The sequence below is a fragment of the Lepus europaeus genome, chromosome 20, assembly GCF_033115175.1.
Source record: "Lepus europaeus isolate LE1 chromosome 20, mLepTim1.pri, whole genome shotgun sequence".
Taxonomy (NCBI): Eukaryota; Metazoa; Chordata; class Mammalia; order Lagomorpha; family Leporidae; genus Lepus; species Lepus europaeus.
In genome coordinates, this window is record NC_084846.1 from 68756326 (window position 1) to 68828414 (window position 72089).

Genomic DNA, 72089 nt, shown 5'->3' on the forward strand with positions numbered 1-72089 from the left:
CATTGCTGATGTTCTTGTCCTGTTACCCAGCATCACGAGGTCAGCATCTCAGCTAAAGATCAAGTCAAACAGTAATTAAATCTCCACACACCAAGATGCAAAATACACATTAAACCTTGCACTGCCAAACATTTCATGATTATGATTATTTTGCAAACTATAATAGAAGCAGCAAGCCCTTAAATCACTACACTTTCCATTTTTTTTTACTCATGCATAGTTAGGAATTCATTTGCTACTGGATTTCATTCTGCCTGCAGCTCAAGTTCAAAGGTTTGAAGATGTCATTTGAGATTTAAGGGTCTTCCTTTGGGGCTGGAGCTGTGGTTCAGGGGGTTAACACCCTGGCCTGAAGCACCAGAATCCCATATGGGCACCAGTTCTAGTCCCGGCTGCTCCTCTTCCGATCCAGCTCTCTGCTATGGCCTGGGAAAAGCAGTAAAAGATGGCCCAAGTCCTTGGGCCCCTGCACCCACATGGGAGACCCGGAAGAAGCTCCTGGCTTCGGATTGATGCAGCTGCAGCCATTGCAGCCATCTGGGGAGTGAACTAGTGGATGGAAGACCTCTCTCTTTCTCTCTCTGCCTCTCATCTTTCTGTGTAACTCTGACTTTCAAATAAATAAATAAATAAATCTTTAAAAAAAAAAAAAACAAGGGTCTTCCCGTGTGTATGGAGAAAATCCAGTGGTCTACTCCATAAGCACCCACGTGGTGTAACTCTGAGTCTCTAGGAAGAGAGGGAGGGAGGAACAGAAGAAAAGAGACCAAGGGAGAATGAAGATGCAGTGGGCAGCTTGAGTAAGCCCCCTGGACTTCCTGCCTGTGCTTGAGGGTGCTGTGAGTGTGCCAGGCCTTGGCATGTGTCGTTAACAGCCAGCATCCCACAGACCCTGAGAAGTAAGAGAGACAGCCAAACCACTCTGTGTCTGACTCAGCCTTCAGATTTCTGAGAATGTCAGAAACGTTGGTGCCGCTGTTCACCTGGATGGGAAGCTCACTTTCACCTGAATCTCAGGCAGGTTTTCCTTCAAGGATCTATGTTGTGGTTGAATTTGCTTCAATGACAGGGAGAGCACAAGGCTGGTATGCCCAAAATATCTTAGTGTATTGAGACAGCAATGCCTAAAATTTCTTAGGACAGCCTCGTTTCATCGTTGAATTGGTAGCAGCAGACACTTGCATATTCTTCAGCACCAGCATGTTCCCTTTTCCAAGAGCTGCAAGGCCAGATGCACAGAATGGTCACATCACTAGGGATGTGTGTTGTGGTGCAGCCTTGTGTATGTGTGTGGCAAACGAAATGATTGCTACAAGCTTCAAAAAGTCTGCCTGACTGAAGAGATTAACAGCACATCTAGATGGCAATGACTTATTGTTTTTGTAACATATTAGTTTGACCATACTTCTTCCTCTTTATCCTTCTCTCAGGAATTAGAAGAGAAAATGATAAATTCTCATAAGTTTGAGAAGAATGTGTGTATGGGCCTTGGGAAAGAAGAGAGAAAACGGCAAAGAAAGGGATTTGCTCTTGGCATTGGGCAGCAATTAACGTGGCATGGGGAGCCATGTTAATTGCAAAGCATTGTAGGAAATAATACAATCAAAATCTCTAAAAGAAAAATACTAATTGTGTTGAGAGTGTGAGAACTAAAGGTAACATTGCCGATGTCCCTGCTGCTCTCAAGGAGATTAGGGCCCGGACTTGACACTGAGTCGCCAAGCTCTGTGCCCCCTCCACACACAGTAGAGATGGTCAAGACATAGTGGCCACAAGGCATCAGCCCACGTGCTCTTTAGAATATCTGCTATTTATTGTAAACATCTACTGAGTCGACCTGCACATGATTATAGTTGTAGATGACATACAATGTAAACAGTTTAGGATGCTGAAGGTATTTAGCTGGGAAGCTGGTGAATGCCATATGGCCCTGCTCAGCACTTCGTAAACCTGTGTGCCCAGAAAGCATGAGTGACAGAGGCAGGCAGCCTGGAGCCCCATGCCCTGGATCTCCCCTTATCCCAGCCTGAATCTTCCCAGACTGCCTGTGGTGCAACACAATCTTTGTCATCACACCCTGAGACACCACGAATCCTCTTCGGTGATGACCCAAGCAGGTATCACTCCAGCCTAGGGCAACCCATTTTAGGCTATTTTTAATGCCTATTTATTTTATTTTCATCTGCTTAAAAGGCAGAACGTCCGAGAGACAAACAGAGCATGCACCCAATGTTCACTCCAGAACAGCATTAAGTGTCTCACATGCATGGCAGGAACCCAGGTACTTGAACCATCATCTGCTTCCCAGCATGTTAGCAGGACACTGGATTCGAAGTAGGGGCAGGACCCCACCCCAGGCACTCTGATTTGGGATACAGGTATCCAAAGCAGTGGCTTACCCTATGGTGCCACAAGGGCTACCACACAGGCTGCTTTCACAGGGCCTCTTTGCAAACAGTACCTCCAATTCTTTCTAAGAAGTGCTAGACACTGAGAGGAAAAGGTTTTAATGTCCGAGACAATACACTCCCAGGTTTGTCACCACTAAGCGTGTCTTAAGCCTTCAGTCAGGTACAGACCCAGATTAGAGCTTCAACAGAAGAAGTAAGTACACACAATAATAATAATGTGCCATCCACTTCATTTTCACATTTTAATCCCTGCCCTGTCTTGTCGTTTTTTATTCTTTATTGGCCTCTTCCTGACCCACTCGCTCCTCATCACGTTCATTACCTTAAGCTGTGGATGACCCTTCAGGTTTGCACTGATGGGGTTACATTCACCTCATTTCAAGACAAACTCCAGGGATCCTACCCACAAGGCTGAGACAGGCAAGACAGGCACCGGGGAATGCCATTCCCTCAGCTGGCGTCTTTCCTGTATCCCATGCTCCTTTCCACATAAATGATGCCTTTCACCAGAGAAGGGGCCAGGCCACGATGAGCCAGTCGGTCCCCTGACCTCCAATTTCCTCATGTGTCAGTGGGAATGATGAGTCCCGCCCTCCTACCTTAAGTGGTGCCTGCAAGAAGCAAGTAAGATCACGTGTGAAGAAGTTTTTGAAGTGCTAATAGAAAATTCAAAGTGTCATCTTTTAATCTTTTTATTTAAACTTGACAAGGTTACAACTTCCAGTTATCACAGAAAAATACATAATGAGGAATAATTTGAGAATCAAGAGCAATAAAATTCAGCTCCATGGTAATTTACAAAACATTATGAGCATGAAAACCACTCTTAAATCTGTGAATGGATTCAGTTGGTCCCCAATAAATCATTTCAATTTCAATTATTTTAACTGTTCAGTATTCCTAACAAAACACATGATCTGAAAAAATAAACATAAAAACTAGATAAAAACTCATGTTTCAAAAGCCTGACAGCTACCAGGAATCAAAAAGGTATAATTCTTGGGTGGGTGTCTGGTACAGTGGTTATAACTGCCTCTTTGGAGGCCCCCATACCATATTGGATTCCCCTCTCCTGATTCAAGCTTCAGGCTAATGCACACCATGGGAGTAAGTGGAGATGGCCAAAGAAATCGAGTCATTCATGTGAGAGACCTAGACTGAGTTTCCCGAATTCAGCCTGGCCCACCCCCAGAAGATGTAAGCTTTGGGGGGTGAACTAGCAGATGAGAGAGTCCTCTCCCTCTTCCTCTCCTTCTCCCTCCCCCTTCTCTTCCTCCTCACCCCCCCCCCCTTTAAATAAGTAGCATACTTAGATTTAATTCAAGGTCCTTTTTTTATGATTATACCCTCAAAAAACAATAGAATTGACCTAAAGAGTGGTGGTGATATAAAATGTGAGGTGTTTGAGGCTGTGGACAAGAAGCTAAACGAGCAGCCCAGCCTGAGGAGGGCTCTGAAGAACCTCCCAGTGAGTCCGAAGTGGAGAAAAGGAGGACGCTTCAGGGGGCAGTGCCTCAGGAAGCAACAGGCCGGACAGCAACCAGCATGCAGAGTCAATGCCTCATCAAAGGATGGGGCTCATCCCAAGGTTAGAGGTCACTGAAAATCCATGCACTCAGGATCCTGAGACTACACAACTGCTCTGAGATGGTGCATCACAGTCCCCCATGCCTCCCAGGAATCCCTGCTGTGGTTTCCCTGCTCAGGCCTATCCATGTACACTGTGTACAGGGACGGTAGATAACATGTCGTTTTTGCTCACAGGTAGATGGGACCCTAAGTTAATCTCTCTGGGTTTGGGATAAAGTTGAGACACACATAAGAGAAGAATTCCTATATTTAGTGACAGTGGTTGTCCCTTGTGAGAGAATCGCACACCCTCAATCCAACCACAGAATATCTCATGCAAGGCCCTGACTTTAACCAAGTGATATTAGTGGAAATTATTTGTGTCCCTGCTAAAAAGAGCTCACACATGGTTGACCAGCAATGTTTCAGCAAAGGCCATACCATCAGCCCAAGTTTGGGAAGATTTGGTGAACACCTTGAAAGTGTATGCAATGTAGAGGTTGGGGTTGTTTGTTACCAAAGCATACCCTCACTCACTGCCCTACGCACTGACAATCCCAGAACAAGAGCATCAGTAGAAGAAGCTGAACCCTCATAGAGGGAAGGCACTGAAGATATGGGGGGGCCCTTAGACTTCACAATACATGATTCTGAGTAACAGACAGGCAGACGAAGGTTAACGTGGAATCCGCAAGTCACACCAACTTCATAAAAACTGAAAAATGGCCTGGTTGCTTGGTATATAATGTGGTATTTCAAAGGGCATTCCGACTGGAGCTCGGTATTCAAAAAGCAAAATGAAATTTGAGAAATCTGATTATATAAATATCAAAAATTCTCATGACAAAAACAAATAAAGCAAAGTCTAAATAAAATAACAAGACACATCACAATACACCACCCTCAATAACAGGAATCACCAGATAATCATAAGGAAAAAACAAGGGAAGCATCAGCATCCCAGAGGAAAATGAAACTTTCCAAAATGCAGTTTAAACATAAGAAAAATGTTCTAAATGTCAAAAAAATGAGAAATACAAATTAAAACTACTCCGTAATACTGTTTTTCACCTAGCAGATTTCACAAGTCAGACAAGATATGATCTTGTGAAGAGACAGGCAAACACGATCATTCTATTTGTTTTGTCTTCAGAATAAGACATTCACTGGACCAACGCACTGTAACTGCTCTTTCAGTATCCACCAAACTGTCACCTATCTGACAGCAACAGTTTCTCCTTCAGAATTTTCCTTGAGATAAACCCTAAGTATAAAAATACCCAGCAGGATTATGGTAGGCATTTGAGACAGTTGAAGAACACTGGGATTTAAAATACCAGATTTAACCTCTTACTTGCCTATGTCGCCATGGCAAATAATTGGTCTAATGTTGCAAACTATGAAACAAAAATGTTGAACAGAATGATCACACAGTCCCTACATGGGACTGAATCCAGGTTTGTATTCAAGTGATGCTGGTTCATACTCTTTCAGTTTCCAATTAAAATCACCTTTAAGGCATTCAAAGAAATAACAAACTTGGAAAAGATTGAGTGTTTACAGATTCTTAAAAACAGTTTTCCTAGAAGCACAATACCTTAGGGTTTTGAGTAAGGAAACTGATTAAACCAGAAGTCTCAACAGAGAATGTTAAAACAATGCCTGTGAAGCCCCATGGAAGCTCTCTCCATTTGTATAAGCAAAGATTAACAGGTGAAGTAGTGCCAGAATTTGCAAAGGTTTTGTGTTCATTACAACAACAAAAAAGCTAGGTTTAGAATTGCCCTCAGTGGCTGACTGCAGAGGAGCCTCCAGTCTCCACTCAGCTTAGCTGGCAGACCACACAGCTGTGCCTCTGTGTGTTGTGGCTGCTGTGAGCACTGAGAAAGGCACAAGGCACATCAGACATGGCTCTGGAGGAGCCAGAAGGGGTCTGGGACCCTGTCTTATCAGTGCCAGTCAAAAGCCAGGTGGCCCTGAAGAGCGGTCTTCTGCAATCCTGCAAAACCACGCAGGATTCAGCCCTGGACCTCTACATGGAGGCTTGGCTTGTTCTGCATCTGCAGATGAGAAAAGGAACTTGCAAAAGACCAAGGTGGCATCAGAAGGGCCCAGACCAATCCACATACCCTGAAAGTGAGCAGTAGGTCTTTACAGAGCTCTGTGGTTCACCTTTCGCAAGAGGAAACCTGAGCATCGGCAAGTCGAAAAGCGAGTGAACCCAGAGTAGTAGAATGTAATAAAACAGGTCCCTGTTAACCACAAAAATCAATCATGTGTATGTGTTACTGGAATTCTTGAGAAAACTGTGATAATTTATAAGATTTTAAATTATTTGCCATCAATTCTAATAGTCTACCACAAGACAAATGACTCCAAACATGAAATGAATAATCTACATACGAATTCAGTGGTTATATAATCAAAAAATTATTTCGCTATGTAAAAGAGATTAAAGTATTTGCAACATCATGTAAAAATTCTTTGAAAAATTTCAAACATGAAATTTAAAGAAAATATGCTGATGATAGCTAATATAATGTACTCACAATGTGTCAAGCACATTTCTAAGATATTTACCCATATTAACTTATTTCATTTCCAGAAACATAAGACATAATCACTGATATTTTCCCATTTCTTGACTGAAGAAACTAAAAATTCAAAGAATTTAAGTACTTGTAAGTTATTCAATGTCACAAAGAGTGTGCAGCAAAATCACAATTTGAAACGTCACTCTGGTTTCAGTTACAACAACTACACAATATAAGCAACATATACCAGGCTAACAATACCCGCTATATACATGTATATACATAGTAGTGCTGTATATACATAGTGCTGAAAAGGTATGCTCCAACATATTATTTATTGTTATATTAGGTATGACAGTCAAGATTATTTATAAATATTATTTCTAATTAGTAATTCTTTAGTTCTAGTAAAAAAAAAAAAACTTTCTCCTTCTAAAATCTAAAAGTAAAGTCTTTTATCTTAAAATTTTCCAAATGGATGATAGGGTGAACATGAACTGCATGAAAGGAGCCATGTGTGTAGTTCTATGGCCAAGGCAGGATGGGTTTCAGTCTTCTTAAAGGAACACGTGCATTATTTCAGTGCTCTGCTGTTACCAAACTGACAGCTGAGGAGGCGCATCTCCCTGGTTCTTTTATTTAAGCCTTCCTTATTCTTTTGGTTGTATTTTTAAAACATTTTTATATGAGCAACAGACAGAGTGAGCTCCCACCTGCTGAACCAGGGCTGAGGACTCAATCCCACTCAGGTGGCAGGACCCAGTTACTTGAACTATCACCTCTGCCTCCCAGGGTCTGCATCAGCAGGTAGCTGGAGTCAGAAGCAGGAATCAGGAACTGAATCCAGGTATTCCAACGCAAGACATAGGCACCTTACCCTCTAGGCTAAACAACTGCCCACGAGAATATCCTCTTGTTTATTTATTTATTCATTTGAGGAGCAGAGAGACAGAAAAAGAGCTCCCATCATTCATTCACTCTGCAAATGTCCACAAGGGCTGGGGCTGGGCCAGGTTGAGTCTGGGAGCCAGGAACTCACTCTAGGTGTCCCACATGTGTGGCGGGGACTCAACTATTTGGGCCATCACTGGCTGCTTCCCAGGGTCTTCATTAGGAGGAAGCCGAAGCCAGGAGCCAGAGTGATAATCAAACCCAGGCATTCTGATATCAGATGTGGGCATCTTAATTGCTAGGTTAAACACCCACTTCCTAGTTAGTTGTATTTATTCAGTTGACTAAAATAAATGTATGTATATATATTTTCTAAGCACCAAGGAGGTAACAGTAAACAATTCTTTTAAATAAGACAGGGTAAAAAGGTAAACCAGTAATAATAGTCAGCTATGTGGAACAGACAGTGAAACTCACAGGGAGGAAACAGTGTTGCACTTGAGATTAGGAAACAAGCTAGTCTAAACTACCCATTCCTCAGGCAGCTTCAGCCAAGAACACTGGTTATGACACTTGGGATCAGCCCAGACCCCCAATACTGACCAACTGGCTTGAGAAGTTTCTTAATGTTGTGTCTCAATTTCCTCCTCCTTCAACTATGGTTAATAATAGGATCTGCTTCATTGGGTTGTTGTGAAGTTTAAATGAAATGTTATATAAATAACATGTAATGTTGGTATGAAGTTCTTAATTGGAATAGTACATGCTGTAAAGTAAGTGCTCCAAAGGTGTCAACTGTTATTATTTAGGAAATAACAGGAAATTAAAGTAGACAGCACCAGACATTCCTAAAAGGTCCTCATGAAAGATTAACTCCTGTGGACAGGGCATGAGAGTGAGACTGAACAGAGTGGTGTCCTCTGCCCAGTGCATGCTGCTGAGTTAGTAGCATCTTCATCACCTAAGGGTGCATATCTCAGCACCCACCACCACACCTGCATTAAAATCTCTATCTGGGAGTAGGTATTTGGCCCAGCAGTTAAGATACCACATCCAATATCGATGTGCTGGGCTTGATACCCAAGTCTGCTGCTGACTCCAGCTTCCTGCTAAAGCAGACTCAAGGAGGTAGCAGGTGATGGCTTAATTTATTGTGTCCCAGCCACCCACAGAGAAAACTTGGGTTGAGTTTCCTAGCTTTGATCCTCAGCCCAAGTCGTTGTCTGCCTTTGGGAAGTGAACCAGCAGATTAGAGTTTCTCTCTCTTTCTGAATTCACATTAGTCTGGGAGCACAGAGGTGCCTTGCTGTCCTGTATGAATCATCCTAAACACCAAGACCGTGGACTTGGCCACGTACCTCGTGCCTCATTGCATTCTTCCCTAGCCCTCTAGATTCCACGGCCCCACTTCCTCCAGAGGAACACCCACCCCATCCAATCCTGGCCTGAGCAACCTTCCCCTCTTACTAATTGTTCCGTATTTCAACTTTAATGCTAGTGCTAAACATAATATCTAAATACAAGTAGATAATTTGAAATCTTGATTCTAATTTTATTGCAAATTATGTCTAGTGGAACCTGACAAAAATGACCCCTACTCTTTCTGCAAATGATCGCTGGTCATGACAATGACACAGTGTGACTTACTAAATGATGCTGTCAACTGGAAATTAGCAATTGACCCGTGGGTCCCTTTTTAATAAGAACATCCCTGCTGGTATTGATTTATAAGGAGCATTATTTCTTGTTGCAGTATGAATAGTAATAATTTTTCCTTTGAGGCACTTCACGTTTTTAAGAGTCCCTGTAACAAATAAGATTTTAACAAGGCAGGAGTGATTTTAGGTGATTGGGGGCTGTTTGTTATGCACTGGTGATTTGTTTAACTGTACATGGTCCAGAAGACTTCTTGTATTACAAATACACATCAGCAACAAGCACTTAATGTGCATCTGAAAACAGAAACAGGACAGGAGATGTTGAAGAGTGGGGCACTTTCAAACTCCTGAACAGAAAAGGCATCTGATTTTAACTTGGAGCTATGAAGAATATCCTAAAACATCCTAAATTTCCACAGTTCTATAACCTTTCACTTGCCTGGTAAATATTTATTTTTGAACTGATTGTTCTCTGTGAATGCTAAGAGGAGTTTGCTCCTTAGCTGATGCAAGTGGTCCTAACACAACTGTAATTTTCTGTTCTTTGCTCAGTGAGCCACATCCTTGGTGTCATGTGGCTTACTTGGCCACTGTCTCTTTGACAGGACAGGGTTATCCCACGTAGGCAGAGGTCTTGCTGATCTCAAGTGTTTGAAAGAACGTCAGCTCTACCCACCGGTCTCTCTGTTACATCATGAATTGGGTCCCATTCGGAAACATGGGCCAGTTATACCCAAGCTACCTGTCCAGGGGACACAACCTTGAGCTCACTGCCACCTGGTAACCAGAGAGCTTTGCTGAGTTAATCCATGCACCAGGGGAATTGCTGCTGTCTTCTCCAAGTCACAGGGAATCAAAGTGAGGTATGAGGGACAGCTCACCCTGGCCATGAGGGTTATTGCTCTTATTCTAGTTCCCGTGGGACAGGAACACAGACACCTAATGAGTGTCCATGTGGAGAAGGAGAGCTGGTGCTCAGGACAGGTTTATGCACAGCATGCAGAGGTTGTCCTGAGAGGTCATCTTCTTTGATGTCCATAAAAGATAAGTCTAGGGGGCTTGTGTTGTGATGCAGTGGGCTGTCTCCACCTATGAAGCTGGCATCCCATTTGGGGACCAGTTCAAGTTCCGGTTGCTCCACTTCTGATCCAGCTCTCTGCTATGACCTGGGAAAGCAGTAAAAGATAGCCCAAATCCTTGGGCCCCTGCACCTACGTGGGAGACCTGGAAGAAGCTCCTGGTTCCTGGCTTTAGATCGGCACAGCTCCGATGGATGGAAGACACCTCTCTCTCTCTCTCTCTCTCTCTCTCTCTCTCTCTCTCTCTGCCTCTTCTTCTCTGTAAATCTGCCCTTCAAACAAATAAATAATTTTTTAAAAAAAGATTAGTTTGGTTCATGGATACTGACTTGTATCATGGACAGGTTATTCTTTTGCTTTGTTGGCTGGAATCTTGTGACCAACCCAACTCATTCAACTGAGTGTCATTTTGGGCATGATGTTTGTCTATTTCATCTACATTCTTTGTCACTTTCAATTTAACACTTGTTATCTACTTGGATCTCAGTTTCCTTTGTAGGCTACCATAAATCTTTATGGGGAAAGGTGTGGCAAGTGTCTACTCTCAGAGCCAGATGGCTGCTGTCAGGCCACACTGCCCACCTCAAGCCAGGCACACTTGCAGGATACATCCTCCTGAGCCAGCAGTAAAGAACCCACCATCTCAACCTTCTGTGTGTTTTATCTTCTTATTAAATAAAGCAAAAAAGAAAATTATGTCAATAAAACAAAGGGAAATTTTGCTGATCACAAAACTTCTACTCCTAAATAAATAGGACACTGAGAGAAGAGTTTTAAAGTGAGAGAAACAGCTGACGTCTGTTCCCCTGCTCCATTCACATGAACAAAGATAATTTCTGTTTGTGAAAACACAGCCTCTCCTTCATGGTTCCCTAGCGGCAACTGTGGCCTTGTGTTATGGTTGCAGCCACAGACCTGGCAGTCAAAAGGGAATTGGGTGTGACTCTGAGATGTGCCAATTACTAGTGCAAAGCTCTCTGCATGCCAATTTACCCCTCAGAGTTCCAGCTTCCTCACTATAAAATGGGAATCCCGCGAGGTTTCCTGTAGCAGATGGGAGGGAGACTGGCTCTCAGCCCCCATGGCAGGAGAGCTGGGGCAGGGATGCTCACTGTCTCTCCAGTCTCTCTCCATATTGGTTCTGACTCTAGAAACTTCTGTTTCCCCTGCTCCCTTGCTTGTTAAAGCCTGGAGGTGGGAATGGAGCTGACTCAAGGGTGCTATGCTCTCCTCCTAGGCTTTGTCAGTACTGTATTGATTAAACTGTCACCAAGTTGCTCAAGTTCAAGTTCAAAGTGACATCTGTTTCCAGCTGGGATGTTAACTGATACACAAATTGGAATTGGAATTAGCTCTGAGAAATAGATCCTCAACATGGGATTCTCCTTGCCATTGGGAAAGGGAACGTGGGTAATGGTGGTCACGATTACTCAATACACAGTGAGCAGAATGAAGGGCAAGTCTCTGGACAGTGGGTTCATACAACAACAGTGCCCACAGTGACGATGCGGGTTCCAAGACGTGGCCCTCTGGAGCAGTGGTTCTCAACCTACTGTGATTTTGTGCTGATTGTCACAGCTTGGCCAGCAGGGTTCACTGTGTCATCTCAGGTGTCCAGATGTCGGGAATGCAATCAAATTCCCATCATGTGCAACCCCCACAATCAGGCCAAAATAGCACCAGTGATGAGGTTGAGAAACTGCCTTAGCAAGGCTTAGAAAGCAGAAGACAGGAGTAGAGACCAGATTGGACGGCACCTCCTCGAGTTGTGTGGGGGACTAAGGATGATGCTGGGGCTCCGATCGTAGTGTCAAGAAACACGCAGCCCTGCTGATCTCACTCATTCTGTGCTAAGGGCCCTGCAACATTTGGGCCAAAAAAGACAGACTCAGAATGTTAACTCCCAAAGCTTTCTGAAACTCTTGCAAGTGGAGAAAGCTCTCTAACTTCCCTGGAGGAAGAAGCCAGTCTCCCCTGCATACAAGTTTTGTGTTAAGATTTATTTTATTTTTATCTGAAAGGCAGAGCTACAGAGAGGAGAGACAGAGAGAGAAGTCTTCCATCCACTAGTTCACTCCCCAAATGGCCACAATGGCCAGGGCTGTGCCAGACCAAAGCCAAGAGCTTCATCTGGGTCTCCCATGTGGCTGACAGAGGGACAAGCACTTAGGCCATCTACCTCTGCTTTCCCAGGTGCATTAACAGGGAGCCAAATCAGAAGTGGAGCAGCTGGAACACAAACTGGCACCCATAAGGGATGCCAGCATCACAGGCGGCAGCTTAACCTACCACCCCACAATGCCAGTCTCACATACAAGTTTTAAGCCAGCAGTCCTACAACCTGGTGCCTGTTCCTCTCAGATACACCCCTGCCCCGTGCCTACACACTGTGAGTTTGATTCCTACAGAACCACAACGAATAAGCACCAGGCCTGCTCTGGAAACAGACATGCATTCCAAAAAGCCACAGAATCATGCCAGTCTCCACGTGAAGGTGTGGAGGGCAGGGGGTCAGAGCAAGGAGCACGAGGCAGAGGTTGGAGTAGGCCACATCAGTCAGATGCTTGTGCCTATGTGGTTAAGCGAGGCTGCTTGGTGGACTTGCTGAAGCTGGAACCTGACCACGGTCCATAGCCTGGGAAGTGCACATGCAGTGACTTCCTGGCACATTGGAGCAGATTCTCGGGTTGTATGAGAACCAAATGGGGAACGGGGTGATACCACAACAGCCCCCTCTGCTGCTGCTCTGCTTTCCTCGGGGTCAGTCACACTGGAGGAACTGGGAGGCTTTCAAAGTTCACAAAGCCTAGGTCACCGCTCAGCCTAGTCAATGCGGAATCTCAGAGGTGGCTGCAGGTGCCAGGATTGAGGTCCCCACATGCACCGAGGTTGGCAGCCACTGGGCAGACGATAGGGCTTCTGAGGAGGAGTCTGCAGTGAGACTCAGGATTACCTGTGGATTCCCCCGGTTTCCTGAAGGACACTCCCGCCTTTGTCCAGTACTCTGTGCAGTGAGGACTAGGAGATCCCAAGGTTTTAGATGCTGGCTGTGGTCTGATGCTGTCCCTGGAGAGGGAGAACACTGCTGTGGCCCTCTAGATGGAACTGTGACTTGGGTCCTTTCCACTAATGGGACTAGGGCAGCTACTGAGAGAATTTCCTTGTTAATTTTCTGACCAGTGGAGTAGAGACAATCATAGTGAAAATCAAAATAAATTTATATCAAATACTACTCCTTTGGCAATGTACATGATAAATGGCCCCATTGGGTACGTGAAAGATGCTTGGGTCACCTCTCATATCCCTGCGCCCCTCATCTGCCTGGCCAGAACAAAGGGGATGGGCCATGTGCACCCCCACCAATGGTACTTGGCTATATCATTGCTGTTTGTGCAATCAACCAACCAGAGTTCCACACTGAGCCACCGGTGGGACATCCTGCACCAAGGCCATACTTTCCACTGATGACAAGTTATCCAGAGCCCCTTTCTTCAGGACAGATGAGTGACTTCCTCCAGGGGAAAAGACACATGCTGGAAGAAACTGTTCTTCCACGTGCCTGCCTCTCCCAATGCCACTATCATAGACTTCTGAATGTCTTGCCCACCATCGAGTAGCCCTGCCCATACTGCTTCTGTTCAGGAACCCGTTTTGCGATCAAGAATGTGATCACGAATTCTTGTGGCAACATGAGTCACTGCTCTTACCACCTGCTGTTCATCCCAGAAGCTAAATCTTAGTTATGGAGCTGGGCACTTTCTCATAGGATATGGCATATTCCTTAACCATTGGCTAATAGATGGCACTGTCTTACCACAAGCAGGTTCAATAACAGGTTCCTGATAAAACCCTTGGCAAACATTAGCTTCTGGTACCCACAGTGTCAACCTCATGGGACTCAGAGGCCATGTGCCTGAGAGAGGCACGCTATCGGCAGGGAACATTCTTTTTTTTTTTTTTAACTTTTATTTAATGAATATAAATTTCCAGTGTATAGCTTATGGATTACAATAGCTTCCCCCTCCCATAACTTCCCTCCCACCCGCAACCCTCCCCTCTCCCGCTCCCTCTCCCCTTCCATTTGCATCAAGATTCATTTTCAATTCTCTTTATATACAGAAGATCAATTTAGTATAAAGATTTCAACAGTTTGCACCCACATAGAAACACAAAGTGAAACATACTGTTTGAGTACTAGTTATAGCATTAAATCAAAATGTACAGCACATTAAGGACAGAGATCCCACATGAGGAGCAAGTGCACAGTGGCTCCTGTTGTTGACCCAACAAATTGACACTCTAGTTTATGGCGCCAGTAACCATCCTAGGCTGTCGTCATGAGTTGCCAAGGCTATGGAAGCCTTCCAAGTTTGCCGACTCTGATCATATTTAGACAAGGTCATAAAAGACAGAGTGAGGATAGTAACCAATGATCCTAAGAGTGGCATTTACCAGGTTTGAACAATTATACAGCATTAAGTGGGGAAGAGGACCATCAGTACACCCAGGTTGGGAGTAGAGCCATTGGTGGTAGAGTAGAGGTTATGATTACGAAGGAATGAGGCACAAGTGCACTAGACAGGGCCTAAAACAAAGGACAGAGTCATTATTAGAGGAGCTAAGAAAGGTGCTGTCTAAGCTACAAGTAAGTTTTCTGATTGAGAGGCAAATAGAACCTGATAGAAGGGGCTTGATAATAATCTGTTGGGCTTTAGGCCTTGTAAGTTAAGAGGCCCAGACCTATCTATCTCTTCACATGGGGTACATCCTAAGGGAGGTGTGAACCTCCTAGGGGAAGGCACTCTGTTGACTTTCATTACTTGGCTGGCCTGGGAGGAGAGCTGGCCAGGTAAAGGCAGGGGGCATCTCTAACAAGAAATTTACAGTTCTGCCTGCAATGTTGCTGACCCTACTTGACCATCCCCTCAGCTGCAGTGGTCACTTTGGAAGTTGGGCTGAGTGAAGGGCTTTTCAGCTTAGAGCCAATAAGATCTGTGGCTCTGACCTGGGCATCCTTCGACTCCAGGGCAGGTCCATTTCCAGTGATCCAGCTCTTGGCAGAGCTACCAGGGCTCTTCACAAGCTGACTTCTGCTGAAGCCCAGGCTTACCACATTGAAAGCCACTGCAGTGGACTGGCCTGTTGGGTCTCCTTGAGGGCAGATCACTGTACAGATCAGCCATTAATAGGCCTGCCACCCATTGCTTCTGATGCCTAGCTTTCTTTTCCTCCTGGTTTTTGTTAAAGCAGACCAGAGGATGCAAGTCAAGGGAGTGCCCAAGTCGGCAGGGAACATTCTTGATGTCATGGTTTGGTAGCTAACGGTCCACCTTGAACAATTCAGACCCTTCTTTTCACCAAAGCAGCAGACAGAAAAGAAGGTAATCCATCACCAGCTGGATGATCCACTGGGCTACCAGCACATGATGAGGGCAGAAAGGACCATGCCAGAACCAGGAGACCCCTTGTCCGAGAGAACTGTAGTCACACAGTAAGGACAGGACCTCTGGGATCTCATGGCCCAACTAAGGGACCATGTGGGTCATTCTGTGTGGCACAGGACCCAACTCAGATAAGGTGCTGACAGCATGAAGAGAACACAGAACACATATGACACAACTCAGATAAGGTGCTGACAGCATGAAGAGAACACAGAACACATTTGACACAACTCAGATAAGGTGCTGACAGCATGAAGAGAACATGGAACACGTATGACACAACTCAGATAAGGTGCTGACAGCATGAAGAGAACACGGAACACGTATGACACAATTCAGATAAGGTGCTGACAGCATGAATAGAACATGGAACACGTATGACACAACTCAGATAAGGTGCTGACAGCATGAAGAGAACACGGAACACGTATGACACAACTCAGATGTGCTGACAGCATGAAGAGAACACAGAACACGTATGACACAACTCAGATAAGGTGCTGACAGCATGAAGAGAACATGGAACACGTATGACACAACTCAGATAAGGTGCTGACAGCATGAAGAGAACACGGAACACGTATGACACAACTCAGATGTGCTGACAGCATGAAGAGAACACAGAACACGTATGACACAACTCAGATGTGCTGACAGCATGAAGAGAACATGGAACACGTATGACACAACTCAGATAAGGTGCTGACAGCATGAAGAGAACATGGAACACGTATGACACAACTCAGATAAGGTGCTGACAGCATGAAGAGAACACGGAACACGTATGACACAACTCAGATGTGCTGACAGCATGAAGAGAACACAGAACACGTATGACACAATTCAGATAAGGTGCTGACAGCATGAAGAGAACATGGAACACGTATGACACAACTCAGATAAGGTGCTGACAGCATGAAGAGAACACGGAACCTGTTTGACACAACTCAAATGTGCTGACAGCATGAAGAGAACACGGAACACGTATGACTCAACTCAGATGTGCTGACAGCATGAAGAGAACACAGAACACGTATGACACAACTCAGATGAGTTGCTGCTAACAGAGCATGAAGTGAACGTAGAACACATCCAGGCGGGAGAGGGTGAAGAGGACCCAGCCAGGCCCTGTGACGAGCTACATCACTGGGGACCACAGCAGCTCTGTTTAATGCTGCTTCTCTGACCCAAAGCACAGACCCCTCGCTGTGGCTTCTGTCTTGGCTTCAGGTAGCAAGGTGTCTTCACAGACAGCTCCCTCTCCTGATGCAGCTGTTAGGATTTCCTGTGCTCCCCATGCTGAGGACACGGCGATATGCAATGGTGGAGGCCAAGGGACCAGAGGATTGGATGGTGTGAACTCCTGCCCCTACAGACCCCTGAAGACCGCAGCTGCCATGTGCCTCAGAGGCTGACCAGTGAGAGCCAAAGCTGTGATTCCTGCCTTCTGGATGAAATCAGACAACGAGAGGCATTGGCAAGAAGTCAGGAGGGCGGGGTGAAAGGTTGGCTACCAGTCCCCCGATTCTGCGTGCTCCCTGGGGGTCCATGAACTGGCAGGAAGGGTGAGCCTCCTTTCGGCTGACCTCTGCCCCAGAATCTGATGGATAGAAGGCCCTATCCCACACTCCACACGCACACTGGGAACAAGTCTCTTTCTCAAACTCCCCTCCGACTATACAGTTTGAGTGAGCCAAATGTGTCCATCTGGACCCTGCCTGGTACACTTCCCTCTTGATAAGATTTGTCTTCCCATGCTTTTGCTACCTAAAAACACTCTGAAGTTTGTTAAAAGAAAAGTTTCCAAAGAGAAAAAGAAAAATCATGTTGATTTTTTATTTTTTCACATTTTTGGATGATGAAATTCTAAAGAGCCCTGATTTTGGATTGCAGTCTGCCAAATGACACTGTAAATAGCCTTGATTTGGGATGAGTTGCATGCCCCAGATCAAGGTTATTTGCAAATTTATTTTGCCAAAATCAGAACCCAGGTTTGAGAGTCCCAATCCTCTTATTTATGGGAGTTATTTTAGCAAACCGAGCACAACTATAGAAGGAAAGTATAGAAACAGTTTTTCTTGCCTGTGTATATCTAATTTGCAAACTACAAACAATATTTAAGCCATTCATCTGGACTCATCAGCTCCATGGTTGCTCCTGTCCATCACAGCGCGTGTCCCAACAGTGCTGCCCAGCTGCACGGGTTCACACAGCACCCGGCCCTCAGGACACTCGATCAGCTGCCCACAGAGACAAACACAGTTATCCTTCCACAAAAATATTCAAAATCCAGCTATAGGCAAAAATGGATAAATCTCAGAATGGATGTTACAAAATAAGCCTCACAATGATATGAGGCTACTCCCAAAGTTCGTAAAAAATGGAATTAAAGTGCATATTGATTTAGTGCAAGAAAGTTGAAATCTCCTGCCTTACAAACAAGAAGTGCCTGCCACTGTGGGAGGAACTGGCATGGGAGTGATGTTTTTTCCTAACTTTTTTTTTAAATTTTTATTTGACAGATAGACAGTGAGAGAGAGAGACAGAAAGAAAGGTCTTCCTTCCGTTGGTTCAATCCCCAAATGGCTGCTATGGCCAGCGCGCTGCGCTGATCCAAAGCCAGGAGCCAAGTACTTTTCCTGATCTCCCACGTGGGTGCAGGTGCCCAAGCACTTGGGCCATCCTCCACTGCCCTCCCGGGCCACAGCAGAGAGCTGGACTGGAAGAGGAGCAACCAGGACTAGAACCCGACACCCATATGGGGATGCTGGCACCACAGGCAGAGGATTAACCAAGTGAGCCAAGGCGCCATCCCCGAGTGATCCTTTAAAAAAAAAAGATTTATTTATTTGTTTGAGAGTTACATAGAGAAAAAAGGAGAGGCAGAAAGAGAAAAAGATACTCTATCCACTGGTTCACTCCCCAATTGGCCGCAACGGCCAGAGCTGCGCTGGTCCAAAGCCAGGAGCCAGGAGCTTCTTCTGGGTCTCCCACACAGGCACAGGAGCCCAAGCACTTGGGTCATCTTCTACTGCTTTCCCAGACCATAGCAGAGAGCTGGATTGGAAGAGTAGTAGCTGGGACTAGAATCAGGGCCTATATGGGATGCTGGCACTGCAGTGGCTTTACCGGCTATGCCACAGCACCGGCCCCATGGGGGTGATCTTAAAAAGGACCTGGATGGGGCAGGGGAAGGGGGTGTTAGACACAGCAGTGAAGACACTTGATGTACCTGCATCCTGTATCAGAGTGACTGGGTCTAAGTCCTGGCTCCCCTGATTCCAGCCTCTGCTGATGTGTGTCATGGGTGGTGGGGGAGGGCAGCGGGGAGCAGCAGATGATGGCTCTAGTGGTTGAGTCCCTGCCACCCAGGTGGGAGACCTGGGTGGAATCGCTGGGTCCTGGCCTCAGCAGGAAGCTGGACCAGAAGTGAAGCAGCCAGGACTTGAACCAACAAGGGCTGTGGACATTACAAGTGGCAGCTTAACCTGGAGGGGAACCTCAACCACTTTGCTTCCTTTATAATAACGTATCTGTTTGAATGTTCTCTTCTGCAGTCAGTTTTTATAATTCATATTATTATGTTGTATTATAAATATATTGTGCCTTCCAATTTTCTCTCTCTTTGCATTTTATGGTTTTCTGTGATTTCTTCTGCTAATGTGGTGAGTTACATGAACTTATGCTGTCACCTCCATCTTGATCTTGATCTTGATTTATCACACTTGCTATATATTGCTAGACTCAGCTAAGCAACACCTGCCTCAGAAACTCGAGTGTCTCTTGTGGCCCTTGGCTCACTTTGTATGGAACTCACTCCAATCTCATGAACGGAGCTGCTCTCTCCTGGTGGGCTCTGTGGGGGAGCCTGTGTAAGTCTGGGATTTTCCACGCGCTTGATGCTTTGGTTGGACTGAAAATTAAATGCTCTGAAAGTACCAAGGCCTGTCACCTGGTCTCTGAAAAACACTTGAATTCCAATTCGCTGATGGTTGGATTTCTCCAGCCATGATGTGGCTTTATCTGACTTGTTATTCTGGGCTCACACAGGCCAGGATCCAGACATTGTGCCCGCGGGACAGCACAGCCCAGGCAGGCTCACAGCCGCAGGCTCTGCCCCTACTCCGGGCAGTGCCCTCTGAAGAAACTCTCGGCAGTGAGGAAGCCTCTCTCTCCGTGCGTGCACCAGGGTCATCCACGGCGTCCTGCTGCCGGGAGCACGTGCCTAGGGAACGCTGGATTGAATCCTCTAAATAGCCACACCCGGCGCTGATGGTGGAAATGATCATCTTGGCTAGCTGCTTGTTCCACCAGTCCTTGTCAGGGTGATCCAGCTGTCTACACACAGCTTTTTTTCTGAAACCCTCTTAATTTTGTCTATGCTCTCGAAACAACTTTCTACTCAGTACAAATCTGGTGTGGAGTTATTTTCTTTTAGTAGATGGAGACGCTATTCTGCTCTTGCTGATTTGGGGCAGTCTGTTGGAAGTGGATTCTTCTGGAGACAAGATCCGTTGCCTTTCCGGCTGCTTCCAGACTGATGCTCTGGAGCTCTGCTGGCGGCATAGTCATGACAAAGCCTCTCACTCTAAACTGTCTTTTGAAAAGCAGTGAATTGTCACTTGTGTCATTGTTTTAGTTTCAGAAAACAAAGTGAATGAGGCACACATGCACCAGCAGTGACTTTTCTTTTGTTATTTATTGATGTAATAGATTGTTTGATACAGGCTTTCATTTTTTTTATTAAACTTTTATTTAATGAATATAAATTTCCAAAGTATAGCTTATGGGTTACAATGGCTTCCCCCCTCCCATAACTTCCCTCCCGCCCGCAACCCTCCCCTTTCCCGCTCCCTCTCCCCTTCCATTCTTGTAAAGATTCATTTTCAATTTGTATACAGAATTCTTTGTATACAGAAGATCAGTTTAGTATATATTAGGTAAAGATTTCAACATTTTGCCCATATAGCAACATAAAGTGAAAAAACTACCATTGGATTACTAATTATAGCATTAAATAGCAATGTACAGCACATTAAAGACAGAGATCCTACATAATTTTTTTTCAAATTAATTAATTTTCTATGCCATTTCCATTTTAACACCAGGTTGTTTTTTTTTTTTCATTTCCAATTCTCTTTATATACAGAAGATCACTTCAGTATATAATTAGTAAAGACCTCATCAGTTTGTGCCCACACAGAAACACAAAGTATAAAAATACTGTTTCAGTACTAGTTATAGCATCACTTGGCTTTAGACGACACATTAGGGACAGATCCCACATGGGGTGTAAGTACACAGTGACTCCTGTTGCTGATTTAACAATTTGACACTCCTGTTCATGGCGTCAGTAATCTCCCTGATACAGGCTTTCATTTTAATGATTGTATATTAAAACAATTACTCTTATGACTTTTTTGATTATTTTACTAAGATTTTATTTAAAATAACCTGGTCTTATTGCGATTTTCTATAATTTTACATGATTAGATTATACTGTTTAAATTTCATTGACTTTGTAAATGAAGCAGGAATATTGATATCTGCTTCATAGTTTACAGTAGTTTCAATAGCATTTTCAATCTTCTAAAGATAATTTAAAATCCAGCTGAGAACAGAGCTGGCCTGGGTGCCCTTCTCAATGGGATATAGTACATTATCTCCTCAATTTCCTTAATTATAATTGAGCCATTAAAATTTTCCACTTCCTCTTGGGTAATTTTGGTAGTTTATATTTTTCCAGGAAATTGTACTGTTTCTCTTAATTTTCAAAGTGGCTGCCTTTCATTTGCATGTAGCCATGTTTCAGGATTTTAGAAATTCTTGCTTAATGCTCCATTATCTTTCTTATTCTTCACTGGGTGGGCCTACACATCATTTTTCTGTCCCTTTGTTTCTGTCAAGGAACTTGTAAGTATCTGTCCACTTTCTCAGCTTTTTTGACAGAGTTTTGCAATGACTCATCATTCTGGTTTTTGCTGTTTGTGATTTCGTTAGTTTGATTTTTTTTTTCTCTGTAATTATCCTACATTCGTATTTCTTTGGGGAAGTTAAGTTGTTCTTTCAAATTTTCCTTTTATTACTTATTTACTTTATCTTTATTCTTTCCTCTTTAATTAGAAAAGCATGCAACAACATAAATTTTCCTATAACTGCAGTTTTATACGAAACGTATGAAATGTTCTCTCTTCTATTTGATTCTAAACAGGAACACCCAGTAGGTGATCAGCCTGTGAACCCCATTCTAACTAGGAAGAAATCATGGCTTAGTTTTACAAGTTAAAAAACCTGTAGCAAGCAAAAGAAAAAGAAGTTAATTTTACAGTATGTTAAGTTAAAACACACATGCTTTACAAATCTATATTCCTGTTGGGAAAAATAAGGTGGATCAAAATAAATTACTAGTGTGGTAACTTCAGACAAATCTGAAACCCAAGAGTAAAAATCATACAAGCCAAAATGGTCTCGATTGCTGGACATTCACCCATATTTAAGCGGTAGCAATCTTTCTGTTTTGAATTAGTTCATAAATAGATTGAGAACCAGGAAAACCAAAGTAGTACATATAATTTCAAGAAGTGGTTGAGGGGCTGGTGCTATGGTGTAGCAGGTAAAGCCGCTGCCTGCAGTGCTGGCATCCCATATGGATGCTAGTTGGAGACCCAGCTGCTCCACTTCCAATCCAGCTCTCTGCTATGGCCTGGGAAAGCAGTGGAAGATGGCCCAAGGCCTTGGGCTCCAGCACCCACGCTGGAGACCTAGAAGAAGCTCCTGACTCTTGGCTTCAGATCGGCTGAGCCGATTGTTGCAGCCAACTGGAGAGTGAACCAGCAAATGGAAGACATTCTCTCTCTCTCTCTCTCTCTCTCTCTCTCTCTCTGCCTCTCCTTCTCTCTCTGTGTAACTCTGACATTCAAATAAATAAATAAATCTTAAAAAAAAAAAAAAGAAGTGGTTGAAAGTATTAAAGGGTTGGGACACTAAAATAGAACTTTCAATTCTTTTCATTAAATAGGAAAGGATAGGAAAGGAAAGGAAAAGAGAGGAGGGCAGGGGAGGGGAGGGGAGGGGACGGGAGGAGAACCCAAAATCTAGATACTTAAAGAAGTTCTTGACAATTGCTGGAGTCTGCATTTCCCACAAATGTCACAAGGAACTCAGTAAGAATCAGTATTCTTTAGAAAAAGTGAAACAACACCATATGTTTGTGTTTCTAGAGTGGTAAGTCAAATTTGCTCCATTTATTCTTTTCCCTCACCATTCATGTTATATTCCTACAACACACTTAGGAAAAAGCTGATAATTACATTTACTATTAAACAACACAGAATTATAACAAATTGCTTAATCATGTCTTCAACTAGAATATCCAACCTCAGGGGTCAGTGCTGTGGCCTAGTGGGTAAAGTCTCCAGCTGCAGCACTAGCATCCCCTATGGGCACCAGTTTGAGTCCAGCTGCTCCACTTCCAATCTAGCTCCCTGCTAATGTGCCTGGGAAAGCAGCAGAGGATGGCCCAAGTTCTTGGGCCCCTGCACCCATGTGGGAGACTGGGGTGAAGCTCCTGGCTCCTGTCTTTGGACCAGCCCAGCTCTGGCCATTACAGCCATTTGGGGAGTGAACCAATGAATGGAAGATATCTCTTTCTGTCTCTCCCTCTCTCTCTGTAACCCTGCCTTTCAAATAAATGAATACATCTTAAGAAAAAATATAAGTTCAAGGAAAGCAAGTATAAAGAAATATATGAACAAAAACAAACTAAAACCTGAAAGTATTAATGGAACAAGATCACATGGCAGAGATCTAAAGAGATACAAATGTTTCAATATTAGAAAAAAATAACATAATATTAACATTAATGTCCACAGAGAACTTGTATTGTTGTCCTCAGAAAGGGTATGAGAGAATTTCAAAACATTCATATAAATCAGAATTAAAGAAAATGAAAAGCATAGTTCCATCAAGTTCAAGAAACTCCTGTAAATGATGGCTCCAGCATTTTGTCCAGTCTTAGGGAAGTGCAAGACCTGGTCAGTGTGGTCATTTTTACAGTATTCAGTAGAGACAAGTGGGTGCCTATAAAGATTTTTAAGATTAGAAAGCAAAAAGAAGTCAAATCAGGACTGCAAGGTGCATGCCTAATGATTTCCAGGTAAACACTCCCAGAACTGTCTTTGATGACAGGAATGAGCAGGAGCATGGTGTAGGTGTGGAAGACTCCCTCAGGAAGATTCCTGCTAAAGCTTTGGCTACTTTCTCAAACATTGTCACAATAAGCAGAAGTGATTGTTCTTGGTCCTCCAGAGTCAACCAGCAAAATGCTGATTTAAAACTTCATTAAGGGGCTGGCTGCTCCACTTCTGATCCAGCTCTCTGCTGTGGCCTGGGAGAGCAGTAGAGGATGACCCAAGTCCTTGGGCCCCTGCACCCATGTAGGAGACCCAGAGGAGGCTCCTGGCTCCTGGTTTTGGATCAGTGCAGCTCCAGACCATTGCGGATGGAGGACCTCTCTCTCTCTCTCTCTCTCTCTCTCTCTCCCTGCCTCTGCCTCTCTGTGACTCTGCCTTTCAAATAAATAAATAAATCAGAAAAAAAAAAAAACATTGAGAGCTCTGCTCCTGTCCGCTGCTGATCTGGGTGAGGCAGTTTGGTACCAGTTGAGCAGAATGTTTTCTGCACTTAAACTTCTCAGTCAGAAATGTGGGAGCTGAACCAATCGAGATGTCTGTGCTGTGGTCCCCTTGACTGAAGCGTGAACAAGAGTAATCTGTTCTGAGCAGGTTGATGTGGACTGCCTGCAGGTATGGGCTTCATCTTCAACCTCTTTATACTCACTCAGAAAACTGCCAATTTCTTTGGGGCGTTGTCCCCAGGCACTTTTCATAAAGCACTAGTGATTTCACTCTTCTTCTAACCAAGCATTACCCTACATGTGGTGTTTGTTCTTGCAACAATTGTAGCAGAATTTTTATTGCTCAGCTAGGACTCTTTTCTAAAGATTTTTTATTTATTTATTTGAGAGGTAGAGTTACAGAAAGTGAGGGAGAAACAGAGAAAGATCTTCCTTCCATTGGTTCACTCCCCAAGTGGCCACAATGGTTGGAGCTGTGCCGATCTGAAGCCAGGAGCCAGGAGCTTCTTCCTGGTCTCCCATGCGGGTGCAGGGGCCCAAGCACTTGGGCCATCTTCTGCTGCTTTCCCAGGCCACAGCAGAGAGCTGGATTGGAAGAGGAGCAGCCAGGACTAAAACTGGTGCCCTTATGGGATGCCAGCGCCACAGGCACAGGATTAACCTATTGCACCACAGTGCCAGCCCAGTTAGGGCTCTTTTCAAACTAGATCTTATTCAGACTTGTTATAACACATTAGTATGAGTTTATTTGGGTACAAAAGTTTTGAAATGTATGCATAGTTTGTTCATAATACACATTTTCATGAATTTTTGAAGAACCCTCATCTGAGGGGTGGTAAGGAATATACAGGCCGGCGCTGTGGCTTAACAGGCTAATCCTCCACCTTGTGGTGCCAGCACACCGGGTTCTATTCCTGGTTGGGGCGCCGGATTCTATCCTGGTTGCCCCTCTTCCAGGCCAGCTCTCTGCTATGGCCCGGGAAGGCAGTGGAGGATGGCCCAGGTCCTTGGGCCCTGCACCCGCATGGGAGACCAGGAGAAGCACCTGGCTCCTGGCTTCAGATCAGCGAGATTCGCCGGCCGCAGCGGCCATTGGAGGGTGAACCAACGGCAAAAAGGAAGACCTTTCTCTCTGTCTCTCTCTCTCTCACTATCCACTCTGCCTGTATAAAAAAATAAAAATAAAAAAAGGAATATACAGACATTAAATCATCATCTTTCCTAGTGGGAAAGCAGCTGATAAAACATGAATGACCATGCAGGAGCCAGCAGATAAAGGTGTGTGATTGTGTGTGTGTGTGTGTTCCTCTCTCTGCAACTCTGACTTTCAAATATATAATGCTTTATTTATTTCTATCAATTTTTTTTTACAAACAGCAAATTCTGTTGTCACTCCTGGAATCTGGGCGCAAAGGCAGAAATTCTTGCTGTCTGAAACCTATCAACCTGCACTGGCTGCCCATATAATTTGTAATACAAGAAGATTTCATTTCTTGAGGAAGCAATTTTTGCAGCTGTTTATGTGTGTTACTTTTACTGACATCCACTTCTTACCTTTGACTTGTTACATTTAAACATACGTGTAACAAAACGGTTACTGCAACATGTGATGATGATTGTATTTGCTTTCTTAATAGTTGTAATAGTTTTGAGATAAGTCTCATGACAATTGAATCTTTATATTATAAAAGAAAAGCATGCAATAGAGAAACAGATGGATAATGGGCTGTGACTTGCCACAAATGGGTTCTAAGTTTAATAACAAAAATCTACCTGCAGATAGGAAATGTGTCTGGACAAAGGTTAGTTGCCTGGAGTTAGTACGCAACCTAATTTCAGAACAATTTTCTTCCCACGAGTGACATGAGCTTTACGACTGAATCACTTCGCTAAAAACAGTTTGACAAGACTGACAAATGCATGAAGCCTCAGACCATGAAATCCCAATTGGTCCAACCCCAGGGGAATTTGTCAGGCCAGAGATGTGGTAGCTGCCAGTCCTGTTTCTCCTACTGCGAGAGCTACTGAGTGCACGTGGGCACACTTGCAGCCTGAGCTCCTCAAGCATGTCTCCAGATACTTTTCTCTTTAATCGGAAGTTCCCCTCTTAGTGAGTGACTGTGCTTGTGTCCTTCTGTAACAATCCCTCGCCGCATGGTGACCCTCCTAGACATCCCCAAATGGGAGTGGACACAAGCACGAATCTATCTCAGAGTCAGGATCTCCCATTTCCTTCTTGTGCTCCTTGTGGTGTTTTTCCAGCTCAAGCAGCAGGGGGAGCAAATCGAAGTATCAATCCCCAGGTGCAGCCTACCCCAGCACCTCCTGCCACCCAGGCTCTGCCCCAAACTGAAAGAAAATGATTAATAGACGTGCTTCCCAGAGAGACACTGCAACATTTGCAACATTAAATATCTTAAGCGTCTTAGCCTATGGAGTGCACACAAATTTTAAAGTCACTCAGGTCCCAAGCATTTGCCAGGGTCTGCCCCCAGCAGTGTGTCCCACATCAGCTCCCTGTGCCTTTGAAATGGTGTGGACTCTTCCCTGGTCCTTGAAATGTTTTGTCACTTCTTCTCAATGTTTTGAATTATCATCATTTTCTGCTTTTTTCAGGTAGGATTCAAAATTATGGATATCAGAAGGGAAGTGTGGGATGCCAGCCAGACAAGGGTTTTTAAATAGCAAACATGTCTGTACATTTCCTAGCACTTATTTTCCAGGCAAAATCTTCAGCAGACATCAAAATGTAACTTCTAGATTACAACACTGCTAAAAAGTGAGGTAATGTAATATGAACTCTTAAAAGGCAGGAACAATTCTTCAGAAGGTTGATTAGAATCAAAAGTGGCTTTTATGTTGCTCTACGTGATTCTGCTTCTGCAGGGAAGGATTAACCCTTTAAAGCATTAAGTCCCTTTGCCAACTACGCAAACAATTTGTCATTTTTAGAACATTCTGAAAAAGAACACTGTTTGCTGTTTTGAATGGACAAGTGATAAATGATGGTCATGACAGGAGAAAAACAGAACCTCATGTTCTGGAAAAGGAGCAAAATAAACACAGGGACGAAAATTGTAATATGAAGGCAGATGCAGAGGGCCAGGTCTGCTGGTCAGAAAGGCAGCAAAACTCCAAGAAGAGCCTGCAGGGTCGCAGGCACCAGACCCTTGTTCTGATTTCCAGACTAAGCTGGGACGACCTGCGGTTCTACATCCTGACTTCTCTCTGGAGTCTCGCTTCCTGGGCCTGGGCCCTCGAGCTCTGGGGGAGGAAACCACCATGGCCGCTTACTCCCAAGTCGTTCCCCTTCACTCCCAAACGCTCTTTACATGTGCCTTGCTGTAACCCTCTTTCTCCACAGTTCCTACCACCAGCATGGTAGAATGTGTAGTCCAACAAATCCTCTCCCCAAAAATGTTATAAAGTGTAACAAAACTGTAAAAAGCACCCATTCCCACATTCTTGAAATTGACCAGAAGCACTTGTGTAGGTTGGTGCTGGTGCCTAGGGCTGCTCCTTTTCCCACAGGGCTCTAGCACAGGGCTCTCCCCAAGCAGGGCAGCTGCTGAGACGACACCTGTGACACCACCGCTCATGTGATTGCCATGGGGACTGTGTCAGCTAAGGAATCGTCCCATCACACACAGACCCCCTCTACCACTCACAGAGACCATACCACACACAGAGACCCTGCCACACAGAGACCCTGCCACACAGGCCCCCTCACACACAGACCCCACTACACACAGAGACTCTGCCACATAGAGACCCTGCCACACAGACCCTACCACACAGAGACCCTGCCACACAGACCCCCTGCCACACAGACCCCACCACACAGGCCCCCTCACACACAGACCCCCTACCACACAGGCCCCCTCACACACAGACCCCCTGCCACACACAGAGACCCTGCCACACAGACCCCTCACACACAGACCCCCTACCACACACAGAGACCCTGCCACACAGAGACCCTGCCACATAGACCCCCTCACACACAGACCCCCTACCACACACAGAGACCTTGCCACACAGAGACCCTGCCACACAGACCCTACCACACAGGCCCCCTCACACACAGACCCCACTACACACAGAGACCCTGCCACATAGAGACCCTGTCACACAGACCCTACCACACAGAGATCCTGCCACACAGACCCCCTGCCACACAGACCCCCTGCCACAAACAGAGACCCTGCCACACAGACCCCTCACGCACAGACCCCACCACACACAGAGACCCTGCCACACAGACCCTACCACACAGACCCCCTCACGCACAGACCCCACCACACACAGAGACCCTGCCACACAGACCCTACCACACACAGAGACCCTACCACACAGACCCCCTCACACACAGACCCCCTACCACACACAGAGACCCTACCAGAGACCCTGCCACAAAGACCCTGCCACACAGACCCCACCACACAGGCCCCCTCACACACAGACCCCCTACCACACACAGATACCCTGCCACACAGACCCCCTGCCACACACAGAGACCCTGCCACACAGACCCCTCCACACAGGCCCCCTCACACACAGACCCCCTACCACACACAGAGACCGTGCCACACAGACCCTATCACACACAGAGACCCTGCCACACAGACCTCACCACACAGACATCCTCTCACACAGAGACCCTACAACACACAGAAACCCCCTACCACACACAGAGACCCCGACCACACACAGAGACCCTACCACACAGACCCCACCACACACAGAGACCCTGCCACACAGACCCCACCACACACAGAGAACCTGCCACACAGACCCCACCACACAGACCCCCTCACACACAGACCCCCTACCACACACAGAGATCTACCACACACAGAGACCCTGCCACACAGAGACCCTGCCACACAGACCCCATCACACACAGACCCCCCTACCACACACAGAGACCCCCTATCACACACAGAGACCCTGCCACACACAGAGACCCTGCCACACAGACCCTACCACACAGACCCTACCACACACAGAGACTCTGCCACACACAGAGACCCTACCACACACAGAGACCCCGACCACACACAGAGACCCTACCACACAGACCCCACCACACACAGAGACCCTGCCACACAGACCCCACCACACACAGAGACCCCCTACCACACAGAGAACCTGCCACACAGACCCCACCACACAGACCCCCTACCACACACACAGACCCCCTACCACACACAGAGACCCCCTACCACACACAGAGACCCTACCACACAGACCCTACCACACACAGAGCCCTAGCTTGTCTGAGGTGGCCCTTAACATCCTAGATAGTGGTCTTTTCAGGATATGCGGGTTGCTTATTTTCTCCCAATCTGCATCTCATCTTTTCATACTTTTAACAGAATCTTTGAGGGAACAAAATGTTTAACTTTGACAAAATTCACTTTATAATTTTGGTGTTAATCCAGCCCCAGATCTGGAAGATTTTCAGCTGTTTTCTGACTGCTGCACTTATTTTCACTTTATTTTCCTCTTCAAAGTCATTTAGCAATTCTAGTTACTTTGCTTTCCCTGTAAATGTTGGAGTAATTTTGTCAGGACCACCAAAACATCTGCCTCTGATTTTGATGGGAATGAGATGAAGCTTGTACCCCAGTTTGGGAAGAGTCAGCATCTTCATTATGTTCAATCTCCCAGTCCGTGAAATGATCCTGTCTAATCCTTCTGGGTTTGTTTCACGTGGGCTTGTGTGTGAAGAGAGGGTGGCAGACGTCCCCAGTGCCAGCTCGAGGGGTCCGGAAGGGTTCAGTGTGGCGGGCAGGGCAGCCTTTGCTGGCACGTATGGAGAGGCACTGCAGCTTCGCTTGTGTCTGGGAGTGGACAGCTCCCTGGCCGAGTTTCCTGTCTTAGTAGCTGCTGTTTCCTGGTCTTGGGCTAGAGAACACGGACATTTGAGGGGCTTTTCCTTCTGTGCCTGTTGGTGCTTCTGGGTTCCAAGTCTCACAAACATGGGGCCAGAGAACACCTAGGAGACTCGACGTGGTGTGATCCCCTGAATCCCGATGTCACCAGTGGCCAGTCTGCCTTCGCTCTGCCTTTCAGACTCTTCCAACATCTGCTGTCTACAGAGTGAATATCCAGGAGCTGTACTTACATTAGGAAGACGATACAGAAAAGGGCGACTACCCTATTTCCTGTAGAGAAATAAAAGTCTTCACTTAATATTGATTTTGCTATTTTGTCATTGACAGTAATCACCTTGCGGTCATATAGAACAAGCCTCACCCTTCTTAGGGCATCCACTAACAGTTTTCTGTATTAATTTCTTATTGTATAACAAACGAACTGACTTGAACCATACACATTTACTCCCCACAGCTTGTGCGGGTGGGAGCCGGGGCTCAGCTGTGCTGGCTCCTGTGCTCGGTTCCTCCACACTGAGATCAGTGCCTTCTCCCCTGCAGCAGGGCCCTCTCCAGGCTTGCTCAGTCTGTGGACAGGATTCGGTCCCCAGCAATTGTAGGACCAAAGCTCTCAGCTCCTGGGACAGTGCCACGTGGCACACATCTCAGTCTGCCTCTGCGAGACCAGCAGGAGGCCATCTCTCTGCTCAGAGTCACCCTTGTGGGAGAGACACAGGTGTTCTAAAGGCTCCCCTGGCCAGGTGAAGCCTGTGTGCTATGCCCTCTCCTTGGACAACCTTGAGTTGACTGACAGGGAAAATTAATGGAGCCTGGAGGAGCCCCATCCCCCCAGAGAATGCAGAGTCTGCATCGTGCTTTCTGGTGGTCTTCTGAGGTTCACACGTCAAGCTCCAGTCATCAGAAAATTGTATTTATAGATGACCTGACGCTGAGGTCCAACTTCACTTCCCCAAGAGTAACCGGCTGTGCCAGCCCAGGAGGGGAGCACTCCCTTCCCCTCAGTGACCCCAGCACCACCTCCAGGAAGGGTTGAGGGAAACACGTGGAGTCTGCTTTAGGGTCTGCTCTACCAGCCCATTCACCTCACGGATGCCACAGCCACATTAGCTTAACTTCTCTGTCCACGGAATCGCTGACCATCTGTCCTCAGGCCGTCTACTTTTCTTACCAATTTTAGGATCAAAATGACTTGAAAACCCTTTGAGAGCTTCCACTGAAGTTGCAATTTATTTGCAGATAAATTTGAGAAAAATCAAACCTGTACATAAGTGAATTTCCTAATCACATAATAAGTCCTCATATTTATGTAAATCTTTTTTAATCTTAAATAACTAACTATAATTTTCTTCTTACAAATATAGACTATATTTTGCTAATTTTCCCTAATATCCTTTGTTACCATTATGCTATTATAGGTCAAAGCTTTAAAACATAAATGTCTGTGTATTGCCAACATGCATTACTATGATAGGCTCTTACATTTCAATCTTACACCACATCCAATTAGAAAGATTTCTTGTTGATGTTAATAATTCATCTTGAGAGGGGCTGCATTGCAGTGCAGCAGGTTAAACTGCTACTTGCAATGCAGGCCTTCCATATTAGAGCACTGGTTCTAGACCAGCTGCTCTGCTTCTGAGCAGCCCCCTAGTGATGCACCTGGGGAAGCAGCAGCAGATGATCCAAGTACCTGAGCCCCTGCCAACCCTGTGGGAGACCTGAGTGAAGTTCCAGGCTGCTTCCTTTGGGCATTGTGGCCCTAGCCATGTGGTCATTTGGAGAGTGAACCAGAGGATGTAAAATGGAAAACTCCCCTCTCCTTCCCTGCTGTCCCTTTCAAACAAACAAATTTTAAGAACAATTTGAGCCGGCGCCGTGGCTTAACAGGCTAATCCTCCGCCTTGCGGCGCCAGCACACCGGGTTCTATCCTGGTCGGGGCACCGGATTCTATCCTGGTTGCCCCTCTTCCAGGCCAGCTCTCTGCTATGGCCCGGGAAGGCAGTGGAGGATGGCCCAAGTCCTTGGGCCCTGCACCTGCATGGGAGACCAGGAGAAGCACCTGGCTCCTGGCTTCGGATCAGCGAGATGCGCCAGCCACAGCGGCCATTGGAGGGTGAACCAGTGGCAAAAAGGAAGACCTTTCTCTCTGTCTCTCTCTCTCACTATCCACTCTGCCTGTCAAAAAAAAAAAATTGATAGAAATAAATAAAGCATTATATAATGAAAATGGCAATTTTATGTCTTCCTTTACAGACCCATACCATGCATTTCTTATCTTAATGCATGACTGGGATTCCCAGTGACCTGGACTCGTGCCGGTGATCCTGCACATCATTGTCTTCCTGGAGGAATGCCTCTAGAAGTTCTCAGGATATTGCCCCTGTGATACTTAGACATTCGCTTAGGATTGCAGAAATGTCCTTCCTTTTCTGGTTTGCTGAGAGTGTTGGGGTGAGCACGCCCCCACACAACCATAGGGTGTCTGACCTCAAAAAGGGCTGGTGGGGATTCTGGGCTCCCTGCAGGGTGAAGGGCCATCCTCGTCCCCCTGCAGAGTGAGGGGCCATCCTCATCCTGGGCGCACGGGGGTCAGCCTCGCGGCGCTGCTCCCCCACTGACTCGGCTCGCGCGAGGCAGTCACCTCTGGGGGCCGTGTCTCCAAATGTGGGTTTTTAAAATGGGACTGAAAGCCCAGCTCACCCTATCATGTTTTATGTCTCTCTCATCCCTGTTTCCTCTTTGGACAACATAGTTTTATTGCCTTTTGTCTAGTGACAAAATTATATGAGCCTGTTGGAATAGATGTGTATGAATAGCTTGATTTATTTATTTTTAATTGACAAATAATGATTGTGTCTATTAAGTAATAAACTGTTTTGATCTGTGTTCCTTCCTTTGCATCTGTGTTTTTATTTCTGACTTATAAGCAGGGAATCAAGCTAACACTACACCTCCATGTGGTCGAGATGCCTGCAGCTTGGAAGTCATATCTGGGGTCTGATGCTGGGTCTGGGCACCTCACACCTGGGACATGGCCTGTCCAACCCCCAAACAAAGCCATAACAGGTGGTGAAGAAAGGCAATTTTGAATTTTATAGATTCCATCACAATAATTCACCCAATTTGTCTTGTCCAGGACTCTGATCTGACTCCCAGTGAGAAGAGGAGCTGTAATTTAAAATGCAAAGATTTTTCACTCCATTCTATGTCAGGCATAGGGTTCAAGCCAGTACTTTGCTACCCTTAAATTAAGTGTAGCAAAAGGCATGGTAGAAATTCTCTGAGTTCAGCACGGAGCTCAGCACAGCTTCAGGTGCATTGAAAATCACAGAAATACAGCAGCAATGTATACAGCACATTGGCAAATTTTGGCGTCTGGGGGTCCTAGCAGCAGAGGTGGGTGACAGCCTGGGCAGAGGCGACCTGCAAGGATGAGCCTGCACAAGGGCATTGAGGCCCAAGAAACAGGACTGGTGCCAAGAGGCAATGTCAGAAGACTCCAGTGCCCCAGCATAGGCTGTCCTGATTCTCAGTGCCAGAACCAACACTGGCAGACAAAGGGAACAGGAAGGAGAGGAGCAAGCTCTACTTTTTCTCTACAGAGCCATGAAGAAATGCTGAGAACAAATGAGAAGTAACAGAAGACAGGCTGCTGTTCAGGCTGAGGGAAGTGCCCTGTCAGCCGTGGCCAATGGTGCGGCCGAGACCCATCACACGACTGCCTTGTACTGCCTTGGCCCCAGCTCCTGCAGAAACACGGGTCACACCAAGATTTCTGGACTTGCAGTGACTCGCAGTAACCATGTGGGACAAACTGTGAGGGCTGAGGGCTCCAGCCCCGGTGCACCATCTTCCACTACTGCAGCCAGCAGAGTCCAGGAGACAGCGAATCACCAGAATTCCCCCTGCTGGAGGAGGTGGGAAGTGCGCCAAGGGCTACGCAGCAGGACACCAATCAGTCCTCAGGCTGGTGGTCTTCCCACCTGATGGCTTCACCAGCTGCTTCTCACAAATCTTAATGCTTTGTGAAGCTTATCACTATTAAACTGCCCTTCAGATTCTCTGTGGGCAGGAAAAGAAATTGCAAAATTAAACTGCACCATACAACTTCCACAAGGTTATTAGTCTGTGAGTACCGTACCCTCTGGTATTCAGAACTCAAGAGCCTTTTATTCTTTTTATTTATTTATTTATTCAAAATATTTATTCAATTTAGTTATTTTATGAAGTAGTTTATTCAAAATATTTATTCAAAGTTAGTTAAAATATTTATTCAAAATTAGTTACTTTATGCAGTAGTTTTCCCCTCAACAGACCTGTGATAATCACATCTTTTAATTCTGTAAATAATGTTATCAAAATAATCTTAATCTTTGAAATCTCACAAAAATTTATATTTTACAGTACACCTTGAATATCAAGGCTGCAAGAATAACACATTTCCTATATCCAAATATTTTACAACTTTACCCAAAAAGAAAAACAAAAAACCATATGTGCTTGGCTAAGGGCTAAAGTTACCTGAGTAGCCAAAAATAAAATATCCAAATTATTAGCATTAATTTAATACAATTGTAGCTTCAACAGTCGCTTTGTCATTGACAATGATTGCTTGAGTACAAGGGTGAGTGCCCCAGGACTGGTAGTAGAAGCTGTTGCTAGGGCCGGAGTTGTGGCGCAGGGAGTTAATGCCCTGGCCTGAAGTGCAGGCATCCCATATGGGCGCTAATTCGAGACCCGGCTGCTCCACTTCTAAACCAGCTCTCTGCTATGGCCTGCGAATGCAGTAGAAGATGGCCCAAGCCCTTGGGCCCCTGCACCTGCAGGGGAGACCTGGAAGAGGCTCCTGGCTCCTGGCTTCAGATTGGCACAGCTCCAGCCGTTGCAGCCAATTGGGGAGTGAACCATTGGATGGAAGACCTCTCTCTCTCTCTCTCTCTCTCTTTCTCTCTCTCTCTCCCTCTGCCTCTCCTCCCTCTGCGTAACTCTTTCAAATAAATAAATCTTTTTAAAAAAGAAGAAGCTGTTGCTGCAGACCAGGGTCTCACTGCCAGCTCGCACCTGTGCATCGCCCCCTATATACTGGGTGTGTGTGTATACATATATTTTAAAAATATTTCCCCCGACACAGACTTCTTTCTATTAAGCAGATAACATGGACAACAACAAAAGCTAAACAAGCCAATCTCTTTCTCTTTGGGTTACAATTATTTCCCTTGTGCACGAAGAATTCAATAAAAACATAAGGGAAGAAAAGGAGTGATTTCTCTCGTACACTCCCTAACACACGGCCGAGTTTGCCAGCTCAGATATGACTGTGAGCATTTATAGGTCTGCTTCCAGGCATCCTCATCTGATGCTGCACCACTACTGGTTTCCGTGTCACCAGTGCTTCTCCCAGGGGAGAACGGGCCGGGACCGCGGCTCTGCAGGAGCCATTTCCTGAAGCCATTTCTTCTCAGCTGCTCTGTCCGCATGTGGAACTCTTTGAGCTCATCTTCTGAGAGGGGAAGGCAATTCTCATCGTTTTCAGGGTATTCCTGCCATCCCACTGCTTTCAACAGCCTGTGCTCTGCTTCCAGGAGTGTGAGAGGACCTCCCCTTCTTCCACTACAGGGAGAGGAAGAGCATTCTGAGGCCAGCCTTCCTCTCCGTTTCCCTTTGGCTCAGGTGCTGTTGTCCTCCAGATCCTCGGGTCTGCCACAGTCTCTGCTCTCTGCTTCTCCATTTCCATCATCCTTCCGTCATCCTGGAGTCTTCAGGAACCCACTCTCCTGTCAGTGGTTCGGCAGGTCAACTTGGTCAGACGAGAGGAGCTGACCCAGTTGGAGGGGTGGTGCTGGAGGGACTCTCTTTGGGAGAGTTGAGAACCCAGCACCAGCCAGTGCCACTGGCTTAGGCACAGAGATCGGGCTGGTAAAAGCAGACTCCCAGGAGGAGGAAAGGGATCCTGATCTGTGTTCCAGTCTTAGCTTTCCATGCACTGGGCTTGGAAGGAGGTGGTGCAGGCTTAGGAGCCAACTTCTTACAGACACTTGGAACCGTGGCTGGTGCTTTGTTCCCATTTGCAAGGTGAGATCCTGGTGAGGTGAAGCATCAGAGCAGGCAGCAGCAGGATCCCCTCTGGAAATCTTCTGATGACTAACATCTTGGAAGGATGCCCGGCACTAGATGGGTTTTCCCACACTCCAGAAAGGGTCCCAATAAGTCTGCATGGCTGATTCTGTTTGCCAGCTTCTGTATTCAAAGAAGAAAAATCGTCCCCTTAAAATTGTAATTTTTCCGGCTTGTCCTCTTTCTTTTCTTCCCTAATCTCTGTTGGAGGCTTTTCCTGACAGGCACAGCCTCTCCAGGTGTGCAAGCTGCCATTCCAGTGCCGATGGCTCCCTGCCCACCTCCACTGCGCTGGCTCACACCATCACGAGGACCTCGGGAAGAGCCATGCCGACCAGGTGTGTTCCCTGTGATTCCAGCATATGCTCCTTTAGAGACACCGGAGTCCACAGAATCATGGTGGAACAGCGAGGGCTGGTGCCAGGAATCTGTAGTTCGTAACGGTCCATTGTTAAAAAAGCCATCAGAGGAATTGTGCCGATGGCGGGTTACTCCAAATCTACCTTCTCCTCAGGGAAGACGCTCTCTGCGTTCTTCAAAGGAGGCTTAGATGACTTAGCTGACGGTGGTGTTGAGAAATATCGCCAAGCAGGATCAAAGCATGGCTTTGTAGCTCCAGCCGTTGTGGCCAACTGAGGAGTGAACCAGCAGATGGAAGACCTCTCTCTCTCTCTCTCTCTCTCTGGGCCTCTCCTTCCCTCTCAGTGTAACTCTGACTTTCAAATAAATGTTAAAAAAAAAAAAAGAATGAATTCAAAGTCACAGAATGACGGATGTGTTAGGTCTCTTTCTTCCATGTTGCATGGAATTACACTTTTGAAGAAAACATCACATGAGGAAAAGAACTTAGTCAAGTAAAAATTCAAGATCCAGGAAAACCAAAATGTAGAATTATATTTTGCTTGAAAACATTATTCTTGTTTTTGCTTAATTATTATATTTCTACTGCGTTGCTTAATATTTCCTATTAGAAAACAGAAATGAATTTTCTTTCACTTTAAATTTGAGCTACACAATAAAAATGGAAGAGAAACAATTGCTGTTATCCCCAAACCGACCACTTCCAATATTTCAGTATATTTCTTGTATTTTTTTTCAGTTTAAATGGCTAGACTCTTATCTACATAAGCATGCATTTTGCAAATGTTCGCTGTTGTCTTGTAATTTTTAGCCAACATTGATTAGCAGAATTTCCCAAGTTATTATAAATTCTTTCTAAACATTTTACTTGCAACAGCATTTGTAGCCACTGGAATTCACTTAATTCCCATCTGCTGAACATCTGATGTTTACCCCTACCCGTGGATTCTGCTGGTGATGTTAGATGGACATTTTTTGTGCCTCAACCTCTTTTCTTTATTTCACTTATTTTCTGAGAACATTTTCTAGGACATTCTTAAATTTCTTGCCAAACCACTTTCTGACAAACTGACAAACAGTACATTGTTACCGGCATACTGGAACTGTATTTTTTGTTTTTCATCCCTCACCATGATTCTTTTTATTATTATTATTATTTGAGAGGTAGAGTTACAGACAGCAAGAGAGAGAGACAGAGGGAAAGGTCTTCGGTCTGTTGGTTCACTCCCCAATGGCTGTAACAGCCGGAGCTGCGCCGATCCAAAGCCAGGAGCCAGATGCTTCTTCCAGGTATCCCACCCGGGTGCAGGGGCCCAAGGACTTGGGCCATCCTCTACTGCTTTCCCAGGCCAGAGCAGAGAGCTGGATTGGAAGAAGAGCAGCCAGGACTAGAACCAGTGCCCATATGGGATACCAGCACCACAGACAGAGGATTAACCTACTGTGGCACAGCGTCGACCCCTCTCACCATGATTCTATCACTTAAGAAAAATAATAGTTTGGTGGAGTGAAAATAGGTGTCATGGTGCTTTTAATGGCTTGTGTGATAATCTGCTCAAGTTTCCATAAAATCACTCATGAATAGCTTAGCCAGAGGCCAAACAGAAGGTCCACAGGTCAAGGAAGGGGGTGGCAAGAGGGAGACATGCACAGCCATGAAAGGGAGTCTGGGTGCAAGGAGCCATGTAGGGACACAGCAGGGCACAGGCACACTTATCTGTGGGAGACACAGAAGTTCACAGTGCCAAGGAAGAAATGCCCCCCTGGAGTAGTCCATGGGAGAGAAAAAAGACAGAGGGTTTATCTGCTCCTGCGGAAACCCCTTCCCAGATCCCACATGCAGTTCCAGCCGCCCACCGGGAGGGAAGAGAGGAAGGATAGACACACCAATGATACCTATATTTACATTTTTGTGACACTGTTTGCATTCATTTTTCAATTTTGGTATTGAAATATTGAAAGAGTAAAGCAGATTGATGAAAATCGTGCAAAATCGAAGCTGCCTAACATTTCTCTTCCCTGCATGTAACTATCCTTAGATTCAAGAGGAGAAAGCTATTCCAATACGGCAAACTTTAAAGACAATGACTTTTAGGCATGAATGAACCAAAACTGTCAGGTTTAACTCCTTCCTGAAAACATTATTCAAAACCTAAAAGAAAACAGTGTGCAAATGACACAAATGAAGTGTGGGTTTGCACTTCCCTGAGTTTCTGTCTACCTAGCAACAGACAGCCCTCCTGTCTGGTGTCCTTTTTGGAATAACTGAAAGAACAGACTCCTGTGTTTCCTGGAAGTTCTGCTACCTAGTAGTTGAGTCAATTTTAAACATTTTTCAAAGATGCATTCATTACTAGACACATAATCTGGGCTTCTCTGCCCTATTTTTTAATCATATAATTTTTTTTACAAATAAAAAGACGATGAATTTATAATCAGCCTGTGACTATAGTCAGGAGATTTGGGGGGCATGCGTACACTTTGATTTCTGTGTTCTTAACTTCTTTTCTCATCACAATGTCCTCATTCCTCTGTCAGCACATTTATTCCTTTTTATTATTCTGCAGAAAATATTTTCTATTTGTTCATCTCTTGCATATTTGGTATTCCTTCAGGATCTGAAAATATCATGGTTTTCTCCATAAACAAGTGCTTCTTGGCTATGTTAACATGTTTTCTCTCAGAGTTGTGTGGCTGTCCCTCCCATGCTGTCCCACTGGGGCCTCAGAGAATAACACAGAGGATCATTCTCTATTCTTTGTGTATAACCTGACTTCTTATCTTTCTAGGAGACTTTATCTCTGTTTTTTTCAGCACACAATGTCATTCTCGTTGCTTCTATTGCAATTTTTTTAAGACTCAAAGTGGGGCACAGGTACAGCCACAGCACCTGCAACACCAGCAACCCATAAGGGTGCCAGTTCATGGTCTGGCTGTTCCACTTTAAATAAATAAATAAATAAATAAAAGACTGATTTATTTGAAATTCAGAGTTACACAGACAGAGAAGGAGAGGCACAGAGAGCAAGGTCTTCCATCCACTGGTTCACTTCCTAATTGGCCACAAAACCCTCTGGTTTTGAAGCTGGTTTTGAAGCCAGGAGCTTCTTCCTGGTCTCCCATGCAGGTGCAGGGGCCCAAAGACTTGAGCCATCCTCCATTGCTTTCCCAGGCCATAGCAGAGAGCTGGATTGGAAGTGGAGCAGCTGGGACTCAAACCAGTGCCCATATAGGATGTCCATATGGGATGCTGTGGGCAGCAGCTTTACCCACTGCACCACAGCACCAGCCCCTCCATTGTAATTTTAAATTCAAGAATGAGTGGTGGACAGTTAGCCTAGGATTTATGATGTCCACATCCCCTCTGGAGTGCCTGGGTTCCATTCCTGGCTCCAACTTCCTACTCATGCAGATCCTGGGAGGAGGTGATGGCTCAAGTCCTGAGTTCCTTCCACTCAGGTAGGGGATCTGGACTGTGTTCCTGGCTCCCAGTTTTGGCCCTGGCCAAGCTGCAGCTGTTGGGGGCATTGTGAGAGTGAACCAGCAGATGGGAGCTCTCTGCCTGTCTCTGTGTCTTTCTGTCTTTTTCCAAGTCTCTCTGCCTGTCAAGTACATAAAAATTAAAGTTAAAAAATCGTATGCTTTAATTTTGTGAATATAATTCTGAGTGCCCCTCACCAAACCCAGGCGCAGTACAGGAGGGAGTACTCAGGATCTCACCACAAGAGGTGAAACCAGGAGTCGGAGACCAGTCTGTGCTTCCACACAGTCAGTACCAGGGGCCCACTGGGTTCACCTCAGAGCACACGCTCGCCTGGAGTGTTTCTCGGGGTCAGACGGTGGCAGTGAATGTTGTGGATCAACTTGACTGGGCTGTGGGACACCCACACATCTGGTCAGATGATATTTGCTGGTGTGTCTATGGCCATGTTTATTGAGACTAGCATTTACAGTGGTGAGATGGAGTGAAGGACAAGGCCCTTCCCAGTGTGGAGGCCCTCAGTTGATCCACTGACGGTGTGAATGGGACAACAGGCAAAGTCTGGGAGAATCCACCCTCCAGGAGGGCCTAGGAGCCCAAGCCTTGTTCTCCTGCCTTCCACTCAGACCCACCCTGACCCACCAGCCCTCCTTGGTCCTCCGTTTGCTGATGGCTGGCTCTGGGTGGTGGTTTTGAAAGAGACTAAAAAACTCCTTAAAATTTTACCCTGTATTTCTGTGTAAGCATGTCTATGTGTGGACTTCCATACTTTCCAAAAGATTCACTCATTGAATATATATTAAGAATGGTGTTGGCTGGCACCACGGCTCAATAGGCTAATCCTCCACCTGCGGCGCCGGCACACCGGGTTCTAGTCCTGGTTGGGGCGCCGGATTCTGTCCCGGTTGCTCCTCTTCCAGGCCAGCTCTCTGCTGTGGCCCGAAAGTGCAGTGGAGGATGGCCCAGGTCCTTGGGCCCTGCACCCCATGGGAGACCAGGAGAAGCACCTGGCTCCTGGCTTCGGATCAGCGCGGTGCGCCAGCCACAGTGGCCATTGGAGGGTGAACCAATGGCAAAGGAAGACCTTTCTCTCTGTCTCTCTCTCTCACTGTCCACTCTGCCTGTCAAAAAAAAAAAAAAAAGAATTGTGTTACAGATCCTGTTTTCTTGTAAATTTTTTTAAGGATGAGAATCTCATTTTTATGCATTTTTCTCTTCCCTTTCATAACTCATAACTATCAAAGGTTTTTGTTTTTTTTTTTTTTTTGAGAAATAGCAGTACCTTGTTTTGAAATTGTGCATCTCACATTTTCCCTTCAGTTTGTTGTCAGAAACCTAGGTTGACCCTGACCCAGTCCTTACCTGTGGTAGAAACTGCGGTGCCCTGGGTTTGGCCACTGCCCATGACACTGGCATCCCAAATAAGAGTGTCAGTTTATTTCTTGGTTCTAATACTTCTGACCCAGCTCCTTACTAATGTACCTGCAAGGCAGTGGAAGAGGGTCCAAGTGCTTGGGTCCCTGCACCCATGTGGGAGACCTGGATGGAGCTGCAGGCTCCTGGCTTCAGCCTGGCCCACAACTGACTGTTGCAGGCATTTTGGAGTAGAAGTTATTGCTTTCTCTCTCTCTCTCTCTCTCTCTCTCTCTCTCTCTCCCTCTCTCTCTCTCTCTCTTTCTTTCTCTCCCCCTCTCTTTCTCTCTCTCCATCCTCCTTCATCCCTGTCACTCTACCTTTCGAATAAATAAATAGTTTTGACTAATTCTATTATGAAGGAATCTATAGGACGCACAATTTAATCTTTAGACCTTATAAAAGGGATGGCTAACATTTTTCTGTAATAGCATAGCCAAAATAAGAGCTTAAATTATAATCTCATAGCTAGATTTACTTCGCCATCAGCGAAGTAAACAGTAAGTAGAAAAAACCTCCCTTTCGGACCAAAGGGAAAGAAAGTTTTTAAGTGAGAATATAATTTTCCTCATGGGCATTGTCTACCTTAGAAAAACTACTACAGAACATGCCTGTGACTATAGACTTGTAGTTCAGGCCACCGAAGATTAGAGATGGGACTTGGGCACTCCATTGACTTGCATCCTTTGGTTGCTATAACAAAAACCAGGAGGAAAAGAAAGCTAGGCATCAGAAGCAATGGGTGGCAGGCCTATTAATGGCTGATCTGTACAGTGACCTGCCCTCAAGGAGACCCAACAGGCCAGTCTACTGCAGTGGCTTTCAATGTGGTAAGCCTGGGCTTCAGCAGAAGTCAGCTTGTGAAGAGCCCTGGCAGCTCTGCCAAGAGTTGGATCACTGGAAATGGACCTGCCCTGGAGTCGAAGGATGCCCAGGTCAGAGCCACAGATCTTATTGGCTCTAAGCTGAAAAGCCCTTCACTCAGCCCAACTTCCAAAGTGACCACTGCAGCTGAGGGGATGGCCAAGTAGGGTCAGCAACATTGCAGGCAGAACTGTAAATTTCTTGTTAGAAATGCCACCTGCCTTTACCTGGCCAGCTCTCTCCCAGGCCAGCTAAGTAATGAAAGTCAACAGAGTGCCTTCCCCTAGGAGGTTCACACCTCCCTTAGGATGTACCCCATGTGAAGAGATAGATAGGTCTGGGCCTCTTAACTTACAAGGCCTAAAGCCCACCAGATTATTATCAAGCCCCTTCTATCAGGTTCTATTTGCCTCTCAATCAGAAAACTTACTTGTAGCTTAGACAGCACCTTTCTTAGCTCCTCTAATAATGACTCTGTCCTTTGTTCTAGGCCCTGTCTAGTGCACTTGGGCCTCATTCCTTTGTAATCATAACCTCTACTCTACCACCAATGGCTCTACTCCCAACCTGGGTGTACTGATGGTCCTCTTCCCCACTTAATGCTGTATAATTGTTCAGACCTGGTGAATGCCACTCTTAGGATCATTGGTTACTATCCTCACCCTGTCTTTTATGACCTTGTCTAAATATGATCAGAGTCAGCGAACTTGGAAGGCTTCCATAGCCTTGGTAACTCATGACAAGAGCCTAGGGTGGTTACTGGCGCCATAAACTAGAGTGTCAATTTGTTGGGTCAACAACAGGAGCCACTGTGCACTTGCTCCTCATGTGGGATCTCTGTCCTTAATGTGCTGTACATTGTGATTTAATGCTATAACTAGTACTCAAACAGTATGTTTCACTTTGTGTTTCTATGTGGGTGCAAACTGTTGAAATCTGTACTTAATGTATATTAAATTGATCTTCTGTATATAAAGAGAATTGAAAATGAATCTTGATGTGAATGGAAGGGGAGAGGGAGCGGGAGAGGGGAGGGTTGCAGGTGGGAGGGAAGTTATGGGAGGGGGAAGCCATTGTAATCCATAAGCTGTACATTGGAAATTTATATTCATTAAATAAAAGTTAAAAAAATAAAATAAAAATAAATAAATAAATAGTTTTGAGTGTCCTGAGATCATGCTAATGGCTTCCCATGTTTTCCAAGTGCTCCTTTTGCCAAGTACAGGTCGTCATTTGCATCCGGGCCTCACCTAGGGCTTCGGGGGCATCTTGAGGGGAGTTCCTCTCCGTGGCAATGTGGGTGTGGGGCAGGTGGAGACACCACACGCGTGTGCTGTATGGCACTGTCGTCTCTGAGGGACCCTCCTAGGCTTCCTCCCTGGGCTCGCTGCCTGCTCATCAGTAATCTGGACTCCAGACTCCACTAGCTGTAAAGACAGCAGTTATCTGCTCATTTTCTTGAAATAAGGTACTATCCCTCATTTCCAAAATGATAAGACTTTCTGTTCGTACTGACTCATCTGGCTGGCCATTTTAACAGCATGTGGGAACAGACAGCGTGGCCATCACCCAGTCCTACCTTGTCTTCTCAAACTGACCACTGTCAGCAAATCCTGGGGTCACAAACATGAGCGCCACCCCCCACCACCACAGGACCCCATGCCCCTGGGCGGGAGCGTGCACACATCCTGTCACTGAGAAAACACTGTACAGCTCTTCAAGTTGACGTTTCTGCCATAGAACTTGACCTCAAGGGGGGAGACTCTCCTCACTGGAGAGCAGCAGCCATGGGGGGGGGGGGGAGGTGGCACCTTTTACACCACCTCTGGTGCCCAGGCTGCAGGCTCTGTCTGTGCCCTGATTCTGACCTCAAAGTAGCTCCAGCTAACACACGTTGGCAGGGAAGTGATTTAAAATCAATTGTACAGAAGGTTCTCTTCAGCTGTGATTATCTTCCATAGTGGCAATCCTGACCCTGCCCATTTTAGTGATTCATGGAATCACTCCCTCCTGATGTAGAACCTGCACTCACAGCACTTGCAGATGTTAGGGTGGTTACAAACCTGAAGGAAAGTTTGTCTAACGTTGGAAACTCTCTCGGTGCACTAATCCCTGATCGCATCACGTGGCTCTTTTGGATTCGGCAGCTCTAAACACCAGCAAGACCCTCAGCTTGGACGAAGGGTCTCAAAGATGGCCGCGCCAGGTGTGTGGCTAGAGATGGTGACAGTGAGGACGCAGGGAGACGCGGAGGTACCCACACCCGCGCGCAGTGAGGAGCCAAAGGAGCAGGTGTGCCAGCTCCGGGGACAGTGTCCAGCAGGCTGCAGGAAGCCTGGGTTCCCAGAGCTCTGTGTGGAGGGGGGCAGGGATGCAGGCAGTGCCTGAGAGGGGCAGCAGGCCGGGGCAGGACAGGCACACCGGGCAGCTCGAGCAGAGCACCACACTTAGCGGTCGCCTTGCCCTGGAGGCCCAAGAGCAGAAAAGAAAGGGGGAAGACTGGGGCGGAAAGGCCAGGAGGTGGCAGGGAGGAGACAGCACTGACCGGGAGGAGAAGGGAGGAGACAGAGCGGCCCGGCCTCCGCGGCGGGAACCGCGCTCAGCACCCACGCGGAGCGAGAGACGCCCGGGGTCAGAGACACAGGCGGGACAGGCCTGCTCTTTGTTGTTGTTTATGCATACGAATGAATGCGTCTGTTTTCTGAAAACTTGGGAAAAATAAAGATGTTGAAAGCCTCTACTTCATGAATCGGGAGAAGCCCTCCTTGTCTTTCCCATGGTTAGGTGCCCAGGAGCTCCCACACGACCAAACACTAATCATACCCGTGCGAATTCAGCGCAGCCCAGTTTCTTAGGATGTCGTCTCTCAGCAGGAACACGGAGGGCAGTGAAGATGCAGGGGCAGCTACGAACCAGACCTCGTCCCCAGAGAGGTGTCCAGGGGGAGGGCAGCCCAGTTCAGGGCAGGAAGAGGCCCTAGGGAATCACAGCAGGCCCGGGGAGGTCACGGGGACCAGGTTCCCTCAGGCCCAGCAGAGACGAAGACTCCAGCAGGGAGAAGGTTGTGGGGGAATCCTCAGCCTCTCGACCTCGCTCCCGGCGTCTGTCTTCACTCAGGAGCCTGGGGGCCAAGAGTGTGCCACCTGTCCGGCAGAGGGGTTCCCAGCGCTGGCAGCAAACGCCCCTTGCGTCTCCGGGGTGCCTGTGCCTCCACAGGGTTCTCGGTTCCAGGCTTGAGGATGCCCCATACTGAATACACAGCTGTTGAGCTTAAGAAAAAAAATTCTAAGTACAAAAGTCAAAGTAGAAGGCATAGAAGAAGTAAAATATCTCAATAAGCAATCGATCCAACTAAAAAATTGGAAAAGGAACCAAATGGACATTTCTCAAAAGAAGAAATACAGATGGCCAACAAATGGCTAAAAAATGGTATCACCGGCTTCCAGAGAAATGTGAATAAAAAACACTGTGAGGTTTCACACGTGAGATGTGATGATTATGATACAAAGTGGGATTCAAACAAGCTACGGGAACATGGCCTGGAAGGACCAACCCTGAAATGCTCATAATCAATATGTCTGAAGCTAGAATTATGCTCCTTTATATTTTTTGTATTTTAATAAATTCCACAAAATATATGAAGTATTTTAAAACCCAATGTTAAGCAAACAGAAAAAAATGGATAGCAGTCTTATGAACCATAAGTCACCTGTCTAAAAACCAGGCTGATAACAGGAGGAAATAAGTAGGTAATAAAATACAGATAAAATATGCACTGCCTTCATGAAAAAATTAATCATTTTATTGAGAATCCATTACTTGAATAGGACAAAATGTATAAAAATAAAATAATGTTGAGTCAAGGAATCAATAAGCATAATTATGAAGCTGAGAATTTGTGAAGAAAATGACATTGAACCCTACAAAGACAATCTGGGATGCAAGGAAGGAGGCAGGAAGAGGCCGCCACGGCTGTGCTGAGTTGGCTGCAGAGGCGTCAGTGCGTGGTGCCCTCTAGTGTCACATCTACGAACTCTCCCAGTATAAGAAGTAAAACTGAAAGAAAGGTTAAGATGCAAGAGGAAAAAATCCAAGACCATGACAAAGCAATCTTTCTGGGACATTAAAAGTGAACACATAATTGTAAATAAACTTTATTTAAAGTAAGAAAATATTCAACACAAGAACCTACAGAAACAAGTCCTGAGGTGAGTGGGGAAATTCAATAATAAATGTCCAAGCACAGATTGAAACCCATACACAAAAATAGGTCCATAAAACCAAGAATTAGTTCTTTAAAAAAAAAGAAAGAAATACTTCTGGGAAATGGATGGAAGTAAAAAGAAAACGTTTTAACTATTCATGTATTTTTGTACTAAGTATAGCAGCATTGATATTTAGTGTATCTGGAAATCCCCCAACAAAAAGCAAAGGAAACAACAATGTGATACAGTTAAAAAAAAAAAAAAAAAGGTCCATCGGGCAGCATCGTGTTCTTCCCTTCCACCTCGCTCAGCGAACCTGCAGAATGCAGGAGTGGATCTGCTCTATCCACAGTGGTGAGCTTTTCTTGATCTGGAGTTGGTTTTGCTGACTGAGCAGGAGTTAAATACGCTGTTTTCTCCCAGTGCAAACTGGACTCACCAACAGGATAAGGTACACACAAAGCACAGGGGCATGATGGTGCTTTCCCCCGAGTGCCCAGGAGTGACCCCAGCTGCCCTATGTGCAGCACTGCTCTGTGTCCACAGAGGTCCCGGGTATCCTGTGAACTGGTCCTAATCCTTTTATGGACGTGATTTACCATCAAAGTAATTTCTCCCCCTTCTCCTTAAAGTTACCAAACTGTCTCAGGCTTGTTTGATTTGCTGCTTTGCACTCAATTCCGCAGTTTACACAGATCTGGTTCTCCCACATTTCTCCATCCCCCTGAACACTGCTGAGAGCTTATGGAATCATCGCCAACAGAATGAAGTCCAGGACCTGACAGCTATTAGCACCCTCCCAAGGAGGACTGTCCCTGCAACCAGAGCTGCCGTGCCCGCTGCAGCTTCATCGTCAAGGAGCAGGTGAAGTTAATGCTTTCCTGTCGCCTCGGGGAAAGTCTAAATTTCTCTCACTGGTGGTGGTGCTGATGTGCAGTGTCCCAGCGAGACACAGGTGTCTTGTTTTCCGCAGTGTTCTGTGTGGTGTGCGTGCATCCGTACCTGCCGACTGTGAAGACAGCAGTGACAACATCAGGTCCCTGGATGAAGCTGCTGCTCGGGGGGTCCTGAGCTCTGACACCCCCGGGGAACCTGCCCCACACAGGAAGGGCTTTGGTCATGAATCCACCAGCATGGGGTTTGCATTGAGAACCCACGCGTGCTGATGAAATGACAAACACAAGAGCATCGCTCACATTGCGGGAACTTGTGGAAGAAGGAAAACGCTGAGTCATGTGCACACACCTCGGGTTCGGACACAACGTTCTGAGATCAGCTCTGCTTCAGGGGCCTCTGGAGCTGGACAGGCAGGAGGAGACAGGAGAGGTGCTGCTGTTCAGCAGCCATTCCTCCCAGACTCTTGGGCCTTTTCTCTTCCACCATCACACTCTTTCTATCACCTACTGCAGCCCCATACACCACCTGTACCCCTCCTTTACCCACTGCACCCCATATCCCACCACCTCCTCATCTCTTACCCTCACCTCCCCTGTGGGCCACCTGCCTCCTCTTCCCTTACCTCCATCAGCTTTGGGTTTTCCCTTCTTAGGGAAGAAAGGTTGTCACCTTCAGCACAGTGAAATTGTGGCAGGTGGTCTCCATAGGGGGCTGAGCTGCACCCCTGGCCTCACCCCCTGGATGCCAGAAGGACCCTCCACCCAGCCATGACAACCAGAAGCATCTCCACACACTAGCAGTGCTCCCTGAGAAGAACCACCCCTGGCCATAGACTGCATTGTGCACGTTATCTTCTCCCCGTGTGTCTTTCCAACACACTTCCCTTGCCATTCTGATGATGCCCCAGCATCTTTGACCATTTCCTGTATGTCAGAGACCCCGAAAAATCCCATCAAAACCAAAACAGCCCTCTGATGTTGTGTATACCCCAAGTCATGCAGAAACATGGCCTGATTGTCCCTTTAGTCGTATGCCTTAGTAGGTGCCAAGGAGGATGCCAGGGCCTGGAGGGTGAGGGGCAGATCTTTTGCCAACAAAACCAAAAATTGTCCACTGGCATCTACCAAGTTCAAGACACAGTATGATACAGTCATAAGCAAGAAAAGACAGATCTATCCCACCGTGGATTTCTTAGCGCTGACTCCTACAGATGTGTAAATAAGAGTTTCCTGGGAGTGATGAAATGACACATAACACTATGGCCATTCTGCAGCTGATTAAAATTCTGAGAATGTAGTGCAAGTAGAGAACAAGGTGAGTCGCATTACTACACGATTAATACCTACTTCACTTTTTATCATTTGTCTAATTGCTGCAAAATAATTATTTTTTTACATTCGTGTGCATGTTTCAGATAATGTTTGTTGTAACTCAGTGAATCTTAAAGCAAGTTGGCTCTGGTCTTGACAGGTTTTCCCTGCAGATCCATGCAACAGTACACCCCACCTGCCCCCGCCCCATCAGAGTTAAGAGGCTGGAAACTTAATCTGACGACAGAGTTTAGACTGAAAAGTGGCTGAGTTGTATTGGGTGATTGGGGTGGAGACCCATGACTGAGTCTTGGTGGCTTTGCGAGGTCAGGTAGACCAGGTGCAGAGAGCTACACACCTGCATGACAGGAGCAGGAACTGTGCTGCTTGGGCTCTGCACCCCCAGAACCATGAGAGAGCAAACCTCTGTCCTTTACAGAGTGGCCTCCTCGGGCATTTCTCTATAGTGGTGAAAAGCTGCATGGAATCCTTTTGGTTCACACCCCACTACGAAGGAGCGACTGGCTGTGCCCAAGTGCCATGCCCCTGTCCACAGTCTGAGAAACCCCCAGGCAATCCAATCAGGCAGCCAAGCACAACGATGGACAGGAAGGCCTTCTAGCCCTGGTTGGGGGCACCTCATGGTTCACCTGAGCACCAGGTGCTGCCCCAGTCGTGAGGAGGGGGATGCTACATTCATGCTCTGGACATTAACCCATACTTTCCAGCAGTTGGGAGGAATCCCTTTCCCTGTGGAGAAACTCAGAGAGGCAGCTGTGGAGGCCAGAACCCCAGCAAAGCCAGGGCCCAGTGCTGGGGCTGCCCACTGAGCAGTCCTGGCCTAGAATGAGGGATGTGATGCGAGCTGAAGCCGGAACACGGAATCCAGGAGGGGTTTACAGAACATGCAAGTGAAGCCAGCAAGGAGCTAAGCTGGAAAAATCACTAAGAGCCCCTGCCCAGGATCATACTGATTTTGTCCCAGCAAATCCAGTGACTCCTATTCCAGGGAGAGTGCACAAATGTTTCTGACAGACACTTTCACCATGTTCCAAGACGTGCAGCCATAGTCCTTATGAAAAACACACGAAATAAAACCACACAAGGTAGGCAATAGTCTAACACCTGTGTGCGCTACATATAAAACACATTGTGACGGTCTAAGTGAAACAGCGCCTTGCATGGTCCAGCCCCTTCCTCATCTGCTTCTTGAGAATTCATGCCTGCATCCCAGTCAGATCCCCCTGCTCCTGGTCCTGGAGCATCCCCCTGCTCCTGGTCCTGGCTATTCTGCGTCTGATCTACCTTCCTGCACTTGGGAAGGCAGCAGGTGATGTCTCAAGTACTAGGGCCCCTGACACCCACAGGGGAGAGCTGGATGGGGTTCCTGGCACCTGGTTCAGCCTGGCCCAGTCCTAGCTGTTGCAGTTTTCAGAGGGAGTGAGTATATCTATCTCTCTCTTTCCATCTCTCTCTCTCTCTCTCTCTCTGCATTTCAAGTAAATAAATAAATATAACTTTTTTAAAAAGGAATTTGATGTTTTGAGTAAGTGGAGCCTCCTAAAACTGCCTCTTGTAGAAGTTCTGGTTTAAAATCATTTATGTTACTAACAATTTTCAGTGACACTTTTCGACACTTCCTTAAAATATAAGAAAAAATTAAAAACCTTACTTCTAGATGTCTAATGCCATTTTCCCACTAAATTGTTATCTGTTATTAGCATGAAGCAACATACACACTAACACAAACATGGGTCGGATAAATTCTGGTGTCACTCTGACCTCGGCACAACATCAGACCAGGTGGGCTAAGATGCATGCAGGACTCGGAGGGGCAGACACACAGGACGTGGCAATGCCAGCCGGCTCTGTGCACAGAACACAGGAGGGGTGAGCTGGATGGGGTGCCCAGCCTCAGAGGCATGCCGCTGGCTGCCCAGTTGCTTCTCTTGGGCCTCTGTTCCCTGTTCTATAAAGGAAGGGCCTTGACCCTGATCCCTGAAGTACCTCGTGAGTCTCAGGCTCTGTGACTTGAATGCTTCTCACACAGAGGGAAACATACATGATGGTGACACGTTAAAACATCAGTTTTCAACTGCATGGTGCAATCTTTATTTATTTATTTATTTATGTGAAAGGCAGAGTTGCAGAGAGAGAGAGAGAGAGAGAGAATGTTCCACTGATTCACTCTCCAAATGGCCATAACAGCCAGGGCTAGGCTAGTCTGAAGCCAGGATCCAGGAGCTTCGTCTGGCTCTCCCACAAGGGTAGCAGGGACCAAAGCACTTGGGCCATCCTCTGCTGCTTTTTACAGGCCATTAGGGAGTTAGATCAGAAGTGGAGCAGGGGCCAGTGCTGTGGCACAGTAGGTTACTCCTCTGCCTATAATACCAGCATCCCATACAGATGCCACTTTGTGCCCTGGCTACTCCTCTTCTGATCAAGCTTTCTGCCCCAGCCTGGGAAAGCAGCAGAAGATGGACAAGTGCTTGGGCCACCACACCCACGTGGGAAACCCAGAAGAAGCTCCTGGCTCCTGACTTCAGATCAGCCCAGCTCCAACCACTGCAGCCATTTGGGGAGTGAACCAGCAGATGGAAGACTTTTCTCTCTCTCTTTTTTTTTTTTTTTTTTCTGAAAAACAAAGCTTTTATTAGTGCTCTCTTAGACTTGGCAATATTATGATACCAAAATCTATACAAGACAAATAAGGTGAAACAATAACAAAATGTTAAATAGGATAATATTGTCTTTTGTGTTAAATACTTTTCATTCCACATTTACAGCATAATGCCCCCTTTTAAAATTCTATACACAATTCCCTCATTTCTCTTTTAAAATCTATATACAATTTTAAGTACATTTATTTAAATATATGAGTTGATGGAAAAAGAGTTACTTTAAGAAATTATTTATTTTGGCTATACAGAAAAACTCTATTGAAGATTTGTTATTTTTCAGGAGGCAAGGAGTTTCTACCATTTTTAAGGAACAACTTTTTTTTAAGATTTCTTTATTTGAAAGACAGAGAGACAGAGGCAGAGAGATATCTTCCATCTGCTGGTTCACTCCTCAAATGGTTGCAATAGCAAGGACTGGAGCCAGGCTGAAGCCAAGAGCTTCATCCATCTTTCCCACGTGGGTGGCAGGGGCCCAAGTACTTGAACCACATCCCACTGCTTTTCCCAGGCCATTAGCAGGGAGCAGCCGGGACACAAACCAGCGCCTGTATGGGATGCAGGCAGTGAAGAAGACCTTCTCTCTGTCTTTTCCTCTCACTGTTTGAAACTCTACCTCTCAAATAAAGAAATAAATAAGTATTAAAAATAAAAGTGGAGCAGCCAGAACATGAACCAGCACCATATGGAATGCCAGCATCATAAGAGGTAGCTTTACCTGCTACACCACAACACTCATCCCTAGAAACTGCCTCTTACAGTGAGGCATATTTTTGTATATTTTCTTTTTTATTGAAAAAACAGTCATCACATTTTCTGAAAAGTAAATGAATCCAATAAATAGATAGTATTGCTATCATGACTCATGAATTTTTGTGATAAAAATGCACCATGCATATTCATAGAATTTGATATTCTTGAATCTTTAGCAACATTAAACATGTAACATAATTACACTTCTATTGCCACTTCCAATATTTCTCTCTGCCTCATTTCTAAAACATCGGTTTTCCCATATTTTCCTCCTCAGTTATTTAAGTGGTGCAGTAAGCTTGTTTTTCAGCTCATTTTAATTAAAATATTATCTATGAGTACTTTCAGATTACCATCAAAGTAAAGGAAAGATGGGGTAGTTCTGGAGAAAACTTAGTGCTAAACCAAATTACTTAGATGAATGCTTAATTTCACTATTTTTCTTCAACTGACTTTAAACTATGTGGCTGATTAGTTTCTATGAGGATTCACATGGTGCAAACTCAATCTCAATCCAGAGAGAGCTGTGCAGAGGCTGGCAGGAGGCCTTGAGGGGGCAGTGGTCCTTGGGAGAGGACCCCCACACCCCTCACCCAGGTGCCTGCTCAGCCCCTCCAGGGAAGAGCAGATTTACTTGGCCTTGCACAATCTGCGTTCCAGCATCAGGTGAACAGCCCAGGAGCGACCTCTGGGACACAAATTCAAACAGCACCAGAAGGGAAGCTGAGGGCATCGTGGGTGTGGCAGGGGGCGTGTAGGGAGGAGGGGGGCAGAATCATGGTGATGCATGTCAGGGACCTGACTGGACGAAAACATTTGATGTCCAAGATGACAAAATGCAGCAGGTCCCAGGGAGGGTGGGCTTAAAGTGACTGGCAAAGGACACGGTGGCAAAAAACAATCTAAATGAAAGACCCTGGTGAACAAGACCCCAGCAGAAGGAACAGGCCATCAAGGAGAGAGGCGCCTTTCTCTGAAGGGAGGAAGGAACCTGCACTGTGACACGGCCTTGACTAAACAAGTTCAGAGTCGGTGAACTCAAGGGGCTTCCATAGCCTAGACAGCTCATAGCAAGAGTCTCGGGTGATTGCTGACGTCATAAATAAGAGTGCCAATTGTTAGATCAACAACGGGAGTCACTGGGTACATGCTCCCCACGTAGGATCTCTGTCCTTAATGTGTTTTACTATGAAACGTAAAAACACTACTAGTCGAACAGTAACCTATACCTTGTGCGGTTGTGTGAGTGCAGCCTGTTGAAATCCTTGCTTAGTATATACTAAGTTGATCTTCAGTATATGAAGGTAATTAAAAATGAAACTCGATAAAGGGCAGGATGGGAGAGGGAGAGGGGAGGGCCACGGGAGGGAGGGAGGTTGGGGGGGAAGCCACAACAATACAAAAGTTGCACTTTGTAAATTCACATTTATGAAATAAAAAAAAAAAGTGACTGGCAAACCAAGAGGTCCTTGTGAGGAGAGAATGGCACCATGGTGCTGGCCTCATCTGGGGAAATAGGCCTGGACTCTGGCGAGCTCCAGCTGTGCCTAAGGCTGAGGCAGGCCTTGGGTGCAAGACATGTGCCCATCCTGACAAGTGTCTGTCTTTTTGGAGTACGCTCTAGTCTGAGAATGTGGACATTCCTGACCCTCACAATTCAGGCTGCTGCGTGGCCCTCTCCACACCTCTTCCTATCTCCAGAAGGGGAGAGGCTTGAAGGGTGAGCCACCTTGTGGGCATTGCGTGGACCTGCGTGCATACTGGAAGCCAAACTACGCAAGGGAAGGAGGGGCTTGAGGCATGGGGCCTTCACTGCACTCCTGCCCCAGCGAGTGGCAGGCCTGATCTGTCTCCAAGGGCGGAATATGGGGAACATGGTACTCTGGTCTTCTGTGTACAGGAGAGTCGAGGTCCCACACGACTGGACAAGGTTCAGGGTAGGAGACAAACTGGGACCCGAACATGGAAACAAAGCTAGTTCTGGGGCAGGACATCCATGGTCTGGGAGAGAGCATCATCCCTGAAGCAGGAAAAACCTGGGGTTTCCAGGGACTGAAAACTCCTCGGGCAGGAATGCAGAGTGACACCAAGGAAGCCTGAGAACCTGAGCATGTGACCAAGGCACAAAGATCAGTCCCTGTCCATGGTTCTGAATCTAAATAACGAGGACCAGGCTCAGGGAAAGGAAGGATAAAGTTTAATCTATGGATAGATGACAACAATAGTAGATTGACATCTCAGGAACTACTGACCTTTTGAGCGACTGCTCGGGGGATTTTACAGAAGCTTCAACAGAGGCTGAGCTGCTGAGCCAGGTGCTGAGGCCAGTGGCAGGTCTGATAATATTGGCACAGTTCCCAGGGAAACTTGCTTGATGGCTTGACTTTATCATGAGGAGTGTGTAGCAGGATACAGCTACAAGGCATTATTTGGCTGAGATCTGAAAGCAGCAGAGTGTTGTGTTAAGGGATTCCAGTGTTTCATTAATTAGGACGGAGCCCATGCTTTTTGTATCCTTAGTCACCCATACTCCTTTGCATTTTGTTACAGCAAACTCAAACCTGCAGTCATGCTCACTTTGAAGCTGCAGCTGGCTTCTTTGAGACCCTTTTCTGGAACTCATCAGGAAGCTTTATTTATCCATCTGAACAGACACTTTGGTCATCACCATTTCAGTAGTGTGCTTTTGTGCATCAGGATACCAAAAAAAAGGAAAGATGCTTTGGTCCAGTTACATTAGGAATCCACGTAACCCTATGGCAGTGAGAGCCCAAGACCATGTGACCAGCTCAGTGTCTAACAGTCCCAGCTGCAGCGTGTGAGTTGTTGGAAGGGATTAAAGCAGGAGTGGGACGCTGGGCTGGAAATTTCACAAGGCATGAGACAGGGTGACATGGGGAGGTGGGGAAGGAGGCAAGTAAGGGTCTCTGTGCCCAGAGATCCACAAGAACTAGGGGACACTCATGCCTAAGAAGGGATTATCTTTCCAATCCACAGCTGAGAAACCAGGTGTCCAGAGGCCCTGCGCGGTGCCTGGGGCCAGCAGAGCTGTGCTTGTCCTGAGCCCAGGGGACAGAGTTGGGGCAGCTCCAGCTCTCTCTGATGCTCCCACCTGCTGTCCTGCTGGCTAAGGCCACACCTGGGCTGTGGCCAGGGAATGAGAGCCTTTTCCCTGAGAGTCTGTGCCTGGTATACACACATAGGATGAGTGATTGGTGACAGTGAGGAGCCAAGAAGAAAGACAGACATGAGTCACATTCAACCTGCAGGCTGTGCAGGTGGAGGCAAGCTGGACACCAACCCTGAATCCTGTGCCCATGAGAGCAGCGGCCGGTGGTCCCTGCAGGCTAGGATCTGCCTGCCAGCTGTGCTATCCCTGGAGGATCCAGTCCCATGAGCAAGACTGTGATGAGTCCCCACACCAACCATGCACATGGGCCAATTCCTGCATCCAAGAACAGCAGAGCAGGTCTCTCTCTCACTCTCACACATCCAAGGAAGGTCATGGACTTTGCAAGAAACTACCTAGGGCCTTGCTCCTTTCCTCTTTGTGCTGCCTTTAAGAGGTGGCCTCCACATTCACAGTCTAAGAGAGAAAGGCAAGGTCAAGGGGAAAGGTTTTGTGGAATGATGGAATGAGCCCACAGTGACACAGCCCCACCTCAAGCAGAAGGGATGGGATGTAGGGTTTCACCATATGCCCAGGAAAGGACAAGAGAATTGCCATGGGAGCACTCTCTGTCTTAGCCAAGCCTGCAGGCTGCCTGGGCCTTATCTCAACACATAAAGCATGCCAGGCCCTCCCCTGGGGAGCAGTGCAGCCACCCCCAGTCAAGCACCCAACTCAGGGGCCAGGACACCCAGGAGCTTCACCCCCTGGTGCAGGGGCCTCTTGGTGTGCCTACTTTCAAGTAGACACTCAACTCCCACCCACAACACAAGTCAGGGTAAAAAAAGTCGTGATGTGGCTTTGAAACCCAGTGGCTTTATTCCGAGATTGTATTTCCCACTATGTGTGTTCCTAAGACAGTCAAGGTTTCCAATCACCCAAGAGCCTAAGCTTCTGGATTTCTGCTTCTGTTGCCAATTTTTCTCTCCTCTGGAGTCTTTAGATATGTTACAGCTTTTTATGTCACAGCTTCTTTTCTCCACTGAATTCTTTGTCTTGCAACCACAAAGAATGAGGCACAGGGACAAGGAAAAGTTAGCAAAGCAGAGGAAGTTTATTGAGCAAAAGAGAAAGCTCCTGACAGTCAGGAGGGGTCCTGAGAGGAGTTGCCCATGAAGTTGAGTCCAAGGGGTTTTATGTGGGAAAAGTTTAATGGGAAAGTAAATTTAGCCACATTTTTACCAATTTTTAAAAAAGATTTATTTATTTATTTATTTATTTGGAAGAGTTACACAGAGAGAGAAGGAGAAGCGGAGATGGGGGGCGGGGAGAGTCTTCCATCTGCTTGTTTACTCCCCAACTGGCCACAATAGCTGGAGCTGCGCTGACCCAAAGCCAGGAGCCAGGAGCTTCTTCTAGGTCTTCCACATGGGTGCAGGGGCCCAAGGACTTGGACCACCTTCTACTGCTTTCCCAGGCCATAGCAGAGAGCTGGATAGAAAGTAGAGCAGCCTGGACTCCAACCGGCACCCAAAAGGGATGCCAGCACTGCAGGAGCCGGCTTTACCTGCTATGCCATAGCACAGGCCCCACATTTTTACCTTGTTAGCATATGTGTGGACCAATCAGAGGTAAGGGCCAAGATGCTAATGAGGTGAAAACGAAGCATATCACGAGCCACTCAGAGACTGGAACTGGAACTTATTTCTCATAAGGACTCAAATAGTTCCACAATGCTTAGGATGTTTGGCTGATGTAATCTTATCTGAGGCTTGCGTCACTAGGGCTTTTCCTTCTTGGGGACCCTGGACAGCCCCTATCATTCCCAAATCTGCCCAGCCCTCCTGCGGTCTCTGCAGGCCCACACAGCCACCTGTAGCAGACACACCATTCACCCTGATTTCTTTTCCAACTTCTGCTAGAGCTGGTAAACCATGAGGCTGACAGCAAGTTGATTTAACCATCTCAGCTTTTATAACCAAACCTCTCACTAGAGCTGCTTCCCAGGGCACACCCCAGTGACCACCTACTGACCCCAAAGTTGGATTAATCTCCCACCCTCCTAGCACTACCAACCAAGATCCTGGGATTCAAACTTTAAATATCTGCATGAGCTGAGGAGCCACATCCCATCAAACTTGGACAAGGAGGCAGAGGGAGAAGCTCAGCCACCTGGGGGGTAGTTCTCACTACTGGAGACCCACAGGATGTGGGTTTGGGTCCCCTGATCTGAATCCACCCTGGACCAGGTTAACAGAAATTTAGGGGGCCAAGGCAGACCCATAGCTCCTCATATACTTATTGTCATGCACTAGCTCAATGACAAAAAAAAAAGACCACACAGGAAGGAAAGTGGGGGGTGGGATCACTAGGTCCCAGGAAATCTCCACCTACTTCTCAGAAAAATAAAAAAATGACTACTACCCCTTAGTGGAATCCACCTTCCCTTTCATTAAGGGACTCCTGTAAATTTAAACACAGTTCAGAGGTGGGGCCACTCCCCTCAAAGCAGGCGCCTCTCGGTCTGTGGAATGTGTTATCTTTGCTTTCTTAATAAATAATCTTTGCTTTCTATTCACTATTTTTACTGCTCCTGAATTCCTTCTTGAAGTGAAGTCAAGAACCTGGGTACGGGGCAGCCCTCCCTGTCTGGTGACAAACAAACAGCATAAACTGAGCGGCAGGTCCCTGACCTCCCCACGTGCACGGTTCCAGGATGCAGTGGACGAGCAAGTAAAGAGCTCATGGAGGTGTGGCATGGCGCCATGATCTTGAAGGTGTCTCCTTGACATTGCTGTGTGCTCAAAGACATGCCTCTTCAGCCCTTCCAAATTCAGCATCCATCAGAAAACTAGAAGCCAAGCCCACTGCTTGCTTCCCAGCCCTTGTTCTTACAATGGTCTCCCTCTAGGGGCGTCTAAAAGAACAGTCTGCTAAAAAAAAAAAAAAAAAAAAAAAAAAAAAAAAAAAAAGAACAGCCTGCTAAACAAGAACCACTCACACAGAAGGGCAAGAGGTTTCCTGCCCTTAAGCCTCACTTCTCAGACCAGGAAGGAAGACAGCAGGGCCACACAGGAGCAGCCTGCAATAGCACATGGCTCCTTCCAAAGATCAGGGCCCCCCAACAGTAATAAGATGATGCCCAGGAGACAGAACTCCTCTGTCTGTTTTTCCTTTGCTTAATCTATTTGGTCCCTTAGGCAGCAAGGACTGATCTTAAATTCAACTCTGCTGTGTGTCAAACACATATCTTTACTTAAGAAATGAACGTTCATTGTAGGTTCTGGATGTGAATGCATTAATGGGCAATTTATTCTAGGTCATCTGATGACTGCTTTGCTAAAGCCTGGGATCTGGTGTCTCCAAAACCTCAGGAAATTATTCAAGATGAGGATTCAGATTAAACAAAAACATGAGACGGAGATTGGTTAGAGTATCGCATGAGGAAGCCAGGAACAATGATTATGCAGCCTCTATTTTAACATTCCAGGTGTGTGGGGATAAGGCGAGTTAGAACTGTTTTAACTGCTAGTCTTTCAAAGGAAGGAACACACCATGTTAATTAAATTCACTGATGACAGAATATGTGGAGGTGGATTAATCACTTCTAATGACAGAACAATTTTCTTTAAAAGTGAGTTTTACAAATAAGAACTGGAATTAGCCAAAAGAGAACTTTGTTCATAGAGCATGCAAGATACACACACAGGCAAGCTCTGCCCGCTGCATAGATTATAACATTCGCGCTTTCAGTAGTCATTGACGAATGCCATCTTGAATTCACTCTCTGAACAAAGAACTGCCGAGCACCTGCTACATGTACAAAGTTATGCCAGAATAATAAAAATATAAATGCACATGTTAACTATTTTTGAACCATGGGTTCCTGTGCGGTCTCCCGCGTCAATCATTAGAAACCATGTTCACTTTTCTCTGGCACCTTCATGAAACAGCATCAAAAACCCACATTTTATTCCCTGAGAAGGCCCTAGATCTGAGGCATAAATAAAACACACATCTCCAGGGTGCATCTGAGCCTCTCTTTGTAAGTAAAGAAGCTGGGACGGCGACTAGAGCACCAGCTGTGAAGAGGACATCATCAGCCCTCAAACAGGACCGCGGCTGGCTCTCCGCAGCCACGCCGGGGATTCCACCCGGACCGCGGTCGGCCCAGTTCCTGGGCTGGGCAGAAGCGGAGCCACAGGGCAGCTGCGGAGCGCAGGCACCGGACCCCGACAGCGGGGACCCCCAGCCTCCTCCCCCGGGGAGGCGCCTTGGCCTGGACAGCGCCCGGGCATGAGGCCCAGCTGGCCGCGCACAGACTCCGCGGCACGGCCAGGAGCACCAGCGGCCCGGTGCCTAACTCGGACACCGTGCTGGACCGCTCCTCCCGCCCGGGGCCCGGGAACCTTACCGGCAAGAGGATCCGACGAAGCCACGTGGCACCCAGGACGGTGGACGCCACGCGAGTGCCATGTCCCCTTTGTTCCCACGCGGGACGCTCCGCCCCCGAGTCAGCGGCTGCTGCTCCGAAGCCCGGGAAGGAGACAGACCTGGAGGCGCCCCGGTCCCCACCCGACCTCGTCCTCGCGTCCGAGCCGCTTGTGGCGGGGAGTGAGGGGCCCGAGGACCCCCGCGCCCGCCTTCGGTCGCCCACGTCGGGGAGAAGGCCGGGGCCTGGTTCTCCACTTGCAGCCCTGGCCCAGACACAAAGCGGGACCTCGGGCTGTTCCCTCCCCTCACCCCTCCCGAGGGTAACTCTGGGCCCGCGAGGGGCGGCAGGAGCCCCTCCTCTCCCCGGGAGCTCAGAGGTGGACCCCCGGTGGTCCTCACCAGGGTGGTCCTCACCAGGGAGTGAGGGCCGCGCTGTGTGACCCCACCAGGGACCTGTGGCGGGAGCCGGTACCCCGCGCCGCAGGTCTCTGGCACGCGTGCCGCTCTCGGCCTGCACCTTCTCGGGCCCTGCTGGATCCGCAGGACAACAGCGCAGCTCCTTCCTGTTCAGGAGACTGCAGAGGGGCTCTGGGCCCTCGTTCACTGACCTCAGCACGAGGGTGGGCTGTGCTGCAGGACCGAGGCGGGGGCGCCAGCCAAATCCATTGGTCACGCGGTTTGCACATTTCCTTCAGGCGCTTTCCTCTCTGATGATAAGAAAGTAGTCTTATAGACGGGACCTACAGGGCCTTTGACACGGGGGTCTCCTCGCTGGCTTTAAGACCCAGCAGGAAGGCAGGGGTCTTGTTCCTGTGGTTTTCTTAGTCCGTGTACCAGAGCAGATGATTCCGGGTGGCACATTCCTAACTCCTGCCATTGTATCACAGGCCACGTGCTATGGGCAGGTCAGAATTTGGTCATTCTGACCACTTTAAGAATTTCCTCCAGGGGCCAGCAGTGTGACATGGCAGGTATAGCCACAGCCTGCCACCCCAGCAGCTCAAATGGGTGCCTGTTCACATCCTGGCTGCTCCACTTCCAGTGCAACTCCCTGCTAGTGGCCTGGGGAAGCAGCGGAAAATGGCCCAAGGGTTTGGGTTCCTGCCACTGGGGTAGGAGACCTGGACTGAAGCTCCTGGTTTCTGGCTTCCACCTGGCTGGGCCCTGGCTGTTGCTGAACCTGGAGAGTGAACCTGTGGATGGCAGGTTCTCTCCCGCTCACTCTCGCTCTCCCTCACTCTCCCTTTCTCTCAAATGAATAATCAAATAAATCTTTTTTTAAAAAAAAAAAAAAAGCATTTCCACCAGGAATCAGAGTTTTTGATATGTTCCATGCGCTCAGTATTTCAAAGAATCAGGCTGTGGGTAGGAAAAGACCATGCCACAGCTACAGAAGCTGCCTCTCACTACTCCTCGCAGAAAGTCTCCACCCTTGGCCGGCACTGCGGCTCACTAGGCTAATCCTCCGCCTGCGGCGCCAGCACCCCGGGGTCTCGTCTCGGTTGGGGCACCGGGTTCTGTCCAGGTTGCTCCTCTTCCAGTCCAGCTCTCTGCTGTGGCCTGGGAGTGCAGTGGAGGATGGCCCAAGTGCTTGGACCCCTGCACCCGCATGGGAGACCAGGAGGAAGCACCTGGCTCCTGGCTTCGGATTGGCGTTATCGGCCATTTGGGGGGGTGAACCAACAGAAAAGGAAGACCCTTCTCTCTGTTTCTCTCTCTCACTGTCTAACTCTGCCTGTCAAAAAAGAAGAAAGTCTCCACCCTGACACTGTGCAGAAGGAGTTGCCATGTGTCAGCCTGCCTGATAGAGGGTGGTCAGCCAGTGCCCACTGGGATCCTGCCCTTAGCAGCCCTCCAGCCTAGGTGGACCCAAGTGTATGAGAGTGACTGCGTGGAGATGATAGGACATAGTCTGTCTGCAGAATGATCCATTGTATGCATTTATAAATTTAAAACTATATTTCATTTATAAATTTTCTGTATAGACGTTGCAATTATTTTAATGAAAAACAAATGTCAGGTTTATGTTTTTCAGAGGAACTGGAGTCTCTGCCATGTGAGCAATGTCTCTTCCCTCTTCAGGCTCTCACACTTACCCGGCTGCCAAAGGGCAGAGCATGTGGTGAAACAACAAGGAGCAGCCACACGTGCAGAGCACCTTCCTTGTGTTGTGGTCCTGGCAAGTCAGCAGGCGATGAAAGAATATGATGAAGTTCAGGGAAGGCCGGCGCCACGGCTCAACAGGCTAATCCTCCACCTGTGGCGCCGGCACACCAGGTTCTAGTCCTGGTCAGAGCGCCGGATTCTGTCCCGGTTGCCCCTCTTCCAGGCCAGCTCTCTGCTGTGGCCCTGGAGTGCAGTGGAGGATGGCTCAGGTCCTTGGGCCCTGCACCCCATGGGAGACCAGGAGAAGCACCTGGCTCCTGGCTTCGGATCAGCACGGTGCGCCAGCTACAGCAGCTATTGTGGGGTGAACCAACGGCAAAAAGGAAGACCTTTCTCTCTGTCTCTCTCTCTCACTGTCCACTCTGCCTGTCAAAAAAAAAAAAAAAAAAAAGTTCAGGGAAGATCAGAAAACAACCTTTCTTATGAGAAAAGGCTAAAATTAAAACGAATCCAAATCATAGATCATGCAGCCTCACACTCCGGAAGAGTAGCTCAGGAAGGGGCATGAAATCGTCCCCAGGACTTTTAGCGTGCTCTCTGTCTGCCTTTGATCAGTTACCCGCATTTTGCTTAACATTTTCCAGTGGGAATACGAAGGAAGTTTTGTTGTTGGTTGTTTCCCTAAATCTATACCTTTAAGATTTACACCTGGTATATAATTTGGAGATTCTGAGATCTCTTTGAAACATATGTAGGCACCAGAGAATTGAAAGCATAAAATCAAGTTGTATACAAAGTGAAGAAGTAGCAGTGAATTCTTTACAAAGTGGTTGTCGATTTATGGCCTAAGAGCAACCATGGAGCAGAAAGAATCTAAAACAAGCCGTGGAGCTGTTACATCCTCCTCACCTGCTGTGATCCTCACACCAGGGGCTGCTACTTGAAGCTTCCTCCCCTTGCAAAACCACCCAGCTGTTCTGACCCAAAGCGTAGCAGGGGGAGGGGCGTGGCTAAGCAGGCCCAGACTGGCAGGGGAGGAGCATCCTCATCCAGACAGACCAAGGCTGGCAGCCGCTTGCTGGCATCCCTGACTACAGACAGATGTACCTCAATGGATGACATCAAGGGAGGACACCAACTGTCACAGAGCATTTTTGCCAGGATTATCAGAGTTAACCCAAGACCTTGAGTTGAACTAAAGCACACAAGCCGCATCTGTCTACCCTGAGCAATGACATCATGGTGGAAACTGCCATTCAAACCCCTCTCCTGATCTTAGGCACAGGCCTACCACAGTCCTCAGCTCCTTTGCTGTGAGCGGTGGTCCTGGGGACAAGAAGGGAGGAATCTTCTGGACTGGCTGTGCACCTTTCCCCCCAGTCCTGCATAACCTCAGCCTTCCTTGTGGTCCATACCCAGTGCTATTCAGGCGTTGAGGACTGTTGAACACAGTTGCCTTGAGCCATTGTGCATTTGGGAATGGAGTTAAAAGTATGCAGTACAAAGTAAATCAAGTTAGTATATGATTATATCTAGCTAAAATTTCTTCAGGAACTGTAGCTCAGAAAGCCATGTAGCCTGTCTTTTCCTTGCAATAAAGCATGAAGATTCTAATGAGAGGGATGTCCCATGCACAACAAGCCTTCCAGAAGCACTGATCTGGGGCCGGCGCCGTGGCTCACTTGGTTAATCCTCCGCTTGCAGCACCGGCATCCCATGTGGGCACCAGGTTCTAGTCCCAGTTGCTCCTCTTCCAGTCCAGCTCTCTGCTGTGGCCTGGGAAGGCAGTGGAGGATGGCCCAAGTGTTGGGCCCCTGCACCTGCATGGGAGACCAGGGGGAGGCATCAGGCTCCTGGCTTCGGATCAGCATAGCTCCAACCATGGCGGCCATTTGGGGGGTGAACCAGCGGAGGGAGGACCTTTCTCTCTGTCTAACTGTCAAATAAATAAAAAAAAAAAAATGCGCTAATCTTCAGAGCCTGAGACTCATGTAAATGAACTGTTTGGCAAAATCTTTATTTTCCACTCCCTCAAAAATCTCTCCGCAAAACCCTAGCATTTACTCCCCCAGCCCAGAGAGCCACTGGTTCAGCCACTGGTTCACCAGTCCTGTCATTCCTTTACAAATGTATTCTTGCTTGTCTAAAGAGTATAAAAGCAACACGCTTCTGTCATTTCCCTGGGTTTTGCTCCCTATTAAGATCCTTTCTGTGTGAAAAAGTAATAAAGCAAGTTAATCGAGTCCTTGTTTAGCTCAATGCCTGGATCCACATGGGAGCTAAGAGAGGTAGACGCTGCCCCATGTGGGAACCACTGTTTGACTGCAGGCGCTGCTGGCTCATGGAGGCCCTCGCACAGCAAGTCTGGTCTGCTGTGTTCTTCATCATGCTCACTAAGCCAGAGGAGGCACAAAGTATGGAGACTCAAAGGGGTCAGAGAAATGCTGCAGGGTGCCTGAGGACTCAAGTTGAACTGAGACGCAGAGATCTGCATTCGTGGAAATGTGCTTAACACAGGTTGTTGCGTTGTTAGTGGCAATTTAACAAGAGTGATTCAGTTTGTGATCAGCTTCCAATGACAGTCCCTTCTGCAGAGTAAGTCACACTCAACAAGGTTTGGGGTCATCACTTTATATGATGTGGACCCATAGAGGATGGCATCTGGGTGGAGTTTACCTAAATATTCATAGGGGATGGGTTTGGGGTGGGGTTTGGATACCACCCATTTCCTTGCCCTTCTTTTGGAAACCTTGGAAGTGTCATGCACAAAGGGAACAGGAGTGTCAATCATGGGAATTTTATGATAATGATATGCCAATTAGCCGAGGGTCATCCTGGGGACACAGCTGTCAGTCATGTTGGTTATTTGGGGTGGTTTTCTGCTGCAGGAGGCACAGCAGGGAAGAGCTGGTGACCTCAGCTCCTCCTTGCTAACCACCTCCCTGCCTCCACCATTTTGAAAGTACTCTGTTATTTCTCCCAACGAAAAAAATCCCTCTGGGTGGGTGTTGTGGCACAGTGAGGTAATGCCTGCGTCACATATCAGAGTGCCAGTTCAAGCTCCCTTGCTGCTGATCCAGTTTCTTGCTAATGCATTCTAAAAGGCAGCAGATGATGGTTACGTGCTTGGGTTTCTGCCAGGTGGGACACCTGGATGAAGCTCCTGGTTCCTGGCTTTGGCCTGGCCAAGCCCTGACTACTGCAGACAATTGGAGAGTGAACCAGCAGATGGAAGATCATGTTCTCTGTCACTTCACTTTCAAGTAAATACTTCTTTAAAAAAATCAGAAAAATAAAAATCAGAACAGAAATAAGTAAAATCAAAACTAAAAATGCAAAAGAATAACAAAACAAAATCATGGTTTTTCAAAGACAAAATAGCCAAGCATTTAGCTGAACTAAAAAAAGAAGAAAACACAAATAAAATTAAAATTAAAAATTCAAAAAAATTAGAGATGAAAAGGGAACTCTTACAACTGATATTGTAAGAATACAAATGACCATAAAAAATTGTGAGCAACTCTATGCAAAATAGTTTCCTAAAGAAATGGATCAATTCCTGTACATGTACAACTCACCAAGATTGAATGAAGAAAATACAGAAAATCTAAACTTATCAATAACAAGTAATGAGAGCCATCACTGTGGCATAGTGGGTAAAGCCGCCGCCTGCAGTGCCGGCATCCCATATGGGAGCCACTCGGAGTCCAGGCTGCTCCACTTCTAATCCAGCTCTCTGCTATGGCCTGGGAAAGCAACAGAAGATGGCCCAAGTCCTTGGGCCCCTGCACCCATGTGGGAGACCTGGAAGAAGCTCCTGGCTCCTGGCTTCGCATCAGCACAGCTCCAGCCATTGAGGCCATCTGGGGAGTGAACCAGTGGATGGAAAACCTCTCTCTCTCTCTCTCTCTCTCTCTCTCTCTGCCTCTCTGTAACTCTGCCTTTCAAATTAATAAATAAATCTTTTTAAAAATAAGTAATGACACTTAAACAGTAATTACAAGTTTCCCATCAAAGAAAAGTCTAGGACCTGATAACTTTATAACTGAATTCTACAGAAACATTTAAAGAAGATTTAATTCCAATACTTTTCAAACTGTCCCAAAAAATTGAAAAAGTTGAAGCTCTGCCAGACTCTTTATATAAGGTCAGCATTATTCTGATACTAAAATAAAGACACAAGGAAACCTTAGTAATCTGAATACAACAGCATATTAAAAAGATCACTCACCTGACAGGTTGGGATTTTTCCCAGGGACACATGGATAGTCTGTTATTCACAAAATGCTAAACATCATAAATCACATCAACATAATTAACCACAAAGACAATATACTCACCTCAATATTTGCAAAGTATTTGATAAGATTCAAGATCCCTTCTTGTAAAAAAAAAAAAAAGAAAAACCTCTCAAACAAATTAGGTACAGAAGGAACACACCTCAAAATAACAAAGGCTCCACATGACAAACACACAGCCAGAATCATATGATGAAGAGAAGCTGAAAGTGTTTTTGTCTTAGATGTGGAACAAGACGAGGATGGTCCACATTCACCAAATGTATTCAACATAGTATTGGAAGTCCCAGCAATGGCAACTAAGGAAGAGAAAGAAATAAAGGAAGTGCAAATTGGAGAGGAGGTAGTCAAAATATCCATGTTTGCAGATGACATGATTTTGTACATGAGAAGCCTAAATACTCTGCCCCAAAAACTGCTAGAATTGATAAATGTATTCAGCAAAAAGGAGGATACAAAATTAACATAAAAAACAATAACACTTTTTTATTCAATAGCAAACTTACTGAGTGATCAAGAAAGCAATCTGATTCATAGTAGGTACAAAAATTAAAATAGATAGGAAAAATTTAGTTAAAGAAATAAAAGATCTCTATAATGAAAATTTCAAAACACTGTTGAAAGAAACCATAAAGAACACAAAAAAGGAAATATTTCATGTTCATGGATTGGAGGAATTAATATCGTTAAAAAATCTCCCTTGGGCCGGCGCCTCAGCTCAATAGGCTAATCCTCCACCTGCGGCGCCGGCACACCGGGTTCTAGTCCTGGTCAGGGCGCCGGATTCTGTCCCAGTTGCCCCTCTTCCAGGCCAGCTCTCTGCTGTGGCCTGGGAGTGCAGTGGAGGATGCCCAAGTGGTTGGGCCCTGCACCCCATGGGAGACCAGGAGAAGCACCTGGCTCCTGCCTTCGGATCAGCGCGATGCACCAGCCGCAGCGCGCCAGCTGCAGCGGCCATTGGAGGGTGAACCAATGGCAAAAGGAAGACCTTTCTCTCTGTCTCTCTCTCTCACTGTCCACTCTGCCTGTCAAAAAAAAAAAAAAAAATCTCCCTTGGGGGCTGGCGCCGTGGCTCACTTGGCTGGTCCTCCGCCTGCGGTGCCAGCATCCTATATGGGTGCCGGATTCTGGTCCCGGCTGCTCCTCTTCCAGTCCAGCTCTCGGCTGTGGCCCGGGAAGACAGTGGAGGATGGGACCCAGGTGATTGGGCACCTGCGCCCGCATGGGAGACCAGGAGGAAGCACATGGCTCCTGGCTTCAAATCACCGTGGTGGCCATTTGTGGGGGGTGAACCAATGGAAGGAAAACCTTTGTCTCTGTCTCTCTCACTGTCTAACTCTACCTGTCAAATAAGTTAAAAAAAAAAAAACAACTCCCTAATACCCAAAGCAATCTACAGAATCAATCAACTCCCTGTCAAAATGCCAATGACATTCTCTGTGTGTCACTATTTCAACTAAATAAATAAAAGAATCTTTTTTTGAAAATCAACCTTAACATAGAACGGTGATTACCAGAGGCTGGGAGGCTGGATGATGGGTTTCCAGCCCCAGCTAGACAGAGTAACCTCCCGGTGTTGCTCAGCATGGCAGGGCACTGCAGATTCAGTGACACACCAGTTATTTACCGAGCAAACCAAAGCAGGAGCTTGACCATTGCTCACACCAGAGTCATGAGAAAGGGAAATGTCTGTTGTCCTGATCTGAACACTTTATAGAGATGCATTGAAGGTCACACTGGGCCCCATAAATATGACTAATTGTTGTTGATGAAAACAAATTTTAATGTTTTAAAAAAAGTGTGGTAAATAAAAAAGATTTGAAAATATTAAACAAAGAAAAAAATCCCATTGACTACTACCGCATAATAGCCAGAATGATAGAAACAACGGCAGCAACTAGAGAAAAGCAGCACCAACAGGTCACAATCCAATGAATGGCAGGCTTGCTGGCAGAAATTGGCAGAGCCGGTGTGAAAAATAGTTCCACAGTATCCGCTCAGGCATGTCTTAGGACTCAGCAACTCCACGCAGATGGGACCAAAGTGCACCAAAGTATTTTCCAAGACCGTTCCCTCAGTCCCAGCTGGAGGAGAAAAGAGAGGAGTGGGCACGAGGGATTTTCTGGCATTGCTGGGACTCCTTTCTTGGCCTATGAGGGGATCACATGGAGTTTTGATATTTGTCCTCTTCTCAGTGCTTGCAATAAAATCAAGTTTCTTGAGCCACTGCTTGCGTTGCTGGCATCCCATATCAGAGTGCTGCCAGTTCCAGCCCCAACATCTCTGCTTCTTGTCCAGCTTCCCCATCCTGCTCCTGGGAAAGCATTAGAAGATGGCCTAAGTACTTGGGTCCTTGTCACCCACGGGAGACATCCAGGTCGGGGATGCCAGCAACGCAAGCAGCAACTTGATCTGTTGCACTATAACACCCACCTTCAGAATTCACGGTTTGTCCTAACATGCTACCTGGTCAATTTATTTCATCCCTGGGTTTGAAAAAGCATTTTAGGCTTTAGAGTTTAACTAAATCCCATAAAATTTTAAGTAGCCTTCTCATTTGATTTTCTCAGTTCTCACTATTTTTGTTTCCTCTTTAGATTAAGAGCTACTTAGAAATTTTTGTTTCTTTTGCATCAGAAACATGAATCAGTGAATAAAATAGATTACCTCTTTTTCTCACTTTAAACCTTCGATCCACTGTTTTATTTGTCTTTTCCTCACATCAACCATGGAAGTAAAGTGCCCAGTCATCGCAGCCTCTACTAACCCTTTCACAGCAAACCCCACTGCTTCCTGTCTCTCAGTGCTGATGAGATTCTGGCTACAATTCCCCAGGGCTGGCACTGTTACTCATGAAATAGCACAAGAACTTCTGTCAATACCTGCCTCCATCCCACATCGTCATCTTTCTGCTGTTCTCTGTCCTCAAGTGGAGAGAGACACTTCAGGAGACTTATGCACATCCACTGTATTAAATTCAAACTCACCCTCCAACATAGTCAGGAGTGTGCCTCAGTGCCAAAGCTACTTGGAGCCAGTTCCTGTACTTTGTCCAGTTCACACAGACTCCACAAAAACACCCTGAGGAACCAAGCTGGAGCAGACTTCGGGTTCACGTCAGCATCCGGCTTAACCTTACCAACACGCACCCCTTGTGAGAGTGAACCTAGAGTTAGGTGACAGAAGGGTGCTCAGAGCAGTTGACCTCAGCAGTCTGCCTGCCGGCGACTCCATGAGAATCAGTGGGCACCCTGGTCCCTTCACAGCCAAGAACGGATGGGACAGATGCCTGGACCTGGGCTTGGCAGAGTTCGGGAGAAAACCCCCAGGCAGCTCTCCCTGACAGGGTTTGATTCAAACACTCAACGCATGGCCCTGTGAGCTCATCATAAATGCTGATTCATAGGCCCTTCCATCATTTATTGAGTCAGGATCTTTGGGAGAGAGTCCAGAAAACTGGCAATGGAAACAGGGAGATGCAGGTCCAAGAGCATGAACTTGCAGTTACCAGGCCAGTAAGTTATGGGGCTCCAGTGTGAGGTGTGATGCCCATGGTTGACCACACGCAGTAGGTAGTGTAGTAACCATGATTACCACCCGATACTGTGTTCTTGAATGTAGTGTGTAGCATGGTAACCATGCTTACCACCCCATATTGTGTTCTTCAGCTTATTTAGTGTATAGCATGGTAACCATGGTTACCACTCCAAACTATGTCTTGAACTTGCTGAGTGTGCAGCATGGTGACCGTGGTTACCAGCCCATACTGTGTATTGCACTTGCTAAGAGCATGGCTCTCAAGTGTTCTCAACACTCTCACAAGAAAGTGGTGCCTATAGCAGGTGACAGATGTGCCCACGGGCTTCACTGTGGTATCACTTCACAATGAAGGCACACATCAAATTACCATGTTGTACACCTTAAAGGTACACAGTTTTTGCTAGGTAAGTTGGAAAAGAATCTGAAATTGCACTCTGCAGTTTCAGACAAGGCGACTCACTAAGGGCAGTGACTCTCATAACCGGACGTCTGTCTTGCACCTCCCAGAAGCAGTGATGGTGGCTTATTAATTACAACATGCTTCGTTGTGCCACGGAAGCAAATAACCCTGAGATTTAAATGAGACTGGGCTGCAGGTATGAATCACTCTCTAGAGCAAGGTCCTCCAACTGAGGGCTGAACTGGATGCTCATTAGCAGCATTTGTCCCATAATCAAAAACTGTGGCAGAAGAGAAACACAGAGAGGAGCAGTGCACAACTCTTAGGTGCTTCTACCCAGAGAGACACGTGTCCTTTCCAAGCATAATGCATTGGCCAAACAGGAAACGTGGCACTCAGGAAGATGGAGAAATGCATGAATATTTAGTACCTGAAAGAAGAAAACACAGAAATGTTGCTATAGGAACTACCACCCATGGTTTCTAATTTTTCATTGAGAACTCAACCTTGTTGGGAACTGTTTTTTACTGTGACTCTAAATATGCCCTGTATATGTATGAGATGTCCTTACAGAGAGGATTGCATTCACCATACGCCAAGGATGTTATGGATATAACCTGTTTCTATGTTAATTTTTCAGCTTTGGTTCATCTACCTCACAAATCATTCTCTCTCTGCCCAAGGGTAGCTCAAGTATAGTTTCAATATGTCATTATATTTGTTTGTAAAGATGGATTTTATTTGTTTGAAAGGCAGGGTGACAGAGAAAGAAAGAGATCTTTGATCCACTGGTTTACTTCTTAAATGGCCACAACTGCTGGGGCAGAGCCAGGCCAAAGCCAGAGCCTGGCACTCCACCCATGTCTCCTATGTGGGTGAGTGGGGCCCAAGTACCAGAGCCATTTTCCACTGCTTTCTTGGGTGCATCAGCAGGGAGCTGATCAGAAGCAGAGACTTGAACCATTGCTCTAAGCTGGGATGCTGGCTTTGCAGGTGGTGGCTTAACCTGCTGTGCCAAAACACCAGCCTCACTTGGTTTGCTTTTTACATGGATGGGCTTCCTTATCACTCCTCACAAAGTCTGAGATCCATTACCCTGAAGACGCAGCAACCTGTTTCCATTCTCCATCGTGCCCACACGATGTGCATTGTCTTCTAACTCATATCCTGCTTGCTGTCTTCCTGAGGCACTGCTTCACCACTCTGCTCTCCTAACTCTTCTCTAAGAGGAATCCTCTTCTCATGTCATTTGAGATTTCCAGGCTATGCATTCCAGTGTTACCAAAAATTTTAAGACATTTTAAATTTTGGTCCATTTTATGCACATGTTGCCAGAAATGAAAACATTATGTACCTGATTAACCATCAATCTTATCTACAATATTGGAACCATCACAAAGTTGAAAACTATGTCAATGTATTGACTCTTATCTCCATCTTGTATTCCAGGGCTCAATAACTGTTTCATGCCTGACAAATATTAACCCCCTGGAACAGCAGACGATGTCTGAATAAAGCAGCCATAGGTTTCCTTTGCTTCTCATCAAGAAATGGAATCCCTTCCCATCTCATGAATCTAAACAGGTCCTGTGACTTGCCTTTCCAACAGATAGCAATGGAAGTGATGATATTCAGGGACTCCCAAAACTAGCCCCTAAAAGAATTACAACTTCCACTTCCTTCTCAGAGCTTAGCCAGTTGGCCAAGACATCCAGACGGGGGCATCAAAGGACAATGACCACCTAGAGAGAAGCCTTAAGTCACCCTGGATAGCCCAGATGCAGCCAGGCTTTCAGCTGAGCACACCTGCATGAGACCTCAGACCTCAGGAGAGGGCTGGCACCATGGCTCAATAGGCTAATCCTGCGCCTAGCAGCACCGGCACACCAGGTTCTAGTCCCGGTCAGGGTGCTGGATTCTGTCCCGGTTTGCCCCTCTTCCAGGCCAGCTCTTGCTATGGCCCGGGAGTGCAGAGGAGAATGGCCCAAGTGCTTGGGCCCTGCACCCC

General features: G+C 46.6%; 1 pseudogene; it reads right to left on the reverse strand.

Moving 5' to 3' along the window:
• Window positions 1–1124: 1124 nt before the first annotated feature.
• Window positions 1125–41479, reverse strand: LOC133749416 (vasculin-like protein 1; annotated as a pseudogene).
• Between the last annotated feature and the right edge of the window lie 30610 nt (window positions 41480–72089).